General features: G+C 42.7%; 3 protein-coding genes and 1 long non-coding RNA gene across 6 annotated transcripts; 2 read left to right on the top strand and 2 right to left on the bottom strand.

The window, feature by feature from the left end:
* Positions 1-396: 396 nt before the first annotated feature.
* LOC310669574 (putative P2Y purinoceptor 10) lies at positions 397-7,540 on the top strand. Of its 2 annotated transcripts, none has more exons than XM_083423924.1 (3): positions 397-1,267; positions 5,345-7,305; positions 7,349-7,540. In XM_083423924.1, the coding sequence occupies exon 2, from the start codon at positions 5,365-5,367 to the stop codon at positions 6,463-6,465; it is 1,101 nt and encodes a 366-aa protein (XP_083280050.1). In that variant the 5' UTR covers positions 397-1,267; positions 5,345-5,364; the 3' UTR covers positions 6,466-7,305; positions 7,349-7,540. The 2 variants fall into 2 exon arrangements, with proteins under 2 accessions (XP_083280050.1, XP_083280049.1); XM_083423923.1 differs by having other exon boundaries at positions 5,345-7,288; positions 7,338-7,540.
* Positions 6,174-9,562, bottom strand: LOC310669761. Its single transcript, XR_014507363.1, has 2 exons — positions 9,282-9,562; positions 6,174-6,353 (listed from the first exon to the last, which is right to left on the bottom strand). It is a non-coding gene; the product is annotated as an uncharacterized lncRNA (long non-coding RNA).
* A 14,057-nt stretch (positions 9,563-23,619) lies between these two features.
* GPR174 (G protein-coupled receptor 174) lies at positions 23,620-34,849 on the top strand. 2 transcript variants are annotated; one of them, XR_014507075.1, is made up of 2 exons: positions 23,620-24,604; positions 25,230-25,497. XR_014507075.1 is itself a non-coding variant. In XM_083422787.1 (2 exons), exon 2 carries the CDS (start codon positions 31,911-31,913, stop codon positions 32,928-32,930), a length of 1,020 nt encoding a protein of 339 aa, XP_083278913.1. In that variant the 5' UTR covers positions 23,632-24,604; positions 31,353-31,910; the 3' UTR covers positions 32,931-34,849. The 2 variants fall into 2 exon arrangements, 1 of the variants encoding a protein (XP_083278913.1); XM_083422787.1 differs by lacking the exon at positions 25,230-25,497 and adding an exon at positions 31,353-34,849 and having other exon boundaries at positions 23,632-24,604.
* A 7,878-nt stretch (positions 34,850-42,727) lies between these two features.
* On the bottom strand, positions 42,728-54,536 carry ITM2A (integral membrane protein 2A). Its single transcript, XM_083422788.1, has 6 exons — positions 54,164-54,536; positions 48,688-48,819; positions 47,113-47,301; positions 45,571-45,681; positions 44,514-44,664; positions 42,728-43,852 (listed from the first exon to the last, which is right to left on the bottom strand). Exons 1-6 carry the CDS (start codon positions 54,245-54,247, stop codon positions 43,764-43,766), a joined length of 756 nt encoding a protein of 251 aa, XP_083278914.1. The 5' UTR covers positions 54,248-54,536; the 3' UTR covers positions 42,728-43,763.
* Between the last annotated feature and the right edge of the window lie 17,288 nt (positions 54,537-71,824).

The following is a 71,824-nucleotide window of genomic DNA, read 5'->3' on the forward strand; positions in this document are numbered from 1 at the left end:
GGGATCCAGTTGCTGTAAAACTGCTTGATATGGTAGCACTGGTGTGAACCATCAGCCTATAAAGTACTACAGTTGAAAAATGACCCAGCAGCAGTATGACTGAACTCACACTAATGACTAATTGTCACATTTCAAACATAAAATGCTGACTCCCTTCACACATTTTTAGCTACCATAAATACAAACCCTTTCAGAGGCATCACTTATTAATTATTATTCTCTATTCTAATAATACTGATTGGGAAATGAAAAATAGTCTGAAGGAACACTGTCTTAAGGATAGCTAAAGCTTGGACTTGTTGAAATTTAAACTTACTGGTCATTTATTAAGGTATTTATTATTTATTTATTTATTTATTTGAAAAAACACCATTAACCACTTTTTTTCCCCTTCAAAGGCTTTATTGATCAAAGAAAAACCATAAACAATGATCAAAACAGAAATGACATGGCTCAGTCGGTAGAGCCTGAGACTCTTAATCTCAGGATCATGGGTTTGAGTTCCACATTGGGGGAAAATATCCTGCATAGCAAGAGGATGGATAAGAGAAGCGTTGTGGTCCCTTAAAACTCTATGATTATATGATACAAATAAGCTCCTTCAACAAACACAATATCTTTCATCCGTTCTTCATTACCACATGGCATCAGGGCAGGGTACGACCATGGAATTTAAAACAAACGAACAAAAATAGCTCCCCTTGGGTCTGTCCAGCTAAATTCTACTCTGAATGGACTCACTGGAATTAATGTGTCTGAATTAATTTTAGTGTGGGTCTGATCCAAGTATGACTAACATAGGATACAACCTCTGCTTGGCAACTACACCACACTAAGCTCATAACAGTAAAATAGAAGCAGTATGTAGAATTGGATGTGAATGCAAAGAAGTAGGAATGGATAGAAAGCCAGCATGCTAAACTACTCCTCTACTGGCAAACATATCACTGTGATGTCATCTGTTGATTTGTTTCGACTCCAAAAGCTGTGTTGTGTGAGCGTCTTTTTTTAAGTGAGGAGGAGAAACAAAATACAGGATTTCCTTTAGTACAGTCATAGCTCCCGTCTCCGAACACCACTAGCACTTCTACCCGATTCCTCAAGACGGTTTTAGAACTCGTGATCCTGTAAAGAAATCTGGATCGTGGTGGAAACGGTGCTGCTGTAAAGCTCAAAAGATGCATCTGCTCAAAAGAAACCCGAAAGACGCTCGCTTTTCTTCTTGTGGTTGCTACCGTGTCAAAGAATGAATGGAAACTGCAGTGAGGTAAGGGAGGGTCTTTTAAAAGCATGTTTCCTTTGGCAAAGCTAAGGCTACAGTCCTGGGCATACTTAACTTGCAGCCAAATCAAATCCCCTGGAAACTAATAGTCCTTACATTTATGTACACATGGCTAGGGGTCAGCACATGAAACTGCAGACTAAGGCATATTTTCCAAGAATGAAGTTTTATCAAATTCAGCGGAGTTGTTCTGGATCTGCTGTAAGACAGTGTTGATGGGTTGACTGCATGCTTTTTAAAGGGAAAATGATTTCAGCCTAGGAAAAAATGATTTAAGAACTTTTTTTATGATTAAGCAACAAGCACTACATACATAATAATATTTAAACAATAACCATAGAGAGGTACAAAGCATTGCTTAGACACAGTAAGGTCTAGCAATACACTTGTATAAATGTATAAAGCCTTGTATAAATATTTATTTGTCTTCCCAATCCTGAGTACATCACCTCTGTACAGTTCAAGATTGTTGTCCAACACTTTGCATAACTTAGACTTGCTTTAGAGTTGAATAAAAGGTTCATAAAGGTGTTGATAGTCCTTTTCATTGGTGTGGGATACAAAATTATGCCATACAGTACAGAAATCTAAATTACCAACCACATGCTTGGTTGAGCAAATCTTACTGATCAATGTGGCCTTACGATGATTTTTTGTTGATCAGATGCTTTGCCGTTTCCTAAAACTTTCTTGTTTTAAAGATATGGATAAGCCAGAAGCATTTAAGACTTACTTAACGTAGTAGATACTTTGAAGGGTAAATGTAACTTTATAGAATAATAAATAGGCACATTTTTTAGAAAGATGCTTTTACAACAGCTATTTGAATTGGAGACAATAAATGATTCTCATGTTGTTTATTTTGTATCAGAGGAGCATAGCACATTATACTGAAATGATTACTTTTAATTTTGGTTTGATATTTTCCTGCCAATGGCATTATTTAAAGTCTATAGTTACAGTCTTAGGCACACATCTATGGGACCATGTCCCAGCAATCTCTGGGAAGGGGGTCTGGCAGACCACCATCTTTGCATATAGAAGGTCCCAGGTTCAATCCCTAGCATGTCCTTGTAAGCCTAGGAATGTTCCGCTGTCTGAAAGACTTTCCCAAAGTCTTTGCCAGTCCATGTGGACAATACTGAACTGGATAGACTGATGGTCTCATGGTATAAGATAGCTTCCTATTGTTGCTGAGCAAGGACTTGCAAAGGTTTGGGAAGTAATAATAATTACCATGCATACCAAAAAAACCCAACCCCAACCTCCCCCATTTGATCCTCTTCACTCAAAAGCTTTAGGAAATGATACTCTGAGAAAGCCCTCAGCCATTATTATTGCTGCCTGCTCCCTCCTGAAGGACGCATATGATTCTTGGCACTGCTAGTCTCCCCAGACACCCATCTCTAGTTACAAGTAGCCTTCAGTTTGGTGTGGCTAGGTCTGGAAAATGAACTGTGGATGGGTGGGGGGACACGATGACACATGTTTCCATGTGTTGTTAAAAGGATCAAAACGCTGAAGCTTCGGAGTTCATATTGCTGTGAAGAGGAAAGTTTTTAACCACACAAAAACCCACAGGAATGAAAAATGAAGAGTGTGCCCATATTCAAAGGAACAAGGGGGGCGGAGCAGGAAGAGGAGAGAGAAATAGCCTTGTTGGTTTTTATTTACTATAGGGATTGGCAAATCTGTCAGTTTCTCTCAGTTTCTCATTTTGCAGTCTTCAGTTTTCCACATTTCCACATCACTTTGTGATTTTTTTTAATGCTTATGAATATTCATCATTGAATTTCTCCTAATATGCACATGGCTGTGGGCATTTTTTTAACAAAGGAGTTTCCCCTAATATGGGTTGTATGTGATTTTGCCTAATATAACCATTTTTGCAAAGAGATTTCACTTAATATAATGCATTTTTATTTTATTCTCAGGAATATATGCATTTTTATTCACACTTTGGGTTAGCATTACTTGGCAGGGGAACTGCATTGTGAAATGCAGAGAAGCACTAATTTTGAAGGAAGAATTCATTTCAGTTTGGATTCCAAACATATCACTTTGAAAAGTGCAAATGAGGGAGATTCATCTTTAAGTGTAAACTGAATTTATTTTCTCCCCTATTCCTAGTTGGTTATTACAACTATTTCTGTCACTGGTTCTTTAGGGTCACAGGGACCACAAAGATACTGAAATTCACAGTCTCATTCATCTATACTCTCAAATGCCACTTTCTTGCAATGTTGGCTATGGAGTGATTTAACAGTCATCCCTCTTCCCAAGAAACTCTGAGAATTGTAGCTCTGCAAGACAAATTGGGGCCTCAAAACAACTCTTAGCACCTGTTCCCAGGATTATTTGGGGGATGCAATGCCTGTTAAAGTGGTCTAATACTGCTTTAAATGTACAGGATATGCCCACTATTTGCAAAGGGAGAGGGGTTGGAATGCCTTGTAGTAATTCAGACCGTTAAGCTCGGTATTATCTCCACTGGTTTGCAGTAGCTCTCCAAAGTTTGGGGCAAGCAGTTTTATCCCATCTCTAGCTGGAGATGTTGGGAATTGACCCTGGGACCTTCTGCACGCAAAGCTACAATTTGCTGCATCCAAACCATATGAAGCTTGAGGAGGAATATATTGAGCACATGCACCACTGCATGAACTGCCTTTAACCACTATCTGTGATCTTTAATTCTGCAAACATTTTCAAGGAGGAAATGAAACAGAAGCTACAAATAGAAAAGTAGCCACCACCAGAATCAGAGACCAAAATACTCTATCTTTTAGAAAATAGTTTCCTTCTTAGGGCGTATTTACAAAACCTTGCTTCTTCATGTGTTTTGTATCAACAACCTCAGTCGTACTGTCCATGAACAGAGATTACGAGAAGGAAGTCTTTCCAGGGCCTGAATTAGGGGCAGATGATTCAGGTGACTGTGGGAGCCTCAGGTTTTGGAGGATACAATGCTCTTGTCATGTACTGCCTACTCAGATACTCTCTGAAACCTTTGACCCTTAGTTCCCATGCCCAACTGCAGTCTTTCCCAACCTGTTGGCTTCCCAATGCTTTGGACTACAACTGCCTTTAACCCCAGCCAGCATAGCCAATGGCTAGGGATAATGGAACTTATAGTCCAACAACTTATGGAGGATCACAAATTAGCCATCTCTGATCTAAGTATGTTCCCATGTTTTCATTAACATGCTCTCATTTGTACTTTTTCCTAACCTTCCCTGAACTAGCTCCCTCTTCCCTGAACTAGTTCCCTCCAGATGTTTTGGAAAGCAGTTCTTGGGTGGAAAAAGATTCTTTATCACTGGGATACATTCTCAAGAGTATTTTTAATAATAACAGTAATAATAAAAACAACAACAAATTGACGTGGAGTTTGTGGAGAACTGAACTTAAGAGTGGAAAAATAAGCTACTGAGAGAAACCAGAACTGACAGAATTGCCCCTACCGTTCACCCAACTTGAATCATGGAATCATAGAATTGTAGAGTTGGAAGGAACCACAAGGATTATCTAGTCCACCCCCTGCAATTCAGGAAGCTTTCATTCAATGTGGGGCTCAAACCCACAACCCTGACATCAAGAGTCTCATGCTCTCAGTTTCCTGCTACTGTATGTGCTTTCCCAGTGCTTTCCGAATATTATAACTCAGGGTGGAGAATGATGACACAGTCTTAGAGTCATCAGACAGGAAGGGAGGCACATTTGAAGAAGTATATTATAAAATGTCTGTAGCCAGTGCCACCACCACACCCTTGACATTAAGAGAATTTAGTTGCTTTGATGAAAATACTTATAGCTTTTAGTTCCTCCTTCTAAATTGGTTGTTCTCTTTCTGGTGATTCTGTCAATGCAGCTTGCTGATGTGAAGGTCTCAGGAAACTGCACTTCCATGTCAGTTGGTGAAAGTGCATGCCTAGTGAATCTGTGTGAGAATGTCATTTGACTATTGTTCTTCGGCTGCCAAAATGTCTTGATCTAGTTCTGAGTGTGTGTGTTTAATGCTGCAGCATAAATCTCTTTCTCAAAAAGCAATCATCTTCTTAACAGGTATCTTCTGATTAGCCTGTATGGCCACTGACCTGATCAAGATGTTGAACAACCAATCATCAGAAAATTGTCCTGACCCTCCAATGCATTTCCAGGCCTCTTTGTATGCAGTCATCTACATCATCATCTTCGTTCCGGGTCTCCTGGGAAACAGCATCGCCCTTTGGGTTTTGTGCCACTTCATCAAGAAGAGGAGCAAAGCGGTAGTTTTCATGATGAATTTGGCTGTAGCTGACCTGACCCACGTCGTCTCTTTGCCCTTACGGATGTATTACTACATCAACCACAGCTGGCCTTTTGGGGGCTTCCTTTGCCAGCTCTGCTTCTACCTCAAATACCTTAACATGTATGCCAGTATCTGCTTTCTCACCTGCATCAGCATCCAAAGGTACCTCTTCCTACTTCACCCTTTCAAAGCCAAGGACTGGAAGTGCAGGTATGATGTGGCCATAAGTGCTGCCATATGGACTGTGGTTGGGGCTGCTTGCTTACCTCTCCCAATCCTGAGGAGTCCTCGCTTATCAAACAATACCAACATCTGCTTTGCTGATCTCGAAGTTCAGCAGTTGTCTATGGGAGCCTCAATCTCTCTGGTGATTGTAGCTGAATTCTGTGCATTTGTGGCCCCTGTTGTGATAGTCATTTACTGCACTTGGAAAATGAGGCAATCCCTGCAGGAGCCCCACAGTCCTTTGCAGCACACCAATGAGAAGCAGAAAGCTTGGCACATGATCTTAGGGTGCGCAGCTGTGTTTTTCATATGTTTTACACCGTATCATGTGAATTTCCCTATATTTATGATGGTGAAGCAAAACATGGTCACAAACTGTTCTGTACGGCGTAGAGCTTTATATTTCCATCCCATTTCTTTGTGCCTTGCAAGCCTCAATTGTTGTCTTGATCCAATTCTCTACTACTTCATGACATCAGAGTTCCGGGAAAGGTTCAAGTGCAGCAGTGCTTGCCCCTTGAGCTGCCTCAACAGTCTTGGCAGCAGCAGCAGCAGAACCTCTGAAGTTGAGCTGAAAAGCAAGGCAGATAACAAAAATAAAAATGTATTGATGGCATACTTTTGGACTCTTAGGCCACATGATGGCATGGAATCTCCTCTCTCTTGTTAGCTAAGGGATGGTTCACACATGGGTTGTACTTCACTTGCTTCTCTTAGGGACTCAGCACTTGACACTCAGCTGAATGTGTGAACAGGCAACATTGAAAATGCTGTTGCTGAGTGACATGAAAGTTCTGTCTCTGATAATTAATCACTGATGGCTTGAGAGCAGTCATATGATATAAATATTAACCAGTCATTTTTAGAACCTGCCAGAATTGGGACAAAGAATCTGTGTGCCGCTGCCACTGGGGTTATATGGTGCAGCAGACTCGAGGAGGTGAAAGTGTTCTGCATTAACTCCACCCATTCAGGGCAGCCATTGGTTTCCCCAACCTCCAAGAGTAGATAGAGACATAATAACATAATAAGAGCCCTGCTGGATCAGGCCAATCGCCCATCTATTCCAGGATCCTCACAGTGCCCAACCAGATGCCTGTAGGAAACGCACAAGCAGGACCCAAGCACAAGAGCACTCTCAACCCACCCACCATGATTTTTAGCAACCAGTATTTAGAAGCATTATTGCTTCCAGGTCAGGATAAGACTTATGGATGGCATCCACAAACAAAACAGCAGCTGCCTTTTTTCCTCTCCGGAATGATGTGCTGTCTGGAGAATGATGGGGAAATAAAAGAGCCACTGCCAAGAAGCTTCCCTCCCAATGAAGGAGGAAAATGTGGTGTTTGCCCGTTCTATTGGAAATGTCTGTACAGGGGGAGAGAAAGGGTTGATAGGTAGACCAATAGAAAAGCCAGAGGCGGAGCCTACCTGTTTATAAAAGGGCTTAGCCCGAGGTTTGGGTTGGTTGGTTTTAGTGGGTGGGTTGGTTGGTTGGTTGGGAAAGGCAGTTGGGAATCGCTTCTCAGCCTTTTGGCTAAGATCAAGGGCAGTTGGGAAAGCAGTTGGCAGACAGCTGGAATTAGAGAGACAGTCAGTGCAGTTGGTTCTTGTGTGAGGGGAGGTAGAAGAGTTAGAGACAGCATAAAATAAGACTAAGAGGGTAAAGGGTAACAGCATTTCGAATGCATTTAAAGTTTATTTGTGTTTGCAATAAACTACAATCTTCGTTGTTAACTTGAGAACCCGACTGAGACTAAGTTTTTTTTACCGGGGAGAACCTGGTTGGTGGCAGCAGATTGGTGGTGCACAGGTCAATAGTCTGTGAGACGACCGGGGGCTCCATACAAACACCACAGAATGCAAATTAAAGATGGAGGGGGAATCTGTTTTATACATGAAATCTGGTGCTGCTGACCTGATTGAGATTTCCTCACGCTGCTTGTGGCATACAGTGCTCATATATGTTGGAGCTGTTCGTGCAATGTGAGATTATTATTATTTAATTTATACTAAATACATGCAAAATTATGTGCAAAGTTTGCAAATATTGTACATGTAATATATATGAAAGAGACAAGCTCCATGCAGTACATAAGTATTTTATACAGTTATATGCATTGTTGTATCTATTTGCTTCATGTACTAGTTCAGGGCAACCCAACTTTTCATACCAGGAGTACTTCAGCGCAGAGGTGTGGGTCACATACTGCCTTGTTGCATGGTGCAGGGCAGTGAGGTCAAAATTTAATGCCCCCCATACTCCCTCAACTGTCCTGTTTTAAGCTGGACATCCTGGAATTACAGAAGGCAGTCCTGGCTTCTGATTGGATCCCAGAATGTCCCATTTTTTATTCCAGTGCTCTAGTGTGAGACAGCTGGCTCTCACCAGAGCACTGGACCAAAAGATAGTCACTCTTTTGAGAGTCAGCTGGTGTGTGCAAGAGCAAAAGACACTTATTTTTAGGTCCTGTAAGACTGAAAAATGACCATCTTTTGTCTTGTGCTCTCATGCATGCACGAAAGCTTGGGACCAAAAAATGAGTGCCTGATTTTGGTCCCCAGGATGTTGGAGGGTATTCCACACACAGCCTCCAACCCTTGTGCTGCCTTCTCAACGTAGATAAGCTTTGAGAAATTACCATATTTTTTGCTCTATAAGACGCACCAGACCACAAGACGCACCTAGTTTTTGGAGGAGGAAAACAAGAAAAAAATATTCTGAATCTCAGAAGCCAGAACAGCAAGAGGGATTGCTGTGCAGTGAACACAGCAATCCCTCTTGCTGTTCTGGCTTCTGGGATAGCTGCGTAACCTGCATTCTCTCCATAACACGCACACACATTTCCCCTTACTTTTTAGGAGGGAAAAAGTGAGTCTTATAGAGCAAAAAATACGGTATTTACTCTTGGCTCTGTTGAAGCAGTTGCTTACAGTTGTTGGCAGTTTTGGACATTCACATATGGAAAAGCTCTAAGTGTCCATTTACACAGCCAGTGTATGCAGTAGATACCCCAATACTGCATGCAACTACACAGAATTGTTTGTTTAAAAGTGCATCCTCTCAATAATAATGCTTTTCTTTTTCCATTCTTCACAATGCTGTTCTAAATACCCTTTTCAAGGCAGTGCTCTGTCCTGCCACTAGGTGCTGCAACAGTCATTTGCTAACTATTCTTGCATGAGGGCTTCAGCATTAGCCCTAATACAACCAAACTGAAATATCTAGATTCTAGTCGAAGGATGCAGCATTACCATGAAGCAGTAGCACTATTACAGTATTGAACCAGAAGTGCCTCTCTACCTTCAGAACTCCATTCTCTGGCCAAAATGTGCTGCCTTCATTTTTCAGAAATTCTGAATTCCATGAATTTATTTCAGATAACCGGGTGGGTGCAGTTCTGAACTCCTCGGCCTGATCTTAAACCCCTTTAACTTGGACTGCTGCTTCTTAGCCTGCCGTCTGATCATAGCAGCTGCAGTGACTCTTTACCTATTGTTGAACCTGTATCTCTTCTCTGTGTGAAGTATGACTCTAGTTCCCATTTGCAGAGTATGCAGAAGACAGCCCTGGGTCTTTTGACACTTTAATTGGGTCTCTCTTCCCTCCTATAAAAAAACTATGCAAGACACTTTCTTTTAAAGTTTAAATAACATATGACTTTTACTTAGTGAACTTGCAGTTGCAGATTAAATATATAATGCAGGGAGGCGATACTTAAGTTGCTAAAACATCTTCCATAGATGAAACTGACAGCAGCACAACAGTTCATACCTGCTTCTCTAACTGTTAGTAAGGGTAAAGGGACCCCTGACCATTAGGTCCAGTCGTGACCGACTCTGGGGTTGCGGCGCTCATCTCGCTTTATTGGCCGAGGGAGCCGGCATACAGCTTCCGGGTCATGTGGCCAGCATGACTAAGCCGCTTCTGGCGAACCAGAGCAGCGCATGGAAACGCCGTTTATCTTCCCGCCGGAGTGGTACCTATTTATCTACTTGCACTTTGACGTCCTTTCGAACTGCTAGGTTGGCAGGAGCAGGGACCGAGCAACGGGAGCTCACCCCGTCACGGGGATTCGAACCGCCGAACTTCTGATTGGCAAGTCCTAGGCTCTGTGGTTTAACCCACAGCGCCACCCGTGTCCCTACTCTAACTGTTAAGACTGTTCAACTAACTGCCGTAACTGTACCAACTGCCATAACAGCCTCAGGCGTATGACATCACAGAGTTCCACAGCTCTTGCAATTCACCCTTTACCTACGCAGTTTGGATGCTAACATGTCACATTCTCTTCCTCAATAAAGATCTCTTCCTTACTCTCCTTCCTTACTCTCACCAGGAAATGTAAGATTTCTCCCTGGATATTAAGATATTTCAGGTAAATGCCTGAGTTGGGGGCTCCATCTGTTTCCAAGATTTCTCCTCGCTCTGGGAGGTCTGTTTCTTCATTGGAGGCTTGGATCAGGACCTGAGATGATCCGCAGAATCTTTCCACACAATGGAAAGAATGGCCTCCGAGTGGACAAGAAGGGAACACGAGTAGAGCCCTACTACTGTACATCAGGTGAAAGGTGAGAACTCTTTGGGACAGGGCAGAGCTCAGTGGTTGCATGCAGAAGGTCCCAACTTCAATCTCTGGCATCTCCAAGTAGGGATAAGAAAGACTTCTGTCTGAAATCCAGGAGAACCACTGCCAGTCAGTGTAAACAAGACTGAGCTAGATAGGCCAATGGTCTAACTCGGTATAAGACAGCTTCCTGTGTTCCTGTGGCAAACCAGTTCCCCATGGGAAGCCAGAAAGCAGAGTGGAGCACAACAGCACTCAAAATCTGGAATAATTTATCTGGACCACAGAAACCCATGTCATCTTTCTTTCCGCACCCTCCCCTTTTCATCAGTCCGAGACTCCACTATATTGCCCAAAGAGATTTCAGCTGGAACGTTTGACACACCTCTAATCAAAACATCTTAGGCTGTAATCCAATACTCACTTATTTGGGAGCAGGCGCCATTGAGAACAATGTGCTTTACTTCGGAGTAGATGCAAATAGAATTACACTTATTAGCCAAATGAACCTCTAATAGCCCTTGAGAGCAATCATCAACAGTTCAAAAGAAATCACATAAAATAATTCATTACAGATGATAGGGCAGAATAAGCCGTTCCAATTCTGGGGAAATGCATTTGTCAGAAAGTTCTTCTCGATGTTGAGTCAGAATCTCCTTTCTTGTAACTTGAATCTATTGGTTCAGGTCATACTCTCCAGAGCAGGAGAAAACAAGCCTGCTCCATCTTCCATGTGGCAGCCCTTGAGATATTTGAAGTTGGATAGAGTTGGAAGGGACTCTGAGGATCATCGTGTCCAACTCGATGCAATGCAGGAATATGCAGCTGTCCCATATGGGGATTGACCCTGCAACCTTGACATTTTCAGCACCATGTTCTAACCAACTAGTGAGAGGGTTTAGGGAATAGGAGAGGGGTGAGTAGCATCTGTGATGTTAACATATATGAGAGAGTGCTGGAGCGGAAATAGTTAACTAGGTTGCACAGACAGGGGGGTGGGTCTGTGAGGAGTTCTGGGAGGAGTTGGTTGGGAGTTGTTGGTGGGTAGTTGGTTGGTTTGAGTGGGTTGGCTGGTTGGGAAAGGCAGTTGGTAATAGAGAGATAGTTAGGGCAGTGGGTTCATGAGTGTGGGGGAGGTAGAAGAGATAGTGAGAGGAAAATAAGACTAAGAAAGTAAAGAGCAACAATGTTTGGAAAGCGGTAGAAGTTTTGTTTGTGTCTGAAATAAAATACACTCTTCTTTATTAATTGAGCAGCTGACAGAGACTGAAGTAATTTTACCAGGGAGGACCTGGTTGGTGGCAGCGGATTAGTGGTCAATAGTCCGTGAGACAACCGGGGGCTCCATACGAATGCCACAACGTCCTCATTGATTATGCTAATTCTGGATTTGGTGATAGGTTGCAGCCCATGAGGGGAAAGTAGATTACTTTTTCAGCCTCTTATATTCATAATAATATCAATATAGATACCATTTTCAGCTGATGCAGAAAAACTTATTTCTATGAATTTGACGACATACAAAAACAAAGTTGAAAACCAAAAACTATGCAATTAAGTGAAAATTACATGTAAGCATACACACCTCAAAAGATAAAGTGCAGATTTTGGTCATTACATTCACAATACCTTGTTCTATCTGCAATCAGACCCCACCTGCCTCCTTTTTTTCTTACATTGGTCCAGTGGCGGCACCAGCTCTCACCTTCCTCCTCTTACTTACTCTAAGTGTTGGAACTGAAGAACCCAATAGGGAAGAGGATGGGGGGGGGCTAGCATCAGTTGACTCCTCCTGCCATTGACTCCGGCTCCTCCAGGTATTGGTCTTCCTGCTTTCTGCCCTACCAGTGGGCACCAGCCACCACTTTCTCAAGGACTGCCTGGTAATAGTCCAGTTTAAACATCAAGAGCCGCAAGTTTAAACATCAAGAGCAGAGGCCTTGAAGTTCCTCATCAACCCTGAACACCTGATCAGCATACTAAACAGGCTCACAAGTCCTCAGTCTTCCCCACTAGGTTGAAATCATTGGATTTCTCTTTAAATTATAGCAATTATTTCTTAATTTACATCTACAGTATATATATCAATTAGCACCTGCATTTTTAATGCGAATCAGTGTCCATTGGTGAAGCTTTTCCACCCTAAGTAGGGTGAGGAGATCCCTCTCTCTTTCACACACACACACACACAGGGGGGGCTGAGTGTGACCTGCTAGCTTTTGGGATTGAAATATTTGGGATCAAAATAAAGTCAAGAGTGGATTTCATGCTCTTAATTCAGCTCATAGTGGTGAGGAGGAATGGAAGTTCCCCCAGAATGTCTGCTTTATATACGTTATTTACACAATGGGCCCCATGTGATTGGCTAATTCTGGGATTCTCATGTAGGCCAATCAGGTTGCGGATTCACTTCCACCTGCAGGTGGATTGGGTGGCTCCTGTGGACCAATCAGACTGCTGCATTCTGAATCCTATTGTTCTAGGACCAATCAGACTGGAGCATTTTGGATCCTATTCAACTCAGTACATAAGAGGGATCTACAATTTTCCTAGGGAATAAATAAAGCCATCCCTCCAGGGAGCATGCTCCAATGATGTGCTAGGTGAGGCCTGGCCAGCAGGTTTAACTGGGACTTTAGGATGAAGGGCGGGTAATAAATAAATGTAACAAGAATTAGAATAATAACTTTGTCTTGTCCAACCCTCACATATCCCACAATAAGTTCCTAAAAAATCTTTCTGAAATCTGCTCTGGAGGAAAGTGCCTTGTCCTCAGATCCATGCACTCTGGCAATAATATTTATTTGCCCATGGTGTGGTGTTAGGGAGAAGGAAGACACAGAGCATTTAGGGCAGTGTGATTTGTGGTGGCTTGGGCTGGGCCCAACTTTGAGGCTATACCATCTGCCTGCCTGGGGTATCCAACTGACCAGCTTGATGCTTATTGACTGGAGAGCACAATGGCCACGAGTGGGCTGAACAGAAATAGGTCTCCATACCTGGAAGATCAATGTGCAACCTGTGTTTGAGGCAGGCTAAGCAAAATGGGAAGATGAACGCAGCAGCATCTCTAGACATTCAATAGCATGTGTCCTCAGATTCCATATCTGCAGTAATGGAATCTGTTAATCAAAGTGGAGTCAGCTAATGTTGAGCCACTGTCTGCCGTCTGCTCACTTCATTTACAGAGAACCCGAATCAGGCTAACTGCTGGGCCTGTAACAAGATAGTTTCAAACGTGATCACTCAACTTGATGCTGCTCTCTCTCCATCATCCTCATGTGGTTTGCTTCTGTTCTCCGGAATGAATAAAAGCACCACGTGACATCTTGAAAAGGATGCTCTTTGGCTCTGAGTTAAGATAAGAACAGCAACAACGGCACTGGCTGCGGGCTTATGCTGACCCCCACGCAGAGAACTGGACAAGATCTTTTAGACAACTAAGGTTAGTGAACTACTCTGTTCCAATATTCCGATATTTGTGAAAAGGAATCTAGGTAGATACCTCAGATGAGAACAAAAAGGCTGCTTTAGATGAAGATACTGCAGGTTATATGAGCATCTAGCTTGGTTCTCAACCCTCTGCTTGGCAGCATCTCACTAAGATTCTCAGGCAGAGGTTTTCTCTATCACCTCCTTCCTGCTTTTTTTTAAAGAAAACAAAGTGGAGAAGCCAAAAGTTGAACCTGGTACCTTCTGCATGCAAAGCAGGTGCTCTGACACTGAGGAATAGCCCCCCTCCCCCTGAAAATGTCTCAAAGGGCAAATGAAATCACTAGACCAAAAAACTTTCAGAGAAGCCTTTTGGATGGAGCAAGCTCACTGTGTTTAATGGGACTTATTCCAAAGAGCATTAAGGTTGCAGCCAAATATTCCTTAGGAAAGAGAAGTGAAACAATCCTGCCATATGAGGGGTGCAGTCCCATGCATGCTTTGTGTGTATGTGTGTATTTCATGGAAACAGGCAAAGAAATGAACTGGAAACATAAATAGAATTCTGAAAATTATTTAAAGCATAGATAAAACTCAGAGACCAATAGGCACAGCAGATGTCACACAAGAAAATAATCTACAAAATGCAGTAGAAAGATAACAAATGTTGTTGTTATTCTTAGTGTTACTACAGAAGAAGAAAAAACAACCCCAAACCAAACCACCTATAAGTTCCACAAAGCAACAGAGTGAGATGACAGCATTATACTATTCATTTTCTTATTAATATGCATTACAAAACCAAACCATTCTAATCCAATATTATTCCTCAACCATGCTTAACATATACAGTTTCAAAAACCTGTTCTACTAAACATTCTAAATAGTAATTATTGTTATCAGCAGTTTACCAGCAACATCAAGGCTAGTTCTTTATTTTCTCTGGCTGTTGATGTTACTTATACTGCCACATGCAGACAAGCAGGTAGGCTTGCAATTTTTGTGGGGTTATTTGTGAGACTTTATCAATACATATACTGGTTTGTGCCCAAAGCATCTAAGAAAAACCCTTCAGGTGTTTCCGAATCATGCTTGGGGAATCATGGCCAATATTAGTTTTCTCATAATGCATTGGGCACAAATGACTTATACAAGTTCAAAAAACATGATTTGTACAATAGCAAATGGTGTTATACAAGGCTTCGTTGAGAAATACAAGCTTAATTTGTTTAACAGTAAAGTTAAAGTGTTCAGTTTTTATAAGCAATAGAAACCACTACCTGCTGTGAGCCTTGCTGCAATGTATCTCTTAACATTCTATTGCAGTGGTTTTCAACTAGTAGTGTGCCTGGCACCCTGGGGTGCCTTGAATGATGCTGAGGGGTGCCGCGGGCAACACTGGCCTCTGTCCCTCTTTCCTTCCCTCCCTCTTCTGATGCCCTCTCAGGTCTCTGCCTCCCAAAGGCTTACACAGCTATTTGTTGTAGCAGCCCCGGCTACAAGCCCCACAGGCGACACAAAACAGAAACCACAATGCATTTCCAAACAAAATGGCACCCAATATACCATTTGGCAGCAGCAGTAATGAATGCAAAGCGACCCTTGTTTTTGAATATGAAAGCTGACTCTTGAAGAAGAAAGACTTGTTCCCTACAGGTGCAAGGTGCTAATGGCAATGGGTGGGTGAGTTTACACACACACGCACGCACGCACGCACGCACACACACACACACACTGTGTCATCATCCCCATCATCATTTCTGTGCTGACTTTCCATAGGAAGCCGCCCTCACCAACGCATCTCACAATATCGCAACATTTAGACAATTCAGTTACAAAGCATCACAACCTTTAAGTAATAGAAATTCAGCTCCCTAACACGTGCAGCCCAGCTCCACTTTCCTCACAGACTTCTCTTTGGACACTGTGAGAACAGGATACTGGACTAGATGAGCCATTGGCCTCATCCAGCAGCTTCTTCTTATGTTCCTACCCAGATGCACAGATAATAGATAGATGATAGATATATGATAGATGATAGATGATAGATGATAGATGATAGATGATAGATGATAGATGATAGATGATAGATGATAGATGATAGATGATAGATGATAGATGATAGATAGATAGATAGATAGATAGATAGATAGATAGATAGATGATAGATAGATAGATGATAGATAGATAGATGATAGATAGTGTGTTTGATAATCTTCTCCAGCAGTTGAGGGCGCTGTATCAGCCACAGTCTCTCTGCAAAAAGGGTACATTTCAGGTGTCTCTGAGGGCTGCTCTTGGCTTCCTGGGAAGGAGAGGTGGGGGGCAGAAAGTCAGACAAAGCCCAGGAGAGAGGTTTCCCCCTCTTGGGTCAGAAGCAGCAAAATACCTCTGAATAACACCTGTTCAAGACAACTGCAGGTGGGGAGAGGGCTGGTGCTGTTGTGCTCCAACAGGTGTTAAAATCGATTTATTATTTTCATTGCCATGATCCTACACTTTGTCGAAGGGAAACTCTCCACCAGAGTAGAAATCATATATCAAACAGATGGAAAGCTCTTTAATCTGAGTAGGCTGAAAGCAAAGAGTAAGGTTACCATAACTTCCATCATAGAGCTTCAGTATGCTGATGACAACATAGTGTGTGCACACTCAGTGTGTGTAAACTATCTTTGCAGAAGTTTACGAAAAGAATGGGCTATCATTCAACATCCAAAAAACCAAAGTGCCGCACCAACAAACACAAAACAACCCCTCTGCAGTGCCACAAATCCAATTCAATGGTGTTACATTGAAAAGTGCCAATCACTTCTACCTGGGCAGTTATCTTTCCACAAGGGCTGACATAGATGCCAAAATCCAGCATCGCCTGAGCTCTGCGAGTGCAGCTTTCTCCTGATTAAAGTGCAGAGTGTTTGAGAACCGGGACATTCACAGGGAAACCAAAATGCTTGTTTACAAAGCTATTGTACTACCAACCTTACTGTAGGTGTGTGAAACATGGACCACTAATAAACACTATCTACAGCTCCTTGAAAGATTCCATCAATGATGTCTCCCAAAAATTTTACACTTGGGAAGACAGGTGAACTAATACCAGTGTACTGGAAGAAGCAAAGATCACCAGTATTGAAGCAATGATTCTACAACATCAACTTCGTTGGACTGGTCATGTTGTTCGGATGCCTGATTATCGCCTCCCAAAGCAACTACTCTATTCCGAACTTAAAAATGGAAATGCTGGTGGTCAACAAAAGAGACTTAAAGACTGTCTCAAGGCAAATCTTTTAAAATGTAGTATAAACACTGACAACTAGGAAACACTGGCCTGCAAACGCTCCAATTGGAGAACAGCCTTTACTAAAGGTGTCATGGACTTTGAAGACTCTTGAACTCAGGACAAAAGGGATAAATTAGCTAAAGGAGCTAGAAGACACGTTTGGCAAACCCTCACATCAATCAGCTGCTGCCTGGAAACCTATGTCCCCATGGTGGAAGGATGTGTGCATCCAGAATTGGCCTCCACAGTCACTAACGGACTCACTGTTAAGATCATGTTCATGGAAGACCTGGCTACAAGTGATTGCCAAAGAAGAAGAGGAAGAAGCTCCAATTCTGCTTGTCAGCCACTGTCAGAAAAGGAGGCTGAACTAGATGCCCCTCCCGTGGCCTGATCAAGCTGATCCTTAGCTCCTTTTGTTGTATTCTTATGGGAGGAGGGAGGTGAAAGCTTGCGAAAGAGACACCTCCAAGGGACAGATAGAAGACCACCTTCCTGATGGAGAAGAAGCACTAGCTTTCTGGGGCCTTGAGATTTGGGTCAGGATATAGCACAACACACCCCAGGTAAGTTAGAAAAGCAGGAGGGAGAGCCCCAATCTAGCCTCAGTCAAGCCCAGGCATTCAGCCTTCCCTCCCCCCAAAAAACTCATAACACCACCAGCAATTTAAAGCAATTTGGAAAGAGGGAGTAAAAGCAGGCTTTTAGTGTTTGTATGTAGAAAGAAGGCCTTTCAAAGGCCAGCAGGAATAAGCAGGATTGTCAGACATGCCAAGATGTTAAAAGCCCCAGTTCCTTCAGTCTCAAGACTCTGATTAAGGTGTATTAAGTAATCAGCAGGCACAAACCACAAAGGATGAGAAAGAGCCATTATGTTACTTGCAAGCATAGCTCCTCGAATATATCTCTCCCCTCCACCCACAATCTCTTAGGTCATCTCAAAACAGCAGCATTTGTACCTCCTCTCCTAGACTCTGTGGGTTTTTTAAAGCAGAATTAAGTGAGATCTTCCAACCAGGGAAGGAATTCAACATCCCCTTGTTTGTGCAAGCATTTAATCTTGCCAGGCAGAATGATTATCTCTCTCCTTCCTCTGCACACTGTGCTGGCGCGGGGGAGGTTTTCCTGAGCCACACAGGGCCAATTGTGTAATGGGGTGGGGGGGGGAGAGGAGGGGAAACCCCATTTGTTCAGGAGGAAGTTCTTGAGCAGGCTTTAATTTATGGAGTAGAGTAGGTGAATCCTGCCCAGTGCTGCAGTGAGGAAGGCCTGCCAACCATGCACCCTTATCAGAATACTCCAATCCATTACCTTCCCTCTTAGTTTTTTAGTTCCCCCCTTTACATCAGTCAGCATTCCATGCTCATTGAGCTGTTATTACACCTTTAGCACCCATACATACATACATACATACATACATATGTACTTCGGCAAGCCTTGGGGTTTTCCCATCCCTACTGATACCTGCTCTTGTGTAAAGATGGCTACATATGCATCCACACTCAGAGAGCAAGTTTACTATTAGTAGGTAAAAAGTGTAGACAACAACCTGTGCACAATGATGTTGGACTGGAAATATCATTACCTGTGACCGTTGGCCATGCTAGCTAGGGCTTTAAAAGGGGATTGCGAAAGTTAATGGGGTATTAATGATGTCAAGAAAGATATCAAGGGCTATATCATGATGGCTATACAGTATACCCTCCAGTATGAGAGCCGCAGCACCACTGAATTCCAATTGCTGGGAATAACAAATGGGGAGGGAGCTGTTTTTAATGGGCAGTCAGGCCCGTTTCTTATGGCTGTAAAAGTGAATCAAACAGTCTAGTTTCCTCAAGAACCCCAAACCCTTATCGAAGATGCCCATTTCTCCTCCCCCTACCAAAGACACGCGTCACAGACTCCACAACTACTGTCCCCAGAATTTTCATAAATGTTTCTAATATTTAAGGAGGCCCCTTTCCTGGAAAGTCATGTTATGAAGATGTTATAGAATTATAGAACTGTAGATTTGGAAGGTGTGGGAATTAAACTCTAGTTTCCATTTAAAGAGTTATGCGGAAGAGAGCCCTAGTCATTTAACTCTTTAATTAGTTCCCTTTTACCTTCTATAAGAACAATGTAAGTCACTCTCTTTTAAAGTTAAAATAATGTGACTTTTACTTAGTGTGCTTGCAATTTGCAAGTAAAAATATAAATTCAGGTTGGTGTTACTGTCCCAACCTCCTGCCAACCTAGCAGTTGGAAAGCATACCTGTGCAAGTAAATAAATAGGTACTGCTGTGGGAGGAAGCAGTGGCGTAGCGTGGGTTGTCAGCACCCGGGCAAGGCAAGTAATTTGTGCCCCCTAACCCTGAGTGAGCCAGGTAGGGGCAGAGAGCTGCTAGTGCGAGCACACCCCCCCCCCCGATGTTGCGCCCGGTGTGGCCGCCCCCCCTGCACCCCCCACGCTACGCCACTGGGAGGAAGGTAAATGATGTTTCTATGCGCTTTGGCTTCTGTCACAGTGTCCTGCAAGAAGCTGTTTAGTCATGCTGGCCACATGACCCAGAAAGCTGTCTGTGGACAAACGCTGGTTCCCTCGGCCTGAAAGTGGAGATGAGTGCCACACCCCATAGTCAAATTCGACTGGACTTAACCATCCAGGGGTCCTTTACCTTACGTTGCTAATATATCTTACATAGATTCGTACCTAAGACAAAACTGCTACAGACTAGTACTCTGAGGCAGACAGCAGCAGCACAACAAAACATAGCTGCTGCTCTAACTGTTAAGACTGATCATAACTGCCACTGACGTACCAACTGTAATAACTGCCTCAGATAGGAAACATCACAGAGCTCTTGTGAGCATTAACCATTTACTTGGGTGCTTTCATCCCACAGAAGGGACCCTGATGATCATCTAGTCCAACCCACTGCAATGCAGGAATATGCAGATGCCCCTTACGGGGCTGGTTGTTGTTGTGAGTTTGGTAGGCTGATCTATTTGTTGCCTGAGTCCCTTCTAATTTCTGAGGTCCTGGCTCCAGCAATCGCATGGAGCATTCCATTACTGAAATAGCTGGGCATCTTTCTTGGTGAATTAATGGCCCTAAGTACTTAGTATAACAAAAGAGGTTGCTCTGTGCCAGAGGGCAAATGGGTGGACCCTCACCTGGCTGGTGGTGAGAAACACAAAAGGAGAGAGGTGTTGTGTGAGCTGGAAGCAGGAAGCAACTAGAGAGAAAGAGACAAGATTCCAAGACTGCGTCTATGGGAGAAGCAAGACCCTTTTGAAATACTTTATTGTCACTTGTACAACTTGTATACAGTGAGATTACACAAATGTGCGCTTCTCCCCATTGGGGAATCAAACCCCGGTCTCCCGCGTGACACGCGGGGATACTTACCACTATACTAACGAGGACTTTTGTGGTGCTGATGCTGTGAGCCCCTCCATTATAGGCTCAGGTTGTATATATGTGTCAATAAACAATATACAGTCGTACCTTGGTTGACGATCGCCTTGCGAGTTGAACATTTTGGCTCCCGAACGCTGCAAACCTGGAAGAGAGTGTTCCGGTTTGCAAATGTTATTTCGAACCCGAACGCCCAGCACAACTTCCAATTGGCTGCAGGAGCTTCCTCTAGCCAATCGGAACTGCACCTTGATTTCTGAACATTTTGGAAGTCAAATGGACTTTTGGAACAGATTCTGTTTGGCTTCCAAGATACGACTGTATCCTAAAGACACCACAGTCTCTGCTGTCCCGCATGCTAAGGAAACTGAACCCTAGGTAAGCACCCTGGAATCTCTCACCTCTCAGAGATTGGGGTGATGTGTGATGGTATCATAAGGGCAGCGATGCTACAAATATCCAGTAGGACATTCTTAACTGGGACCTTACTGGGGCAAGACTACATGGAATGTTTGTGCCTGAAGGTATCATCAGGTATTGTAGTAGATATTATTGAATATTTAGAAAGTAGAATTGATAAACAAGCGGCTTTGATTTTCATTGACGCGGAGAAAGCGTTTGATAATGTCTTCTGGAGATTTATGAAAGAGAATTTTAAAACAATGGGAATTGGAGAGGGGTTCATAAAGGGTATAGAAGCCATATATCAAAATCAAACAGCCAAACTCATCATAAACAACAACGTATCGGAAACTTTTGATATCTCTAAGGGGACCAGACAGGGGGGGTCCTCTATCACCCCTGTTGTTTATATCTGTACTGGAGGTTCTTAATAAGACATTGAGAGAAGCCTCAAAGGTGAAAGGTATCAAGGTTGGATACAAAGAATTTAAAATAAAAGCATTTGCGGACAATATAGTCTTAACCCTAGAAGATCCAAAGAGAAGTATACAAGAAGCTTTACAAAGAATAGAAGAATTCAGCAAAGTAGCAGGGTTCAAACTCAATAAGAACAAAACTAAAATGTTAGTCAAAAACATAAGTAAAGAGGAGATAGAAGAAGAAGAGATAGAAGAACTGCAACAAGAGAGTGGTATTATAGTGGTCAAGAAAGTCAAATATCTAGGAATATGGTTGACAGCAAAAAACATAAACCTGTATAAAGACAACTATGAAATCACATGGAGAGATATTAAGAAAGATCTAGAAATATGGGACAGACTGAGACTATCCTTTTTAGGGAGAATATCAGTGATTAAAATAAATGTTTTACCTAGAATGTTATTCTTGTTCCAAACAATTCCAGTGATTAAAGGATCAAAACAATTTAAAGAGTGGCAGAAAACATTGGCAAGATTTGTCTGGCAGGGAAAGAGGCCAAGAATAAAAATGAAGATTTTGGTTGACAAAAAAGAAAGAGGTGGCTTCATCACAGTGCAAAATGGTTGAATTTGAGCTTTGAAAAGACATAAATCTTCTATCCAGGTTGATCACTATAATGAGAGCCAGCTGCTTACTGCCCTCAAAAGAGGAAGCATAAAATTTCTAAACTATCCCAAGACCCCTCCTCACTGTAGAATGGGGGGAAATCCTTTCCTTTCCAGTCAAAACTCAGCCATATTAATTTGATTATTTTTTGTTTCATCCCTGGTACAGAGTATATCATTAGAGAGCTAGTGACCGAGTATGGACGTGAGAAGAAACCCAGGTTCAAATTTTTCCACTACTATGAAGAGCACTGCACAGCTTAACCTAACACCAAGGGTTGAGAATTACATGAATTAACAATGTTGGCTGGTGTGAGCTCTTTTAAGGGTGACTTGGTGTCAGGCTCATTTACAATTTTAGTTCAGGTAGACTTAAGGGCCAGAGGCAGAGAAGGTAGGGCCGTGGTTGGATTCCAGGGCAGGCAGACAAGACTCTTTAGCATTTTCTCATGGTGATGAGCTGTTTAGATACAGAAGTTAGCTTGAAGTTTAAAGCAGTGGTTCTTTATTCTCTATGAATAAAGAACTTGGCAATAAGAACTTCAAAATTGCCAGGGGTCTTAGAGGGTCACTTAATGATTTTTTTGCCTGATTCGTAGCAGCTGCAAATCATTATGCTAGATATTTTATTGTACGGTATTACAATCTGAACTCCAGAGAATTCAAATTGTGATGCAATAAAAAGGCAACATAAGAAATAAAAGAAGCAATAAAAATACAATTAAAAATCAATAATGGTATGCTGGAATGGATGCAGGAATAAGACAGGTTTCTGAAGACCCATCTTTGAAACACTCACTCCCTGGGCAGTTTATCCTGGGAGAAAAATTTGGTAAAACTGAGCCTGTATGTACACACCATACATTTAAAGCACATCTCTGCACAAGCACCCCAAACGAACCAGGTAGACCAGAGCTTGTGGTGCAGTGCCACGGAATTCCACCAGAGTGGTGTAGCTGACAGAGTGCTGAGCTATAGGCTCATTCTGCTTGGCTGCAGGTACAGCTAGCCAGGGTGGGAGACAGCACTTTGGGAGGGGAAAAGAAAAAGGAGTTTGAGTTCCTGGCGTTCAACTGGATAGCAGGATAGCAGGATAGCTAGGTGTGCAATTCACCCTGAGGAAAGATCTACAGTCAGAGAAAGAAGTCTCTGAGCTGGGGGATATATTAAAAGACAGCATTTAGTGTCACACACATGCACACCTGTTTCTTGAAAGAATTCCATCTCCAGACACATCTTTTGTTTTACCAATTTTGTTGTGAAAATAAAACATTTTTCCTGTTTAACTAAGTCTCCAAGTGCTAGAGTTTTCTTCAAAAAGAAAAAGAAGAACCAAAAGAGACAGTAGGGAGAGGGGGCAAACCTCAAGTATGTATGCAGTCTCTTGTCTTCGAGGCCCTTCCAGCGTTGTGGGGGGAAAACACATTAAAAATTATGTCCCCGAATACATACATGGTGGTATGATAATCCTATGCAGGTGAGGGGATGTATGAGGTGGGTAACCTGGGAGGAGGGGCAGCAAGTGCTGAAATTGGGAACACAGGAAACGCACTATATACCATGATCACAGTGAAGCAAAAGCACAGAATAATTTGCGTAAGGACCTTTATGATCTTTAGGGCTGTATTCTGTTGTGGCACATATGCAGACAGGTATTTTATGAAATAAGGTAAGATGACAACAAAACACTAGAATTCCCCAATTTTGGTTGGTGTCCCCCACTTCCCCCCAAAGAAACCCAACAAAATTTGGCTGGAGTTAATACTTTGGCCCATCAGAAATTCAACTATGACAGCATTTCATCACTTTATATGCAAAAAGTTATAGCTCTGTAGTAGAGCATATGCTTTGCATGCAGAAGGTCACAGGTTCCATCCCTAGCATCTCCAGGTAGGGCTGAGAAAGACCTACCTGGAGTAGGTCTTTCTGAAATGCCTTAGAGCAGCTGCCAGTCAGTGTAGATAATACTAAGCTAAATAGACCAATGATCTGTTTTTGGTATAAGGCAAATTTCTATGCTCATTCAACTGAATGTGAAGACACAGGTGTAACTGGCATAGCTGCTAGTCAGTGCTTTGTTTTCAAATGCTTACCACATGCTACTGTGGGTAAAAGGTACCCACTTGCTATGGGGTGTATCTACTTATCTTTCTGGCATACCAAACTGCACAGATTAAAAACAAAAAATGACACCGTTTGCTACCACAAAACCAGCCCTGACTCAGGACCACTCAAAATACAATTGAGAAGAAAAGCACCAATCTATATATAGAAACAGTAACTTTCCACCTCCACCGTGAGGAATGAGCTGAACGGCAAAGGTTGTTCAAATGCTGCTTGATGCTCTCTGCTGAAATAGCCTTCTCCCAACATCAATCACAAGGTGTGCTGCCTACTGGAAAAAGTCAATGCGCCATGTGCTGACTGCACGATGTTTGCAAATGCCTTTCGGAAGCACGTTGCGAGTTATACCGGGGCTTCTGTTCAATCAAATGCTCTTTGAACGCCTTGCATACTTCCAGTTTTGTTTTCTATATTAAGCTGGAGGCCAGAAAGTGGCGGCAACCTTCTTTGTCGGGTGACTTGTATACAGTATCAGGCACTTGCAGAATTCATCTGAAGTTAGGAGGTAATTTGCAACGGTAGGATTCTCATTCTTTCTATTGTTTTTAGTTAACTAGCTGCTGATCTTTTCTCATAAGAAGTTGACAATGAATTTGATCTTAACTGTAAGTTAGTTGTTATAGAACTTTTGCGCTGGAGATGAAAGAAAATGTTTATTGGTTTTTATTTAAAATATTTGCAAATGGAATGAATGGGTAGAGGAATGGATTATATATACAGCATGCTCCAATGTCTGCAGGTGTACAGTCTTTAGAAAGCGAAAACTGAGTGTTAAATGTTGTCCCTTTTAAAAAGGAATTTTACATATTAGCAAAACAAGAGGAATTTTCAAAATGACATAAACAGATAAGTACTGAGAGATCAAAAGCAGATTAATCTTGACGTGAAGATTAGAAAAGTTGTATTATCAAACCCACACTGTCTGTTTTAATTCCATCAATATTATGATTTTTCAATACCAATTTAGTGATTTCTGATACTTAGTAAAGCAATTTGCCCTTAGAAAAGAACCTACCCATTTGGAAGAATGTAGAATTATGATAATCATTTTATTTTATTGTCCTGGCTAGAATTTTCTGCTTCCACCCTTGATCTCAGCCTGCTTTAGATGCAATATTATTGCTACCTTTGTTCCTACAGCAGCTCTGAATGAAGTGAAACCATGTATAAAAAGAAAAGAGGGGCACACAACATTTCGGCAACAACTTTAGACCATAGCCTCCACACAGAGATCACAATTGAGACCCACATGTCCATTAAAGTGGTACTCTGTAAATGTTTTGGACTATTGTTTCGATCAACCCCAGCTCTGTAAACCAATTTGAAGTTCGATTACAATTAAGCATAATGTTGTAAAATAAAGAAAATAATCTGCAGGACATGAGGCTGACAGTGGCTGCATGAAAGCATCCATGTGGCAGTCATGATGTGTAAAAGGTCCTTATATCGCCTCATGTGCTCACCAGTTACATTTATAGCCTATCTTTCCTCCAGGGAACTCAAAGCAGTTCACCCACCCACCTGATTTTTATTACCATAGTGGCCCTGTGTGGTGTGTTAGGCACAGAGGTAGTAACTTACCTAAAATGCTTCAGTGAACTTCATGACTGAGTAGGGATATGTGAAGAAGGGCCTTTGAGCTGCTTCTTTTTTTCATATGTGATGCCCCAAATTCAATCCCCAGCATCTCCCAAGTATGGCTGGGAGTGTCTCCTGTCTGAAACCTTGGGGAGCCACTTCCAGCCAATGTCAACAGCACTGAGCTAGATGGATCAATGGAGACTTAAACAGCTTCCTATGTTCCTAAACTGGGCTTCGCTGATCTAAGCACTATACCAGACCACACTCAAGCCTCAGTTCTGCATCAGTGTCAGTAGTCACTGTGGCTGTGTACTACCAGCCTGAAGGTAACAGTGTGCATTTCAGCAGTTGCAAAGAGAGACTTTTCCATGTGCCCTCTGCTGTGTGGAGCACTGCCACTGAGAAGGGCCAAAGCTCAATGAAGCTCACTGATAAAACAGTTGCTTTCCATGCAGAAGGTCCTAGGCTCAATCCCTGAAAGCTCCGGGTAGTATTTGAAAAGGACCCTGAAGCCCTGGGGAACAGCAGTCAGTCAGTGTTGGCAATACTGAGTTAGACTTTCTATAAGGCAGTTTCCTGGTTCCTATGTCTCCTAAGAGTAGCTGAACAGTAGAGCATCTGCTTTACATGCAGAAGGTCTCAGGTTCAATCTCAGCATCTCCAGGTAGAGCTGGGAGATGGTCTGACTTAGCATTGGACATCTTCCTGTGTTTTCTTTATAGCTGCCTCACAGGGGCCGTAAATGTTTAAAGCACTCTCTTGTGCTAGGTCTTTAAAATAGAAATAAAAAATTAAATACCCCATCACAGTTCTTGGGGGGGGGGGGTTGGGATTCACAAAAGCTGCCAGGCATTGTGTGGGATAATATGAGGAATCATTCAGAAAACACAAGTTCTATAAGCATCAGGCTTTGAGATCATCTGCACATATTTTTGTATGTGATTTTGGTGTGCCTGATAGGCCACCTGTGATCCAGGGGGAAGATGACGTATATTCAGCACTTACACAAAATTATGATTCCCAGAATTCTAGGAGTTATAATTTTGTGTGAATGCTGAATATATTGTCTTCGATTTTTCTAGCTAGTCCCAGTTCCTTCACAGTAATACAAGTTCCTACAATCCTTAGGGGGTAAAGTCATGGCAATTAAGCAAGCTTGAAATAGGTTTAAGTTGTAATATGAAGACAGGCACATCCTCAGTAATGCTCTAACTTGCAGAAACGTCATGAGGAACAGGCTTCAGAGTGCTGTGTAAAATAAAGGAACAATCTGGTTAAAAGCTGGATATCATAGAATCACCATATTGGAAGAAACTCTCTCGCTTATAGTGCACTTGTTAAAGGCAACCCATTTCTCTCTTCAAGCCTCTTCGTTCCTACATAGGAGGCTTCACCTTGGGTTCACCTCTGTATGTTAAGAGAGAAATAACCATGAATTATTAAGCCACCGTCCTTTAGTGACTCATGGAACAAGCAGCTATAAATTATGAGTTTGTCTTATTTTCTTTCTTTTTCTTTTTTTCTTTAAGGGCCAAACTGCTCTCATCTCCCTGCTTCTGTTAAACTCTAACTGGCAAATGTCAATACCCATTTGGCAAGATGGCATACACAAAAAATGTGCGTTACAGTCAGGTATTATATATACCTGGTGGCAAATATGTGGAGGTTTGACTACTACTGCTTAAGTAGAAAGCAAAGAGTGGAGGAGGGGGAGGTTATGTAGAAGACTCTTAGCAAATGGGTGCAGGAAGTAGAACTTGAAAGAAACTCATAAATAAAAATCCCCCTTACATACTTTTTATAGCACATTGCTGGTTTTTCCATTGTCTCACAGACTAAAATGCCCACATTTATTTTTAACTTCAGGCAACACTGCTTGAAATTTCCAGGCTGCCAGTTAAGTATAGTGGTAAGAAGATGGTTACTCAGACTTCATAAGACATAGGGATGGTTCACACTTGTGAGCTTAACCCATCAGATGTCAAGGAAATAAACAACTACAGTGGTACCTCGGGTTACATACGCTTCAGGTTACAGACTCCGCTAACCCAGAAATAGTACCTCGGGTTAAGAACTTTGCTTCAGGATGAGAACAGAAATAGCGCAGCAGCGGCGCAGTTTCAGGTTAAGAACGGTCCTCCAGAATGAATTACGGTAAGTTCTTAACCTGAGGTACCACTGTACCTGACCTTTAGGAAATATCTGAAGGCAGCCCTGTTTAGGGAAGTTTTTAATGTTTGATGTTTTATCGTGTTTTTAATATTCTGTTGGGAGCTGCCCAGAGTAGCTGGGGAGACCTGGCCAGATGGGCGAGGTATAAGTAATTATTATTATTATTATTATTATTATTATTATTATTACTACTACAGTGGTACCTCAGGTTAAGTTCCGGAGGTCCGTTCTTAACCTGAAACTGTTCTTAACCTGAAGCACCACTTTAGCTAATGGGGCCTTGTGCTGCTGCCGCACCGCTGGAGCACTATTTCTGTTCTCATCCTGAAGCAAAATTCTTAACCCGAGGTAATATTTCTGGGTTAGTGGAGTCTGTAACCTGAAGCGTATGTAACCCAAGGTACCACTGTACTACTACTTTGGTTGGTTGCTTCACAGTGTGCTGAAGTGGTTAGAGTATTGGACTAGGGCAGGGGTCAGCAAACCTTTTCAGCAGGGGGCTGGTCCACTGCCCTTCAGACCTTGTGGGAGGCCAGACTATATTTTGAAGAAGAAAAAAGATTTCTTCTTTTGTGGGCAATTCCTATGCCCCACAAATAACCCAGAGATGCATTTTAAATAAAAGCACACATTCTACTCATGTAAAAACACTAGGCAGGCCCCACAAATAACCCAGAGATGCATTTTAAATTCAAGGACACATTCCACTCATGTAAAAACACGCTGATTCCTGGACTGTCTACGGGCCAAATTTAGAAGGCGATTGGGCCGGATCTGGCCCCCAGGCCTTAGTTTGCCTACCCATGGACTAGCAGTGGTCAGGAAACTTTTTCAGCAGCGGGCCGGTCCACTGTCCCTCAGACCTTGTGGTGGGCTGGACTATATTTTGGGGGGGAAATATGAACGAACTCCTATGCCCCACAAATAACCCAGAGATGCATTTTAAATAAAAGGACACACTCTACTCATGTAAAAACACGCTGGTTCCTGGACTGTCCGCGGGCCGGATTTAGAAGGCGATTGGGCCGGATCTGGCCCCCAGGCTTTAGTTTGCCTACCCATGGACTAGGGCCTGGGAGACTAGGTTTCAAACCCTCACTCAGCTACGAAGCAAACTGGGTGACCTTGCGCTGTCAGCCTAACCAGGGTGGAACATTCATGGTGCCAAAACAGAGGAGACACATGCCGCCCCCACAAATAAAAAGGGGACACAGATTTGCATTAAAATGTTCATCATATGCTCATAGACAGGCATAGAATTTTTTAAAAATACATGCTAAAGATTAAATTTAGGGCCACTGATCTTTTTTTAGGTCTGTGGACACATTTGGATTTTGGAGTGACCACTACTCACTCTGTTAACTTCCCTCCCCTTGATCAACACCCCCTTCCACAAAGGAGTTTGGCTTATTAGATGGTGTTCCCCACTATATGCAGTTCCCAGGAATGTAACCCCCACATAAGTGGGGAGTCACCTGTACTCACCTCCTGCAAAGCTATGGGGCCAAACTCTGGGTTGACTGAGGTGGTGATGTTAAAGGCCTGCATCCTGATCAAATCTGACCCATCTGTGCCAAAGTTCTGGTCCATCTCTACAGGTCTGGTTGGCCAGTTGTCTCATGGGCTAGTTCCCAGATGTTGCCAGCATTCTGTGGTTACAGAATTTAGGCCTGGTCTACAGGTGCATAAAATCTTGTAATGGCAGAATGGACTACGTACCATAGCAGGTGGAGACTCACATATTGGAATGTTCTCTTAACATAATGTATTGTAAACTACACTGTGATCCTAAGACAAAGGGCAGTATAAAAATTTAACAACAACAACAAATGAACAAAAGTGCTTTCCTGTAAATAGAAAATCATCACAACAGCCAGTCCTTTTCCATCAGATGTCATAGCTTTTCAGCTTGCTGGGAGATTTCATTTTTGTTTTAACAATGAGGAGTATTCAAGGCGTGAAGGGCCCTACAAGGCATCTTGGACTTCGTTTCTGCTTAGCAGCCTGTGTGTTGCAGGAGACAAGAGGCTGTTTTTAAAACATGGTTTAACATTAAGTAATGTGCTTTATCCATCACTATCAAATCCATGTTAAGTGTATACATTTTGTTACTAATAGCACTGGACTATAAAACATTCCATGCTGTTAAGGCAGCAATATATCATGCATTCTGACTTGTGCAATAAAGCAGAATAAGAAATACAGCCAGATTGTATTTACGCTGTGCAGGATTGATCAAATGGAGGGCAAAGCTTCCCTGAATTTTCATTACCATGTCCGGAAGACACAGTTCTGTTTATGTAAGCTGTATTTCATTTCATCACTCCAAATCCCGTACCTTCACTTATACTAATTTGAAATGTTCCTGGAGTTTACGAAAAGTCAATAAACGTTGTGGGGGGCGGGGGGGGGAGGAAATCCTGTTCTTCTGAATCTGTCCTGAGGAACAAAGTGAGCTGTGAAAGACCCATGAAAGCCAACAAGACTTTGGCCAAGCTCAGCAATGAGTATCATGAGCACAACATGTCACTAACTTAACGTGTGGCTGTTGGCACATTTGATTGGTGGTGCTTCTTTGTATTGGATGAAGGGAACCACATGCCATTGGTGGGTGGTGCCAAATGCAAAAATGGGTGGACAATTGGATAGGACTCTTACGTTTGTCAAGCTGGCTACATTCCAGCCACGCAACAGTTAGAAGTTTCTATAAGCCAGTTTGAATCACTAACAGATAACAATCCCCTGCCTCTCCAAATCTCTCCATCCATGAAAGCAAAAGGCACTGTCACAGTTCAATAACACAATAACACATTTCAGCCGGGCAAAGGGACTTGAGGAGAGTGCAGAGGCTGGTGAAAGTGTAGCATGCATGGGGAGAAGGAATGTGGGAAGAGTACCATGGGCTGAATAGAGAGACCGAGAGGGTGACTTCTTGGTCACTGGCCACAGGTCCTCCACCCCATTGTAGTCTTGGAAGTGGATAACCACTTCAGCATTGACTGTGTAAGACACTTCTGCTTGGAGATCTGCACTGGTTACTGATTTGTTTCTGGGCCAGGTTCTAGGTGCTTTTATTGGTATATAAAGCCCTTACTGGCTTGGGATGGGAATCACCTCACCCCATATGTGCCCACTCAACTGCTTCAATCGGCAGAACTGGCACTTTTACAGATGCCACATGGTACGTGTTCACACTTGTAAGAAAAGCACGTACACTTTGGAACTCCCTGCCTATTGACATCAGGCAGGCAGGTGCCTTCACTGCATTCCTTCCAGTGCCTGCTTAGAACATTTTTCTTTAGGACAGCTTCCCAGCCGTGTAGATGCTGATTTAAATCTCTTTACTGCAGGTTCTGTTTATAAAATTGATTTTAATTACTTGTTTTTAGCTGTTTTCATTTATAATTTTAATATTCCTTGGAAACAGCTTAGAGGTGTTGTTACATATATAGATACTATTAAGTGAAATAAAAAACAAGCAATAGAGTAATTCATTTTTTGTGTTTTCTTCAGCTGTAGAGTTATCATTTGCGGCAGAGCTCCGGCCACAAGGTGCCTTTTGAGGGTGTCACTCAAAATCAAATAGAAGATCATTTCATTACAGTAGCTGCAACACTTCAGATGATACTTGCTTCAGTCTGACTCGTCACCATGCACAGCTTTGGTGCATCCAGATGGGAAACCACCCTCTCCCTTGATGTAAAAGTCATTTGAGAAAGGACATGGACATGAGTTTGCTATCTATCAAAATCCAATGGATGCCATGGCCAATGAAAAGACCAACTCATAAATATGATAAAAGAAGCTGAAGAAGGCCCTATACATAAATCTCTAAGATTTGGAGAAACAAATCCTAGCAAGCCTCCAAAAGAATCTTCTTAAGATTTCTGGAATACATTTTTTACATTGGAGAGAATGCCAAGAAAACAGACAATTTATGGATTCCACATCTGCAGCTTCTCCAGTTGCCTTATATCCTCATTTCCTTTTCACAAGGCTTCAAGGGGGGTAAATCTTTAGGTGGCTACCTTACATTTCCAACAGCATCTCTGCTCCCTCCTGAAAAGCACCATGGTGGCTGATGGCCCGGATTGCAATGGGGAGAACGATTTCTCGAAGCGTTTCTATGCAGTCATGTACACAATCATCTTGGTTCCTGGGCTGATTGGGAACATTTTAGCCCTCTGGGTATTTTATGGGTACATGAAAGAAACAAAGCGGGCTGTGATTTTTATGATCAACCTTGCGATTGCAGACTTGGCACAAGTTTTGTCTTTGCCGCTGAGGATTTTCTACTACCTGTCAGAAAGCTGGCACCTTGGGAAGGAGCTGTGCATGTTTTGCTTCTACCTGAAATATGTCAACATGTATGCAAGCATCTACTTCTTGGTTTGCATCAGTGTGAGGCGGTTCTTATTCCTCATGTATCCCTTCAGGTTCAGTGACTGCAAACGCATCTACGATGTGTACGTCTGCATTGCTGGGTGGATTCTAGTCTGTGTTGGCTGCCTGCCTTTCCCCCTTCTACGACTCACCTCCAATGAGACACACATTAGTAATAAATGCTTTGTGGATCTTCCAGTGAAGGCTGTTGATGGTACCATCTCTATAGTAATGATGTCCTTTGGTGAACTAGTTGGATTTGTAACTCCTCTGCTGATCATCGTCTATTGTTCGTGGAAGACCATCTTATCTCTAAAAGAAAAAAATTCAGTTTCCCAAGACCTTGGAGAGAAACGGAAAGCTCTGAAGATGATCCTGACTTGTGCCGTGGTCTTTCTGATTTGCTTTGCACCTTACCACATCAGCTTCCCGTTGGATTACTTTGTGAAAGCCAACAAGATAAAAGACTGCTATGCCCGAAAAGTGATTTTGATATTCCACACGGTGGCCTTGTGCCTTGCCAGCTTAAACTCTTGTGCAGACCCTGTCATTTATTATTTTACCACAGATGAGTTCCGAAGACGGCTTTCAAGGCAAGATTTGCAGGACAGCATTCAGCTCCATAACACACGCTATGAAAATACAAATGGCCCAGAGCAGCAGACCTCACTTGGGTGTGTGGCAGAAAATCCAAGTCATACTGTTTGAAGTGGGTTAACCTGACTCTATGGGCTTAAAACTCTACTGGCGTGGCAAGGCAATGGTCTGGTCTCCTTGGCAATCTGTGGACTAGTTGGCTTTCATGCTTTGACCAATGGAACTTTTGTGTTTTGCCTGCACTTCCTCTGATACTACTGATTTTAAATAATATTCAAAATTATACCAACACTTGTATTTAATTGCCTACTGGAACATTAGCATTTGACTAAATAGACATTTTTGCTTATCCAGAAGTGACACAGTGCTGGTGCTTGGGGTCTTGCAAGGAGATATGGGATTGTATTCAACATAGCGTTCAGCAGCTCGTTTCATTGGCTCAGTGATTTATTCTTGTGCAATGGAGCCCTATCCACCTCTTCTCCCCCTGCATGCCCCCTAATCTATTCCTGGTTTCCTCCCATCCCTCCAGAGCAGATTTGGGTTTGGTATAGGGTACACATGAGGAGAGGAGGAAATAGCATTGTTCTAGTGCTAATTCTTACATAACTTTGATAAGATACAACCCTAAACCCCATTATGTCCAATAGTCACTGGCTGATTTCTCCTCCATGAACTGGTTTAATCTTTTTTAAAAAGCCATCTAAGGTAGTGGCCACCCTCACATCCTATAGCAGTGAACTGCTGATATTCACTAGGAAATACTAGCTGGCTGCATTGGCAAGCAGTGCTGAGGAATGTTACAAAGTACTTTTAAAACTCACAGCTATCCATGGAGTCACAGGTTAATTCAGTGTCAAGGATGGCTATCTAACAGCTCCACCTGGTACGTAAGCTAAGACCCTACCTGCTTGTGCATTGTCTCACCACAGTGGTACATGCACTGGTTCTCTCCCACTTGGACTACTGCAATGTGCTCTATGTGGGGCTACCTTTGAAGGTGACTCAGAAACCACAACTAATCCAGAATGCGGCAGCTAGACTGGTGACTGGAAGCAGCCACCGAGACCATATAGCACCAGTCCTTAAAGACCTACATTGGCTCCCAGTATGTTTCCGAGCACAATTCAAAGTGTTGGTGCTGACCTTTAAAGCCCTAAACAGTCAATATGTTGTTGTTGTTGTTGTTGTTGTTGTTGTTGTTGTTGTTGTTATAAGTTCCATTAAGTTCTCTGGGACATATTTCAGGGTAAAAATGTATGTAAATCCGTACACACAGCAGTATCATGTTAAGAGCCTTTGTTGTTTGCGATTACGGTACTTTTTGTACCTCATAATACACAACAAGATTACCAACATGCTTATTAGAGATTAGTGCCATCTGTATTCATGATTTAGGATGTGGACCCATTTCACTGTTTACAACAATGGGATATGGAGCTTGCAGTCCTCCAAGTTTTGTTGGACTACGGCTCCCATCATCCCTGGCCACTGGCTGTGCTGGCTGAGGCTGATGGGAACTGGGTTCCAACAACATCCGAAGTTGCCAATGATTCCTCAGCTCTCAAGGGCGGCTTTGTGGCTGTCCCATGTGCTGGATCAGATGTAAGAACATAAGAAGAGGCCTTCTCGATCAGGCCAAAAACCCACTGAGTCCAACAAACACTTCTCACTGTGGCTAAGCAGATGCCTATAGAATCTGGCTGGGGCTGGAGGGGATTCCGAAACATCTGAAGGACCCCAGACCCTCTTGGCAAAGGCTGTGTTAGAGGGAGAGGTGTTCCTGAAAATAATCATGTATGTCCTGGAACATTGGTGCAGTTGGGAGAGGGGGATATGCTCTTCCTACTTTCCCCAAATGAAGTTTCATATTTGCTTGAGGGGTTGGTAGGTTGTTTTTCGTTGTTGTTTTTTGTACAAGCAGAAAAATACTGTGAACTGTTAATTTAATATGTTTGATGGAAGTAATTTATTTTTTAAAAGCATCTATTTTTTGTACTGTAATAAATCTGATCTGTGTAGTACTGCAATGTGCTGTAAAGTCTCAGTGAAATATACAGAGAGAGAGAGAGAGAGAGAGAGAGAGAAGCTATCTGGAACCTTAGGCCTTGGGCCAAATATGGCCCTCCGGGGTTCTCAATTTGGCTCTCAGGGCTATTCCCACAGGCCATGCCCTCCTTGATCAATTTTGTCTACCTGGAATGTCTCCTTGAACTCTTGCTTGCCTGGAAGGAAGATGGAAAGATATTTGGTGTGTGGGTGTGCATGTAGAAACCTTCAACTTTTGCAAAGTACAAAGGTAAGTGTCACATCGATTTTCCATCCACTTTTCCATCTAACACCACCCACCACTGGTATGTGACCTCTGGATGGCTGGCTGCCCACAAGAGCAACAGAGAACAATCTTCCATGTGACAACACTTCAAATATTTGATGAGTACCATTATGTCATCTCATGGTCTCTTTTCCAGCCTATAAAAATACCCAGCACTCGAAACCTTTCCTCATAGGGTTTGGTTTCCAAGGTGGAATAGAAATGTCATAAGTGAATGAATAAAAAAATATGAAAGTGTGCAGCTCAATATGCTACCCGATTGCTCACTAAGGAACAACACTGTTACATACAGCCTGCTGGATCAGGCCAAGGGCACATCTAGTCCACATCCTGTTCTGACAGTGGCCAACCAGAAGCCCACAAGAAGCACAGATGCAGGGCCTGAGCATAACCCCTTCCACAGTTTTCAGCAACTGGTGTTTAGAAGCGTACTGTCTCTGAACTTGGAGGCAGGGCCCATATTACTAGTAGCCAAGGCTGGATTTAGGTTTAATGAGACCCTAAGCTACTGAAGGTAATGGGGCTCTTTATATGTCCAGCTGTCCTTTGTCAACAACAAATTGTCACTGTTTTTTGTGTTGAATATATGCTATATGGTAATTTATGGACCTAATAGGTATCTAAAACCATTTGCACATAACAAAATATGTATTTTATCAAAGTAATTTTTGAACTTATATTTTGGAAATGTACATCCAGGTTTTTTCCCCTTTAATTTTTTGGGGGCCCCCAAGAGAGCTATAGCTTGTTTAACTTATACATAAATCCGGCACGGCTAGTAGCTGTTGATAGCCTTTTGTCTAATCCTCCCAGACTCTCCAAGTGTCCCTATTTTCCAGGAACAGTCCTAGATTTACAGAAGCTGCCCCGGTTTCTGCTTTGATCCCAGAATGTCCTGCTTTTCCTTAGGATGTCCCTATTTTCACTGAAGAAATGTTAGAGGGTATGTCTTCTTTTAAAGCCACCACTGCCTTCTAAGGGATTGAGTTCCATAGTTTAACTTTGCACTGCTTGAAGAAGTATTTTACCTGTCCTGAATCTTCGAACATTCAGCTTCTTTGGATGTCTGCAGGTTCCAGTGTTTTATGAGGGGGCAAAAAGCCTTATGCTATCTACTTTCTCCATGCCATGCATAATTTTATAAACTTCTATTGTGCCCCCTCTGACCTGCTTTTTCTAAAAAGTCCCAAATGCTGCGTCCTTTCCTCATAGGGGAGTTGCTCCATCCCACTGAACATTTGGATTGCCCTTTTCTGAAATAATAATAATAATAGCCAACACAATTATTATTATTATTATTATTATTATTATTATTATTATATCCAACGTAAGTTTTACTCATGAACCTTAGTTATGTCTATCAATTTCAATGAGTGTACTGAGTAGGACTAGAAGTGGATATGTTGTTGTTGTTTCTTACCTACCCTTCAACATAAGATTCCAGGGTGGGTTACAATATGAAAATGCAAGGTTAAAACCAGTTTAGACAATCTACACTCAGAAGAATAGGGTGGGTTCAGATAGATAGATAGATATGGTGTCAAAGCTGGGCTTCAGCATATGTTGAAAGCTATACAATGAAGCTGCCAGATGGACCTCTGCGAGGAGGGAATTCTACTGCTTAGGGGCTGCTGCAAAAAAAGTCCTCTCCTGGGATGCCACCCCTCAAATTTCTGACAGTGGAGGAACGGCTGCTGGCCTTCATATCTGAGAGGTTTTCCGTGGTCTTTCAGGTGTCTGAGGCTAAACCGTTTGGGGTATATTAATTTTTCAGCAATGATTCCCCGCCCCAGCTTACTACAATACCTAAGTCTGGGACAAAAAACACCTGTTTCAATCTGCCACAATGATGTCACAAATAGCTCTCGCTTCATTCTGCCAACACCTAGCTCCCTGCTGCCGCCCCAGTAACAGTGAGCGGAAACCACAGTGCGAAATAAGTAAGAAAGAAAGAAAAAGTGAAAAGGAACACTGCTACAGGAAGCTCAGATGAAACGTGCCACCTGAAGATGAAAAAAGGGAAAGAGGCAAGATGGAGCACACTGTGATGGCTCAGATAAGTGATAGATGCTGTGCATTACAAAGAAAGGCAGTCAACCCAGCAAAGGCACCAGCCAGTCTGCTCGCTACACAGATGATTTTTTTTTAGCCATCGGTTGCAGGTATTTTAAATCCACCAGCACAACCAAAGGCTCAGAACTTTTAGGGATCCCATTGCATGTGCCTACCATGAGCAAGGTTTGCTCACAAGTAGTGGATTGGGCTCTCCCTTCTCTCAGCCTGCATGATGGGCCCCTAGATATGTAAGGTTTGGAATAATTCCTTTGTCACCAGAAATGACTGAACATATTGAGAGGAATTGAGTGGGCATGTAGGGGGAGGCCAAGCAATAATCTCCCTGTGCACAAGTAGGAGAAGATGGATCGTGTCCTTCTGAAGAGGGGTTGTCCTCATGTCAGCACTAGCTTTCTTGATATGCTATCCCAGGGTTGTCAAGAGCTGACTACAGTGCTAATTACAGTTGCAGTTGACAGGCGGCTGTATTAGCTCATCATGAGATGCCTAAAAGCAGGGGTGGGGAACCTCCGCCCTTGGCCCTTCATAGAGTTCAATTTGGCCCACTTTTCCCAAAACCACACCTGCCTGTCAATCAGCTGGTGCTGTTGGTGCTGCTTCACTGTAGTGAAGCAAACCCCTGCAGACAGACAGCAGCAGAGGAAGCCACTTGGGCACCTGGGGCAATGCCCAGGGGGGAGGTGAGCTGCCCATAAGGGTAGGGTGCACTGCGGGGCCTCCGGAGTCTGCCTGCCTCCTCCCACTCAGCCACCCTACAGCTGGGGGGTGGGCAGCGGGTGGACAGTTTGGACAGCACAGAGCCTGCACGCACCCAAGCCACTGCGTCTCTCCCAGGAGAGACGTGTGGCTTAGGCACGCTGTAGGCCCTGTGGTGCGTGCCGCCCGGCATTTTGTCACCCCCAAGTGATGACATCCAGGGCGGCCCGCAGTCACCGCACCCCCACTTCCTCTGCCCCTGCAGAGAGCAGAACTGAACCCTCCACTCATCAGCTAATGAGCATGGAATTCAATCCTGCTGGGTGCCAACACATTCCTGGTGTGGAATATGTGCTGGTGAAACAGACCCCCTTACTGCCATACCTGTGGGTCAGCTTCAGCAGGCAGGCAGGACCGCCCACCTAATCAGTCACCTGAACTCATTATGACATTGGGTGATTGATAGTTGGATGGCCCTGCTTACACACCTGTAAAAGCTGGCCTATATAAAGATATACAGAGGAAAAGCAGGTCCTACAATTGGGACTTGTTTTGTTCCTAAGCCTCGCTGTAACACTTTTTGCACCAGGGTAGATTTACATAAATTTGTGCATAATATTAAGTCACGTGACATGTTTGGTTTCAGAGATCAACAAACACAGCTTTTTAGACCTAAATAATCCTTTATCCCTAAGGGACGCGGGTGGCGCTGTGGGTAAAAGCCTCAGCGCCTAGGGCTTGTCGATTGAAAGGTGGGCGGTTCGAATCCCCGCGGCAGGGGGCGCTCTTGTTGCTCGGTCCCAGCGCCGGCCAACCTAGCAGTTCGAAAGCACCCCCGGGTGCAAGTAGATAAATAGGGACCGCTTACTAGCGGGAAGGTAAACGGCGTTTCCGTGTGCAGCTCTGGCTCGCCAGAGCAGTGATGTCACGCTGGCCCCCGGCCTCTTGAGTGAGATGGGCTCACAACCCTAGAGTCTGTCAAGACTGGCCCGTACGGGCAGGGGTACCTTTACCTTTTTAATCCTTTATCCCGCCCAGTTCTAATCCTTCCATCACTTCATTCCATCAATTGGTGATCTGTGATTTGGACAAACTCGAAAAGAGGGGCCCTAGGACACAGGACAATTTAACCAAGTCCCAACGTGCCTGCTTTAATGACTTGTCTATTGATACTAACATCATCATTAAACCAGTTGATAAAGGAGGAATAATTGTACTGTCTGCTGCTGTGCTTGGAGCACCCTATTGTGACGTTTGGAGCACACATCATCTCACGTTTGTAGAATGTTGACTGTGGAAAGGCACTTTGCCTCCATTTCAGTCATCTTTGACAGTGACTTACCACTCCTACCATTCCTGTTCATGGAACATTTATTTGATTCTTATTAGTTTGTGACTACATGCACATATTATATGTCTTCTATATAAAACATAGCACACTGGTCCAAACAGATTTCTCAAACCTGTTCGCAATAATTGTGTGTGGAACAAGTCTTTGTGAGCCAGAGTACACGTGATCAGAAGTCTCCTTCTCAACTGGTAGTTGCATTTGTAGGCTTCCCAGAAGCATCTGGTTGGCCATTGCGAATAGTTGTAGATGCTGAAGCAGACAAGCTTTTCAGTCTGATTAGGCAGGGCTCTCTTATTTGGTTTTAACCAATCTATTTTGATCTCCAAATGTATTATGCAATACTGGGTTTTCTTAGGACTAACATAGATTAGTGCACCTTCTGAGACCATTTCTTAATGAGTGTGTTGCTTTCTGCAGAATATTTCCTTTTAGAGTTAACTGTTTACCGCAAAAAAAAGGTCTCATTTCAAAAGACCACAATGAAGGGGGTTTTTTGTTGTGTAACTGCAGGTAACTTGTGATGGCAGGAAGTCTAAATCGCTTATTCAGCAATTCTCTCTCAGTACTGTGAACCTCTGAAGTAGACAATTGGTTGATAGATGGCACGCAACAATATTTAAAATTGGACAGTACAGGAGAACTGGTGCCTGTCAAATTCAAAGAGATGCCAAAAACACATACGTACTTTTGAAGTAAACCCCCTTCAAAATTTAGCTTGGAAATCCAAATTTCACATTTCAGATTCTGAATGGCAAAGAAAAAAAAGTTGCCCAAATCCACAAGTAGGAGGCAACTCCATTGTTAGGAATTTGAAAAACTAAAAAAGCATTTCATTATAACCTTGAGCCTTCTGTCTGCAAAATAGGTACAGTAACATTATTATTATTTATTAGATTTATATACCTTCCTTCATCACAAGATCACAGAGCATTTCGCAGACATTGCTCTCCCTCACAGAATTATAGGGATAGTGTGAATACCTTGAAACAACTAAAAGGAGATACTTATTCCTCACTTTAACTCTCTTTACTTAAACACAAGAGTGCCTCAGATATTTTCATAGAATTGTAGATTTGGAAAGGATGCCGAGGCTCATCCAGCCCAACGCCCTGCAATGAAGCACTCTTGTCCTCCCCCCTCCCCAGCAAAGATCACTTTTAGTGGTGAGGAAAATGTGTTTGTACAGTGGTGGGTAGAAAGGAAGTGTAGAAGTAGCTCAGTGACTCAGGAAATTCTTATAAATGCTGAACGTGTTACCTACAAAAGTAAAGAGCCGCTAACTTGAAACCTTAAATAGGGGGATGTGGCTTGATTTATCCCCAAGTATAAAAAGGACAAGTAAATTTAAACTCACATTCGAGCAGGTCTGATGAGCTACTTGCAACAGACAGGCAAAATGGTTTGCAGCAAGGCTAGTTGAACTGGCCAGGGGGGTGTGTGATGGTTTCATGAGCAAACTATGGAACCAAGAAAGATTGTTTTGAAGGAAGTGGTGTTGGAGCGAGCCATAGCTCAGTGGTAGAGCACATGCTTTGCACACAGAGGGTCCCAGGTTTAATCCCTGGCCTCTCCAGATAAGACTGACAATGGGGTGCTGCCCAAAATGCTGGAGAGCCTCTGCCACTCAGGTCAGACCTGCCTGGGTGCCCTTCAGGTATTTTGGATCACAAACCAGTTTGCCATGGTGGCTGGTTGATTTAAGTTGCAGTCCAAAACAGCTGGAGCACCCCATGGTGGGATAAGGCTGTGCAGAACATGAGTTAGTTGGATTTGGTATAAAAGGCTATTCCCCCTCCCTGCTGCAAGAACCTAACATGAAGAAATCCAGACTTCTTTTGGAATATTCTCTGCAAGTTGTTTGTTCCAGTTACTGTATGCCCAAGTGTACCACAATGTGCACAAGAGGCTGGCTTGTCTTGGGCATGCAGCTTTCCAGATGGCAGTCTGAAAAGTTTACATGTAAACTGTAGCCCTCCCAGTATTAATGGGCACAAATGGGTGTAAAAAGTCCGGATCTACACCAAATATTATGAAGGTGATAGGCCTTCACTGCCCTTCCAAAAGGCATGATTCTGAATCATATATTGCTTCCCTGGAGTATCATAAACTTATTTCCAGATTAGTTGGTGTGAAGCATAAGCATGCTGCTCTCATCAAGAACATTAAAAGGCTAGAAGGCTTAAAACAAGAATACCTTTAGCTTGCCAACTTCGCCATCTAGTGGGGATAAGTGACATGTCTATTTTGTAAGGGATAACAAGCACTAACTCAAGGCTGCATCCTTGAGAGTTTTGCAGGGAACAGTCTTGACATACAACAGGTGCAAATGTTAACATTCCAGTTCCAGCATGTGTTTTTGTTTGCAGATGTCAGCTTTTGGAAAGGGGGAGTAAATAGTTAGCTAATTTTTACCAACAAGCCACCACTTGTAGCAGTAGATACCTGTTCCTCCCTCACAACCATGGAGTACCTAAAGAAAAGGTTCTAGGTAAGGGGATCAAGTAATTAAAAAGCGCAGCACTTCTTTAATTGTGGAAAGACAAAGGGAGTTCCTGTAGGCAGAATGGCTCCATGATCCAATGTTCTATAGGCAGGCAGTGACAACCATGAACAGCTTTTGAAAGGGTACTTATCCCCACCAGGTAGAAGGAAGCCCCCCATAGTCTAAAACAAACCCCATAGTCTATAACAAACTAAAAAATAATAACACTAAAGCCTGCAAAAATAAAAAAGTGGACCTGTTTCTGGAACTAGAAAGTGTTTATTCTCTGAGGCAGGCTGGGATATATAATTAAAGCTCCTATCAGAATCACCTAAGGTCTGTAAGTTATTAACTTGTCTTGCATGGCAAAAGGTAACTAAAGAGCACCACTTTCCATATTTAAACGAAAAGTACCACAAGACTTCAGACAGCAAAAGTCCAGTGCACTAGATCAATTTTTAAGATGGACTTGCATTTGTATTAAAGGATGAAGGACAAAGTAGCCTATCTGACAGCTTCTTTATTTGGTGTATGGGAAGGTTTTCAGTAAACAGGATTCACAAGCACCTCTCACCCCACCCATGAATAAATGAATTCAGCAGGCTAAATTATGCCTCTCTCAGGTGCATACTTTATTCTCCAACTATATACAAGTTACATACTTTATTCTTTGTTAGTCTGTGAGAGAAAAGGAAACCCTGTGATCAATTCCTCCACGCCTTTAGCTCTAGAGATACACAAATCTTTGCCTATAATTCAGAACAATGATGGCAAAACACAAACCTGAAAGCCTAAGTTCCTCAGGAAACTAGATTCTGCACCTAATATAACATTATGAAGTACTGTAGAATACATGGTTCTTGACTATAGCAGTTTCAGCGCAGGAGTGATACGCTACCAATATTTTGACAGCATTAATATTCCCTCTCACAATTACTTTTATTGCCAACAAAGTGAGACCACCACCATAGTCTTAAAGAAACATTTATTGGAGGGCTGCAGGATTTGTGAGAAATATAAAGTCCCTTATACAAAACACTCAACTTAGCAGCTCACTAACAATCCCTTTACCATCGTGTACCACAGTCTTCAGCAAAGATAATACTTTCAACTGCAGTCTTAGTGCTACTGTGCTTATAAGAAGTTATTCTCTGAAATATAGGCTTGGGGGGCTGGAATTCACAGCTACAGAAACAATGACAATTGGGCCAAATCAGGTTGTAATTACATAAGCTTGCAATAAAGATGTTGAAACAAGTCCAGCGCCAAAATACTAACATAAAAGCTTTTAAAGAGTAACTGCTCCTGAACATATAACTAAATATCACCAAAGAACCAAAATAAAGAAGTACTAAAGTCAACTCAGGGAAGGTTCCAAATATACATACAAGTTCAATACAGTAATTGCACAAAATGGAAAAAAACGTTTATGATTACCAAGGTTAGTTTACATGCTTCTATGAAGTTCAAATAAACCTTAGAAGTCTTGATGTAGTTTCTTACCAGACTTAATGTAGAGCAATCCTACAGAGCTACATATAAATGTGCAAACCAGATATTAATGTGTTACTTTCATCATTCTGTAAAGAGTCAGGTGTTGACTGGACTACATTTCTATGTAGGAATTTGCTACTTGCAGTCCTTTTTTAAATTAGTTTGAGGCTGCAATCCTGCACACTTAATTTGGAGTAAGTCTCTTAACAAAATAAGACTTCCAAGTAGACGTGTAAGACTATGCTGTGAAACAGATAATCAGGTGGGTGTAGGGTATTCACTTTTGTGTTAGCAAGTGCGAATGAAAGCTAGAAAATTTAGCCACACCAGGGACACAAAGAAAAAATCATGGTAAATTTGGAATTTCCTTCTTTTGTTTTTAAATTTAAGCAACCCACAAAAAAGCATAAGGTTTTGATTATCACTGCATGTTTTAATTCTGAAAATAAAGATATAAAGCTTCGACTTCTTAATGAAGATGTGTGATTGTCACTTTCTACCCTGTACTTTTCACTGCTGACAGATCTTGGTTTCCACAACAAACAAGTTTTCAAAGTGCCGGATTGAATGACACTTTTCAGCTGAGCGTTTCTGGAGGCCTAAATAAGAGAACACAACACCAATTAATGCTGAACAGTATATGAAGATTTCAGATAGAAGATTTATTTCCTGGTTAGTCTGTTTATGGCTGCATGTGCCAAGCTGAATGTATCTACTGATACATGGCTGTATGTGCCAAGCTGAATGTATCTATTGATTTAAAACCAGGGAAATGCAATTCTGGAAGGAGTGTTAGGGATAGTGATGTACAGGTTGGGTACAAACACTTTTCCTACCGTGGAAATGAGCCACTGTGTGAAGTTTCCCACATTTCACTAGCTAAATACTGAACCAAATACTTCCAAAATACCATCAAGCAAGACACCAATGCAGCTAACTGTTCAAACATTTTTAGATTCTGAACAAAATCTTAAATTTCTGACTTTATCAGAATATTCATGCTTGAACTACTGCTAGAGGTGTTAACATTGACTTTTCACCAGTTTAATTTAATGATTTAGTCTCACCATGTACCTCCGCTTTCCCATATGTAACCTTAGAAAGAAAAAGCCTTTTCTATTAAAGGAAAATTTAAAAAGAAAAAACTAGATAGATTTGTCAAGTAAAGCTCTTTCTGGAAGCTTACAGAAGATTTTTAGATTTTATTTTTTTCTGCTTAAGATAAGAAGCTAAGTTTACATTCTCAGTTGAAATACTCACCATTGGTCTTATCTCTGTGCTGAAGCCTGAAAGTTTCCTTCCCTACACAGAGCTGGTAAATGAAAATGCCCAGATCCGACACATTATCAATCTTTTCTGTCACAACCATTTCTTCACGAACAAGGTAAGTCTGAGGCAAATAGGAACCAGTCTGTAGAAAAACACAAATATCACCAATATGAATATTTGCAATTCTTTTTTTTTCAATACCCAAAGAAGAAGATTCACATTTGCAAAGGAACTTTAAATAAAGGGAGCAACTATACATGTGGAATCTATGAGAAAAGGTGAAAACTTCAGATGATTAAAGCAAGATTTATTGCAGATAGTGTGCCCAGACCTTGATCACAAAAGGTTATTCCTTGGGGTCATGTTTCTAGGAGTTCTTACCAAATGCACTTGATAGAAATTTCTGAAGAAGGATTTGTCCATGAATAATGTTAATTTCTCTTGCTTCCTAGTATGGTGTGGGTGTAAACCTCTGACTTTTGCATGGCTAGAATATAGCTTCCTGTACCAAGGTAGTAGTTAAATCCATTACTCCACCCCCTGTTGGCATTTGGCTTCCAGGCTGCCCAGAAGTGAATGTGAACCTTAGACTGAAAAAGGCTCCCCGCACCAATCCACTTGGAAGGAAGTCTCAGTTTAATGTAGTTTACTATTTAAGTATGCTTGATTTAGGAAGCAGCCCCTGCCTGGGCTTGTAACAAAGTTAAGTAGAGATCTATTCCGTCTCATCAGCTGCCTGCATCTAAATGCAAGTAAGAAGGTCTAGACATAGTTAGGCTTGTCCTATCTCTGCCTATAAATTCTGAGTGACGCAAATAAAAACATTACGTGCATCATACTGAAAACAGTGTTTATACTTTTGGCATCAGTGATACAGATGCTCTCAATAAGCCATCAGTCAACCAACACTGGTCATCAACAGACTTTTCGTAAGCAAGCTACGTGCCAGCTAAAGAAAGATATCGCTGATAAACACTAATACATTTCACTGTCTTCATAGAAAAAGAAAACTCTTCCCCATGTTACACTGAAATATAACAATGCAAACCGTTAATTTTGAAAAGAGGTCCATCAGATTCCGTGGTGGCATAACAATGGATGTGTTCAGAGGGATCACATAGCAGTTACCCAGCTGCAGATCAAGGTAGGCAGTCAGGAGCTGCAAGAAGAAACAGGAAATATCAGTAATTTGAATACATACTTTAATACGCCTGTTGTCTTGGTCTCTAAGATAACAGAAGGAATCTCAAGAGTAGGAAATTTTCCCGTCTCCTCCTTTTTCCAGCAGCAACGTGTGATCAGTTCCACATTATTCAAAAGGGTTCCCCAACCCTCTAGAGAGGCAGTTTAGGAGTCTTAATGAGTGAGTATAGGTGGGAAGAGGGGGCAGAAAACTTTCCTTCACTTAACTTCCTTAAGTCATTGTTTTTAAATTAGTTCTTATAAAAATATTCCAAGTGCTTTACAGATTAAATCAATGAAATTATGTAACCAATTTGAAGAGAAGCAATAAAGTTTCAAGTACTGGGGTTTATCAAAAGGTTCCCTTCCAACACAGAGAAAGAGTCCTTTCCAATGGAGTAAGAGAATCTATTTTGGCAAACAAAGATGCTAATAACTTTTTAAAACAGCCATTCTAACCATAGGTCTTAGAGTAATACATTCTTGACATCCATTTTGAAGATAAGCAATTTGCACATAAATCACTTACAAGTCGTTTAAGGTGACAGAGAGAAGATGACATAGTGACAACAGAACCAATAATAAAAAGGGGGATTTATTATCTGAAAATAAGTGTTAAGTCTATGTTGAATACCAACCTTATTGGAAAGTTTTAGAAATAGCAGCTTTGCAGTCATACTCTTAAAAAATACATAGAATTATAAACTGCAAAGCATGGCAGACCTATGTATCTCAAAACACAGTTACAGCCAGAACACTACTGTTGTGGAATGTAAGGCACTAGCCCCTTTCCAGGAGCACCATTACTATGCATTCAGTCTTTCAGCACAAAGTTTCAACCTATTTTCACTCTGAATTAAGGCACTTTCTTAAACCTATACATGATAATGAATAACTGCTACCAGTGGACAGGCTACAGCGGGGGGGGGGGGGGACTGCCAGCCTGTGATACATCCACATGTGACCCACACTCTCCACCTCAGTCTTTTGTTTCCCTCTTCCTTGAAATGGTAGCTCCCAAACTGCCCACCACAACTTTTCCTAACACAAGTATACACCCTCAGGAGCTGCTACCTGAAATGTAAAGAGACTGCATTTTAAAAGGGGCGGGGGACTAATAATGGACAATTTAACACACAAAATTAGGACTCAAAAAGGGAGAAACATTCCTGATTTTTTTTAGGCAAGACTAGTGGCCAGTAAGCTGAAGCTGTGAATTATGTGCTTGTACTAACTTGCACCAGGTGAACCAAAATTAAAGCAAGCAACAAGGCTAGCTGTTACTATCATCATTTCTGTTATTTGATGTAGAAGGATGAGGGTGTTTGTTTTTTGTGTTGCCAATTATGAAAACTCAACAGATGGTGTAATTTTCAAAAAGAAAAGTTCTAGACTTGTCACAACTCACCCTTTCAAAGTCATGAACAATAGCCGCAGGATCACTGTCAGAGAATTTTGGAACAGGAACCTGAATGATGGCAATATTATCATCCTCACGAATGTCAGCTTCTTCAGCAATGGGCAAGAAGTAGGGTTCGGCTGCCTGCTCTTGCTGATCCTCTCCCGCATAACACATCTGCCCACGCATCATTGCACGCTAAAAATAAATCACAGTAATCAATTATGAGACTTCTTTTAGGGACAAGATTATCCAGTGCTATTTAGAGCAGACCCATTTAAAATTATTAACTTGGGTCTGTTAATTGCAATGGGTCTACTCCAAGTATAACTTAGCTGTGTATGACCCAGGATTGCTTTGCCACAATCATAATGCATTTTAGCAGACTTTCCACTTCTGTAGTGTCACCTGAAATAAAATCAATATTGGGCAAAAAAAAATCTAATGAGGGCAAGTGTTTTTGTGGTTCTGTTAGTTGCAATAAAGTCATTTAATTACAGTTCGAAAACAACAAAAAATCAGAGGTGCGTAAGAGGTATATGCAAAGAAATACAAATTACTTCCAAGTTTGTTGTTTTCCAGCAAAGATGCTGTAATTTTTTGAGTTAATGTGGAACAAATGTACAGGATACTGTTTCACATTTGTTTAAGTCTTTTCAGTTTATTAGAGGAAGGCATTTCTCCATTTCATTGGATGCACGAGAGAACAGTAATAAATGACATTCCAATTGTACCTAACCCCTTGTAAAATATATGTGCTAGACTGGTGCAGACAAGCGGAAAAGGTGACTTTCTATGTGTGAATTGTGTGATGGCACTGTTGTAACAAATACTTGTATTAAACATTTCCACAAATTCCTCCTGATTCAATGTTTTGTCTATTAAACTTTGTTCCGAACATGTGGCTTATATATATTCTGTTAATGTATAAGCTCACAGCAGTTTGAGTTGTGTTTGCAAAATCCTTCAAGAAAATAGCAGATCTGCTACAATCACACAGTTAAATAAAAGTTTTGAACTTTTTGCATATTTTTAAAAAAATATTTTGGTGGGGGGCAGGAAGACAAGACTTGGTCCCCAACACCACTAAGATGTCCAAGGCCAGCTTACCATCTCAGGATGCTTCAGTGCAGAGTCTGGCACCCAAACATGACAAGCAGCAGATCTGCCAAGAATGCCAGTCCTACTGAGGCAGACACGGAAGCTTCAGGGAAGGATGCATCCAAGATCCTGCAAGACCCAAGGATCTCACAGGGCCCCATGGGGCCTCTCACAGTACAAGGACAAGAAGGGGGAAAGCCAAGATGGCGGCTCCCAGGACTGAGGCCTCAGTTCAGCAAGATAACTCTGGCTGTCCCAGTCACAAACTTGAGAGGAATCTAGGCAAATTCACTTTTTAAGTTCTTAGCTTCCTCAGTGCCACCGCTCTGAGGTGCAGATCTAAGTTTAGACCCATATTCCAATTCAGTTACATATCATGCTTACACTGTGTGGAATATTTTGCTTATTTTGTATGTTTATATTTGCTTTGTCAATTTTATCTGCAAAAGAAAAAAAGGGAAAAAAGAGTTGTATTTCCATTACCCTTGGCATGAAGTACTTATAGAGGCAGGCTCCACCAACCACCACTCCTGCTAATATAAGTGCAAGACCCAAAAGAATCAGCAGACATCTTCCAGATGAACTTTCGTGCCCATGTGTTGCAACTTCTGGATCCTTCAGGAGAGAGAGAGAGAGAGAGAGAGAGAGAGAGAGAACTTAAGTTCTTTGTTGTCTTGGAGACAATATTTTCTTTAACTAATTACACCTCACCTTGACTCAGCAGGATGATACCACACTTCAAGGTGAAAGCCAACAGTGCCAGACAACACCCTTGAGAAATGTTTGACCCAAGGATGCCATAGTACACCTATTTTTCATTCATAGGAGAATGGAACGTGTTTTGAGCCCTTTGTTTGTGTTTAAAACAAGGATGCCATAACATCTGCTTTAAACACAAACAGTGAATTGCCTTTAAAAAACTACAGATGGAGTTGTGCCTCCTGTTAAATTACAGAATGATGCTACAGTGAATTTTGCCTACTGGGCTGCAAAAATAAAGGTTTCACATTTTAAACTTCCCTCAACATAATTAAGCTCATTGTTCCCTCCCCTTCCAAGTCAATCCTTCCTTAAGTGTTAGGCAGGGATGGGGAACCTGTGGCATTCTAAATGTTGAACTCCAATTCCCATCAGTTCCAGACATCATGGCCAATGGTCAGGGGTGATTGGAGCTGTTCCTCAGTAACATCTGGCAGTTATAACTTCTATAGCTCTTTAAAGTTATAAAAAGTCAATTTACTTATTCAACAGCATTTGCTCCTTGCTCATATTTATGGCAAAGAACATTTAAAGGGGTTGTGGTTAACTGCAAATATACACAAAACCACAAAATTGTGATGACCTTCCAATCCATAGTTCCTAACATCAAGATCATATTTATGAGGTGTGTGACTTCAAAAGGAAGATTATTTCCATAATTCTAAAAACAAAAGCAGTATGACTCAATGACATGCATACTTAGCCTTGTTTGTTCAAGAGCATTATCAGCTGAGAGGTTTCAGTGTGGCGTTTGCAATATTTTAAAAAAATATTGAGTTTTAAAACAGGAAATTCAGATGTTGAACTGATTTCAAGGATCTTTGTCCACTCAAATGATCAGTACAGTAGGACTATAAAAGTATTCAAAGGGTTGGCAAGATGAGACATTCCTCCTCCTTACCTCTCCACCCTCATATTTAGAAGAGGAACAGCAAGTTATAAACTATCAAAAAAGAAGCATCAGCAGATTCTGAACTTCTACTATGCAAATAATATTCTAGTTCTCTGAGAACCTAATATGCTGTTGAAGCAATTTTGCCAGTTAACAGTGCTAGATATGTGGGGTTTTTTTTTAAAAAAAGGGGGGGCAATACTAACAGCCAAAACATATTTGCACTTTTAGTAAGCAAGTAGCTTGGGTTCTAAAGTTTCAGAATCCATATAATTGTCTAATATAATTTCAGTTCTGCTCTACATGTAGTTAACTTCATCAAATGTTCAGCTGTGTATATACAAGCCAGGAAGATTTCTTCACTAGTTTGCTCAAGCATCTTGAAATCTGATGCTAGCATGTTAAAATTAAATATGCTTTTTCCAGCTTCAATTATGTCACTTAGTTGAAGCCAAGCATCTTCAAAAATCCAGAGTCAGGTACCGTGGTCAAGTTGTAACCTGCCTTTTAACTGAGCCAGTGTAAATGAAGAAAAGAGCAGGCACCAATGTGCTTACCTGTACAATCATAAAATGTACAGTTCCTGCACAGTTCACAAGTAATTACTAGCAACACTGGTTATTTCCACATCAGCTTTTGGGACAACTACTCATGTACTATTGCAAAAATCAAGACAATTTAATTTCATGCACAAATATATATTTTATTCCAGTCAAAGCCTGGTTTAATTCAACTTCATGTATTACAGAAAATCCCAATATTAGTAACACCAAAACCAAAATATTTACAATCATCTCTTTTTAGCCCTTCCCTTTTTGCAAGGAACTCACTGAATTGCAGGGTGGGGGACAACCCTGAAGCTGGAAAGCTAAACATTCTTCTGAATGTGCCAGACACAGGATAATACACAAACAGTTGCACCCTTAGCCCACCAGAAAAAAATCAGAAAGCAATAAACTCGACCTTAGACTCTTATGCAATATTAGACAGTTCAAAATGTTAAAACTGTTCAAGTATAAGTTTTGCAAGACTGCAGATTATAAAATAGCATTCTGCAGTAAATAGCAAAATTAGTATTAGAATATAACAGCCAAAACAGTATTTCCTTTCTGCCCAAAGAACTGTCATGCATGTCTTCTTGATACTTAATAACAAGTGAGCCTGCACATTAATTGGCTAATCTCACAATCCCAAACAGCAATTCATTCTTTTCAAGTAACTACCTGCAAAATTTCATTATAGTACTAATAGTTGCATGTTTAAACATATGAAGCTGCCTTATAACTTGCCCAATATTGTCTATTCAGCAGACTATTGGTCCAACTACACAAATCAGTGGCAGATCCAGGCCAATTGGATGTCTGCTGCAGTCCTGTCTAGAGGTGGGAGTAGAATATGTGATTTGTAACATTAGAGAAAGACATGAAAATTAGTTATGCATAGTCTATAACCTGACTGGGAAATTTTTGAGGGACTGAATGTGGGGGCGGAGAGTACCTTTTGGCACATTGCATCCTTTTGGCACATTACATTGTACCACTGCTTTACAGAGATTACATAGTAACCCAACAATTGAAGACAGGTCTGTACCTATCATGTGTATTACAAGCCTGCCTAGCAGCATCTCCTAAAGGCTCACAAAGAAATCTTTCCCAGACTCTCTGCTCCAAGAGGTTCTTTGGCTGGTTATCAGGAACCAAACCGGGGATGTTGCATAAACTTTGCTAGTCATCAGTAGCCTCCACCCTCTGAATCATTATGCCAATACAAATGCTGAATTGCAAATCAAATTTCCCATAATGCTTTTGCTTGCACAATCTCAAAAGTGAACTGTAACACTAGAAAAAGCAGGTCTGCCACTTGTTGGAAATTTGTAGGAAATAAGGGTTCAGGCACATTTCAGTTCAATTATTTCACATAAAATGAAAGTAAGAAGAGAGGAAACATCTGTGAAAACAAAGCAACATTTCCATTTGATGTTTGAAAGGATTCTATTTATGCACCACTCATGCCTGTTTTTTTGACTGCTAGACAGGAAACTAGGCAAGGTTGTCTAGTCAGACTCCTCTTGGGTGAGGAGGCTGCATGTGATGGTTATCTTTATTATGTTTTGCTAAGGGAAATATTGGGGTCTTCTGTAGATTTTGCTTCCATGTAAATATGCTTAGAACCATTAAATATGGGTCACCTGTAATGTTGTGACACTTTTGTATAAATGAAAACTCCAAGTTTTGGAACTAGGCCTTCACATGCCTCAAATTTAGGCATGAACTCTCCATCAGAGTCAAGATATATCTGCAAACCAATCAAATGTACATCTTTCATCAGAAACAAGCCACACTGCATTTAGTGAGCTTTCTCCCAGGTAAAAATGGGCAGGGATAGAAGGCCAAATTTAAGATTATGTTATTAAGAGCTTGCATTTAGTTTCTAATGCATTGTGGATTTTACTGAAAATTAAGGATTTAAAATATTCAATGATCACATGAGATCTACAATCAACCAGCTTTCCACTACCTGGATCTATCCTGCAATGGAAGTGTAGCTATTTCCAACATGAGGATAAAGCAGAGATCTGTTGGCACTGAGGCAATTAAGGTTGCTTTACAAGCTACAAAGTAAGAGATGGCACACAGCTATCACACGTGAAGCAAGTATTTGTGTCACAATGTGGTGTTCTTCAACTGCCTGCAGCTCCCCAGTACATGTTTGCAACCATTTCCAAATGCAATCATGCACAAACATATGCACTGTCAATCAACCACTTCTTTAAATTGAGAATGAGTCACAACTTTTGTGCAGGAAAACACAAAAAAGAGCATTTGGCCAGAAAAAGACAGACACTAGCTATCCTAATGTAAATAAGCAAAACCCACCAATACAACACTTAGGGCAACTATGAAACAGGCTTTAAAAGAAGCCTGTTTAAAAGAAGAATAGAAGTGGTCCCCTAATGCATTTGAGAGGGTTCCAGAACCTGAAAGAAGTGGAAGACTTATGCTCAAATCCTACCCTCACTTGCCTAGGGCTCATTCAACACTACCCATATGTGTACTCTGATGTCTATATTTTGGTTAGGCACACTGATAAGTTGTTTAAAAGGCAAAGTAGAAACCCCCATAATGAACAGGTACATTTGCACAGGTGCAACGTCCCCCCCCCCCTTACATGTGTGGGTGTGACCTACTTCTGCACTTTTAACCGGTGGACTTAGAATCAATGTCAGCTTAAACTACAGTGTCCCGGGATCTCAGACAAATGTCTTGCACATGCTAGCAGAGATCCTTTATGTAGCTGGAGAGGCAAGGGATTAAAACCTGGCAGCCTCTTCATGCAAAGCATCTGCCATACCATTGTGTTATGGAACACCAGCATCCTTTTATAAGGTGCAGTGTTTGGGATGCTTGCAGCAGGCTACTCCACAACTAAACCACTGCTGGGTTGCAAGTGTTGGGCTAAGGGAGTCACAAACCAGCACACTACACCCAGTCAAACGCAGGAGAAAATATGTTTTAATGCTATTGTTGTTATTAAAAAACCCAGCAACTATTACTTAAATTTCGCATACACTCAAGGCAGCTTTGCAATCCAAATCACAAGCAGCAGCAGCATTAATTCTCCCCTTACCCTTAAAACCACCACTGTCACTATCACTTCCTCTCTTTTTTGGTGTCGTCTTTTTTGGGAGTATGAGTCTGCAGGCAGGGGCTGTCGTGTATTATTATTATTATTATTATTATCACACACGTTATACGCGCCTAATGCAGGTGCGGGCTAGAAAAGCTAGGGGGGTCCGCGGCCTGATCCAAGCATAGCTGTCAACGTTTCCCTTTTTTAAAAAAGGGAAATCGCCTTATTCTGAATAGGATTCCTCGCAAGAAAAGGGAAAAGTTGACAGCTATGGATCCAAGGCACCTGCCGATTGCGAAATGGGTTTAAATAAGGGGGGGGGGCAGATGGGTGTGTGTCTGAAAAGGCGAAAGAGCTGTCCAGCTAGAGATGACAGGACCCGGTCTCTGAAGTGGCCAAGGGAGGCTTAGGAATGGGGCTGCCTTTGGGGTTAAAGAGGCCTTCGCCAAGGCAGCGGCGCCATTATTTTGCTCCCCGAAGGTGCGTTATTGGGGTGCTGGTGCTGGTGGAGGGAGCGCTCCCGATGCGCCCCCCCCTCGCACTCTCCGTCGTGTGTTTTTACTTCCCTTCTAATTCCCGTTCCGCTGCCGCCGCCACCACAAAATGGCGCCGGTGGGGGAAGGGAGATTAAAGGGCGGCCGGTTACGGGCCGACGTCGCAGCTTCGACCCGCGCTCACCTTGTCGGCCACCAGCACCTCGGCCGCCTCCTTCTTGGACTGGTCTTTGCCGGCGAAGGGCGGCTGGAAAGAGATCTTCACCATGTTGTTGGCGGCGGCTGCGGCGGCGGCAGCGGCTGTGATAGGAGCCGGTCGTCCGCCTCTCGCGCGGCGGTCGTAGTTCGCTCTGCTCCGGTTCCTTCTGCTGCTGCTGAGGCGGCTGCTGCTGCCACAAGCGCCGATAGGGCCTCTCGGTCGGCCACCTAGATGGAGGGGCGGGGCCTAACGCGGTAAAGATAAAAAGAGTCAGGCTTAGGTAAAACAACAACAACAACAACCTCAAAGTCTCCCTCTCCCGGCAGCGAAACGTGTTGGCCGAGACTGAAACACGCGTAACGTGGGAATGCGCACACACGCGAACACACGCGCACAAATTAATTTTGTTTGTGTATATATATATATATATACACACACACACACACACACACACACACACACAGATTCCATTTAGAAGCACTTCAAGAAGATGTAGAAATGATTTAATACTGGAAACTCAGATGAACCGAATTGGACAAATTTCGCCCGTCCCTACGTATGCTACACACAAGTGGCATTACTGCCCTGTCAGTAGATCTTAAAAGAATTTCTGGCAGGGGGGTGCAAACTTGAATAAAATACTGGGGGATAGGGGTGGGGTCTGCGCCGCGCAGGTAAGCCCCACCCTGCATAATCAATCACATGATGCCGCACACATGCACTATTTGAATGGCAATACCCATCCACTTTATTGGGGGGGGCAGCCAAGGGGGTGCAACTGCCCCTGCATCCAGTAAATAAATAAATACAGTAAAAGTCTTTAATTAACTGACAAATCATGCTGCACATAACTCGGTTCTGCCCGCCCCGCCCCCGTCCAACAAAGCGCCTCTACATCCATGCCTGCCCCCCTCAAATGTTTTTATGGGGGGCAAAGGGACCTCAGGCCCCTAGGAGTTGGCTCCTATGGATTATGCAATGAAACGTGTAGAACTTGGCGGCTTTGGAACAGGCCTGCTAAACGTGCCTCATACTGTACTGTATTGCAATACAACCAGGGACCAGAAAGGTTCTTGTCTGACTCCCATTTTCAAAACATAAAAAGTTGCTGCTGCTCTTAAGATTAAATAGCATAACCTGAAATGAAAGCAAGCCAAACCACCAAGAAAACAGTTTCCGGATGAGGCAGGAAAATTACCCAGCAACATGTGCTGTATGATAGCACAGTGCCAGCATTCAGTCATCATTTTGTATCTTTCTGGTATCTCTGAATTTCATACAGGGCTAGTCAACTGCACACTCAGAGATGGGTTACCTCTGCTTCAAACAGATAGTGGAAACTTAGTGCAAGATGTTTTTGTGAGATGATCTGATACATTAACCACATGTCAGGGAAACCACATGTAAAGTGTGTGTTCTGTATACATTAGAACCTCTGCAAGTACTGTTTAGATAGGCCTTGGGTGTTTCCACATAGTTTGTTGTGGCCTCAGTGCAGCTCACACACGCAAGTTTGCTTGTTTGTTTGCAACAATCACATGACTTTATATTCATTAAAAATAGCACCCCATATTTCTTCCTCCCCTCATTTAATCCAGATTCATTGCTTCAGTTGTTTGTATGTACTTACCACCCCAGCAGCTCCTCTTAGGGTCCGTTTTCTGGCATTGTCTGAAAACCTCATCTTGCCCCTTGATCACCTCTGCAGCACCTTCTCTTTCCTAGGCTTTGGAACTTTAGGCCACAGTCCTTCCCCACCCTCTTCCTCATTTATAAGGATCATAGAACCCCATTGCCAACAGCTGTATGTCTCCCTCACCCAGCCCTTTCTTATTTGTCTCATCAGGTCCCACTGCAAGGAGGAGAAATGGTTGTTTGGTTGCAGGGTTGTTTCTCAGCTGATCTCCATCAGCAAGCCTTGCTCACCTGCATATCTTCACAAGATAGAAGCACAGGGCAGTCCCTGGTGATCCTTCATGATCTACCATGAAGAAAGAATATGGGATAGCATTTTGATGAAGACAAAAGTTATGTGGCTGCCGTGCAAAGCTTACATACATGCACCAAATCCAGAATAAACTGTTACGTGGAAGCATCCTGTCATGTGGAAGCCACAATCTTTTTAAGCTTTCATGTTCTGAAGAACTCATAGTCCCAGCATCTTCTTCGAAGCCCCTTGATCACAGTCTCACCAACAAAGGTGAGGCTGGGATAAAAGGGTACACAGTCCCCGCCTATGGGAGTTTTTAATGTTTGATGTCTTGTTATGTTTTTTAAAAATTATTCTGTTATAAGTGCGTAGGCCTGCGCTTTCCTGGTCTGTGTATGAGCACTTTCTCCCCCTCTCCCATTTTTCCCAGGAAGACCCAATATCTACCAATGATTTGGAGCAAATGGCAGTTCAAGTTTTCTGTGGATTATTGTTTGCTTCAATTCAGCAGCAAAGAACAGCACTTTCTCATGGAGAAAGTGTTGGGGCAAAAAAAACAACAACACTCTGACACAGACCTGGAAAGCCTAGAAATGTAGAGCATTGGTAAATGTGGATGGAGCCTTACTCAACCTTTTTCTAAACCAAAAAGTCCCAGACTCTGTAATCTTTTTTCATAAGGGTGCTGGCATTAAATCTGGACCTGGACTTGTGTTTTATTTCATCCCAGACAAACTATGAACAGCGCCAAGGTTTGTTCAGTTGCCTTTTTTTGTGCTTTGTGGGTGGCAGGGGGTGGGGTGGGGAGATAAAAATGTACCTATTTCATGCTACAGTCATATCCATACCATGTATTTAAAACATATTTATAACACTATGAGTCATGACTTCCCCCAAAGAATCCTGAGAACTCCACAGAGCTACAATTCCATGGGGTGAACTCCCGTTGCTCGGTCCCAGCTCCTGCCAACCTAGCAGTTTGAAAGCACATCAAAGTGCAAGTAGATAAATAGGTACCGCTCCGACGGGAAGGTAAACGGCGTTTCCATGCTCTGCTGTGGTTTGCCAGAAGCGGCTTAGTCATGCTGGCCACATGACCTGGAAGCTGTACACTCGGCCAGTAAAGAGAGATGAGCGCCACAACCCCAGAGTCATCTGTGACTGGACCTAATGGTCAGGGGTCCCTTTACCTTTGCCTTTAAGAGTGCTTTAACACTGCTGAAAAGTTCTGCAGGTTGGAGAGTCAAACAAAGATTATAGCCAGGATATAGAAGCGAAACAGCAGCCAAGGGGCTTGATCTTTCTTGTTGCAACAATGACTCCAAACGTCAACATAGGAGATACCGACAGAAGCCCTGAACTAAGGGTGAAACCCTCTTTTAAAAGTTTTCCAGATCCTCCATAACCCCACATTGAAATCGTCACACATATGTCACAAACTAGGAGTAGCATCTTGGCTGAAAACTGATGCCTTGTCTATCCGGGATAGTTGGCATCCCTGGCGCTAGTTGAGACAGGTGATACCAGCAATCTCTGTCTTCCCGGCCAAGTCAAATACCCCTCATTGTCTCTCCCAGTATCCCAGTACTGAAACCGGTTGGTTATTTTTCTCAGAATGGGTTTGAGTCTGGCACTCCAGAGTCAGAAAGGTGAGACTTAGCATCTATCGAGTATGGGCAGGGGTACGTGACCATATGCCTGGGGGGGGGGTATGGCTACTCCAGGCCTCACCTTCCTCCTCTAGTTGCCATCTTTTCCCTGAGCAAAGCACAGTTGGAATGGTGAAAATCCGTCACAAACGTGATTTTATATTGAACTTTAAAGCTTTAGACTATAAAAAATAGACCACGGATCTACTGGGTACAAAATAACAAGGCTAGATACAATGTTGCAAGTGAGTTTCACACTTTCACTGACTCTCAGCAGGGTTCCTCTGCAAGTCTTAGCTGCTTTTGCGGGCACAGGCACTAAACCCGGCCAGCTGTCCATCGTCCTCCCTGGCCGGGGATGGTTCAAAGGCCGGCCCAAGGAGGTGGGAGCCACCCGCCCAGGTGAGCCCCCGCTCGGTGCCGCCAACCCCACCCACCTGTGGGGAAGGGAGGGTGGGAATTGCAGGTACGTGGTTTGACAGCTACAGCGTCTGACAGCTGCAGTACCTGCGTAGTCTTTGTTAGGGGGCGCTGCCTCGCAAGCAGCTGTCAAAATAACAAATGTCAAGGGATCGCTGTATGCTACGTTGTACAGCCCTTATCTAAGGGCGTATGCTTATACTACTATTAAACAATAAAGGGTTTGAAAATTAAGACGTTGGTTGGTTCATTTCTTTGTGTATTTCTTCTTTATTTTTTTCGGTAACATTAAATGTATGGCGTGGATGAGACCTAAGCCAAACAATGGCATAGCTCACAGCAATGCAATAGCAGCCACACTGTAAGAGGAACAGAGCAGCTGAGATATTCTCCGGGAAGCTGCATGTTTGCTTGTCTGCACTAAGGCATGGTTTTGTTCAGAAATAGATTTGACTAGGGCCAAGGATGAGAGTTCAACAACCAATCCCACATATACAGGGTCAAGGGTTAGACTACTTTGCTTCCACTGATACTTCAGTCAAACCACACATTCTTTGAGGGTGTGCAACATTTGTCCATAAGCTGCTTTTATGGGGAAACATTATTGGCAAAGTTTGGTTGTTTGCTAAATGTTCTTCAAGAGCCACATCAAGCAAGAGTCGGGGGTATGATCTTGCTGAACACCTACAAGACCTTTTTTCTTATCATTTTGTCTGCAAATACTGCATTTCAACTTTGCCCTTCAGACTGTCCTTGTGTCACTTCAGCAAACAAACTTTCCAGATAGCTAGCCCAACCAGCAGCATCAGTTCACTTAAACACTTGTTTTGCATTTGTTTTTCTTTTTACATATTATTAAAGATTTACTAATATTTACTCTAAGGCTGAATACTTGTTTGGCAGCAAGCCTAGCTGAACTCATCGGGAAATACTTCTGGATAAACATATGCAGCATCAGCCTTCACGAAGAATTGCTTGATCATAATGAAGGGTTGAACAGAGAGCAACATGTAAAAATTTAGTGCTTATCCCAACTCAGATGCATACTTTTGCACCACTTAGAGAACAATCATATGCTCCTGGGAAGGGCATCCCAGGAGCCATGGAAACATTGGATATCCCCCTCCAAGGCTGGAAAGTCTGTGTCAACTTCAGAGTAGGGCTGGGCAATGTCTGGTTTTCAACACCATAGTATGTCACCAGCTAAACATCTTGATATACCAATATAACATGATGTCCAAAATAAGAATGGAGCTATATAGCGGTCTAAAACTTACACATTTTTACTTACCTTTAACATATTGTTATAACTGTTATTTTATAGTACAGATAATTTTTACACCAGTTTTAATTCTGGAGAAAATGTGCTGAAGAAGTAATCAGAAAACAAAGGTAAAGTGAGAGAATTTTCCCCAATCAACATGGGGGGGGGGAGAGGAAAGAGGCTTAAGAACAGGCAAGGTTGGATGAAGCAGATGGCCCTGTCTTAGTTGCTGCTTGTCCACCAGGTTTCTCTTAAGCACAGCAACCCAGGTCATGTGGGCAGGGAGGGGCAGGTTTGCAGTGATTTTTAGGAAGTCACTAGCTTGCATCAGGCATCCTACTGGGAAGACCCAGTTTTCTGAGTGCATGTTCTGGAAGTTGGGCAATAGGGGCAGTACAGGATTGCTTCAGGTCGTGGTGGATGTTCTCCTGGAAACACCTGGTTTAGTTGTCCTAGGGGATTTTAACATCCAAGCCGACATGACCTTACAAGGGGCTGCTCGGGACTGTGGAAAGTATGGCCTCCATGAATAAGTTTGGCCCAACTCATAGTCACGGACATGCCTTAGACCTGGTGTTCACCTCTAGTGACGGGGGTGATCTGAAACTAAGAAAAAGTGAAACAAAAGAAGTGCCATGGTCAGATCACTTCCTGGTGCAACTGGACTTCTCCTTGACCCTTTCCCTCTGCAGGGAGGTGGGACCAATTTGGAGGGTCCACCCCGCCACTTAATGGATCCAATTGGCTTCCAGAGAGTGGTAGGGGATGCTTTATCCCATGTTGATAGCCTTTCAGCTGATTCCACTGGAATGTGGAGTTAACCAGGGCTATCGACTGTCTGGCTCTGAAGTGCCCTCTCCAATTGCATGGAGCCCGGACAGCCCCATGGTTTTCTTCGGAGCTGAGGGCGAGGAAACAATTGCTGAGATGGCTAGAGCTTCGGTGGCAGAAAACTCCTTCTGAATCAGACCATACACAGACTAGAGCTCAACGTCGAGCCTACCAAATGGTGATAGCGACGGCGAAGAAGATTTTCTTCACTGCCTCTATTACATCTGTAGAAAATAGTAGCAGGAGACTCTTTCAGGTGGTTCTCAATTTAACGGAACCACCTTTACCATCGGGGCCTAGTAAAGACCCCAAGATCTTCTGCAACGATTTTGCAAAGTTTTTTGCAGATAAAGTCGCTCAGATTTGGGAAGAGGTAGACACCACCGTGGGAGCAGGGCTGGGGCAGGAGAGTGCTAGCACCCTGTCTGGTCAAGTTGCATGGAATCAATTTCAATCCATTACCCCCGAGGATGTGGACAGGCTGCTTGGATGTGTGAAGCCAACCACCTGTCTCCTTGATCCTTGCCCATCCTGGCTAATAAAAGCAAGCCGGGAAGGGCTGGGCAATGGGTGGTGAATGCTTCTCTCTGTGAGGGAGCATTCCCAGACCCGCTGAAAGAGGCAGTCATTAAACCGCTTCTTAAAAAACCATCTTTAGACCCGGCCAATATGACCAACTATCGCCCAGTCTCCAATCTTCCATTCTTGGGCAAGGTGATTGAGCGGGTGGTTGCTGAACAACTCCAGGCACGCCTGGAGGGTGCAGGTATTTGGATCCCTTCCAGTCGGGATTCAGGCCTTATCATGGGACTGAAACGGCCTTGGTCGTACTGGTTGATGATCTCAGGAGGGCAAGTGACAAAGGTGAGAGCTGTTTCCTAGTTCTGCTGTATCTCTCAGTGGCCTTTGATACAATCAACCTTAACATCCTTCTGGGCCGTCTAGAGGAGCTGAGAGCTCTGTTATACAGTGGTTCCACTACTTCCTCTTGGGCTGTGTTGAGAAAGTGGGGGGGGGATGAGTGTTCAGACCCCTGGGCCCTCACTTGTGGGGTGCTTCAGGGTTCCATCCTCTCCCCCATGCTTTTTAACATCTACATGAAGCTGCTGGGAGAGATCATGAGGGGGTTTGGACTGGGTGTCCATCAATATGCAGATGATACCCAGCTCTACCTCTCTTTCAAATCAGAACCAGTGAAGGCGGTGAAGGTCCTGTGCAAGTGCCTGGAGGCGGTTGGAGGATGGATGGCGGCTAATGGATTGAGGTTGAGTCCTGACAAGACAGAAGTACTGTTCTTGGGGGACAGGAGGTGGGCGGCTGTGGAGGACTCCCTGGTTCTGAATAGGGTTACTGTGCCGCCTGAAGGACCAGGTTTGCAGCCTGGGAGTCATTTTGGACTCACAGCTGTCCATGGAGGTGCAGGTCAATTCTGTATCCTTTTTTTAAAAAAATAATATTTATTAGAAGTTTAAAAGTTACCAAAAAAAAGGCACAAGAAAAAAAGGAAAAAAGGGGGGGAAATTAAAAAAAATACATAAAAAGAGAACAAGAAACACAATACATCAAAACACAAAGAAAAACAAAAACAATTAAAAACACATCCAATATTTATCCTTATCTTTCATTAACTTATTTCCTCGACCTCCTCACACCTCCCTTTTTTGTATTCCAGTTATTAACTATATCAGCAAATCCTTTCCCTCTTTCACAGCTTTCTGTCATTTAATTATCTTAATTTATTTTAACATTATCTTACCATCAAAACCTTAAAATTTATTTATACTTAACTCCTTATAATGTTTTTACTAAAGTCATGTAATTTCATTCCAACATTTCCCAGTGTTCATTAACTTTACAATATTTCTCTAAATAGATTTTAAAATTTTTTTTCCAATCTTCTTCCACCGTCTCTTCTCCCTAGTCTCGGATTCTGTCAGTCCTTTCTATCAGTTCTATATAGCCCATCAACCTGGTGATCTTCTATCCGAGGGGGGACTCCATCTTGACAGTTCCTTTATTCCTTCTCGACAGGTCAGCCCATACTCCATAGTCAGAACTAAAGTCCAAAAGATGTTTCAGGACATGTTCCAAAGTCCCTTCGAGGCTAAAGGCCTCCACAACTCCAATCTCCCCCTGACCCAGATCCGAATCACAAAGTCCAGAGCATCCCTTCATAAGGGAGTCTGTCCAACTTTCCTTCTCCAATCCAAGCAGGACATCATCTCTCCAAATCTGACTTTAAAAATAAGTCACAAATGGCATCAGCTTATATCCATCAAATTGTCTCTGTAAAGACGAGGCCTCCACTTGTATTGCTTGAGATTCAAAAGCAGCTTTTTCCATCGTCTTCGCCACAGCTTGCCATTTCGAGATGGGTTTCTGAGTCGATGCCTGGATATTTTCTGTACAAATGTTCACTTTTTGTCCAAAATCAGTTGTTTTTTGTCCCAAATTGTCAATTTTAATAATCATCACATCCGTCTTCTCATGAAGTTGTTCCAGTAAAGCACTTATCTTGCAAAATGCATTCACTAGGGCTTCTTGTTTTGACATTCTTGTCCAAGGTCACTTTATTTCTCACGGTCCTTGATTCTAACTGGAAAATTCCCCAGCTCCACTTCACTCCTGCAATAGTTTCAAAAGCTCCCTCTAGAGGAAACAATTTCTATTTGTATCTGTCCTTTTAGACACAGATCCGGCAACAAAGTTAATTTTCAATTGCTTTTTCTCCTTTTTAAATGCAGAGGAAAACAATGGAAACAATGTATATCTCTTATTTAGCTATCTGTCAGCATATGTTCTATTCACAGTCAATGAGTTTTCCCAAACCGTCAATCTTACTGACAGCCCGGTCCCAGCTTCAAAACGGTGGTAATTTATCTCTCCTCACTCTCTCTCCTGCAGGCTTAAACAGTCCAAAAATTTCCCCCTCTTCTCCTGCTTCCAAGGGGGGTTTAATATTTTTGAATGATGAAAATTTAATCCTTTACAAAAGGCTTTTCCCAGACTTTAGCTTGCAATGTCTTTGCTATGATCTATTTACAAAAAGGAAGGCGGACTTCCTGTTTAGAACCTTCCCGTTTCAGTGCTGAATTATAATATTTGAAGATCCAATTTTCCGTTCTACTTACGAGTAGTTGTTTAAAGTCCAATTGTCCACAGGAAAAAGTCAGAGCTCTCCTGCAACAGCAATGCGGCTTCACTCCGTGAAAAAAGCAGTCAATTCGAAGCACCGCGCCGCTCACCCCACGTCACTCCAGATCCCCGAAACCGGGTTTCCCCGCGAGTAGGGGAGGCACAAAAGGTGCCAGCCGAATCCCAGGTCCACAGGCTTCTCCCGCCTGTGGTTTTTAGTGGGTCTCCGCCTCGCCATGGCGGTCCAGACCCTAATTTCCGCAGAGCGGATTCCTCCAGATTAGAGGAAATCCGCCATTGCCGGAGGCACTAACCCGGAAGTAGGTCAATTCTGTATCCAGGGCAGCTGTTTACCAGCTCCATCTGGTACACAGGCTGAGACCCTCCCCCGCAGACTGTCTCGCCATAGTGGTGCATTTTCTAGTTATCTCCCGCTTGGACTACTGCAATGCACTCTACATGGGGCTACCTTTGAAGGTGACCCGGAAAATACAACTAATCCAGAATGCGGCAGCTAGACTGGTGACTGGGGGCAGCCACCGAGACCACATAACACCGGTCTTGAAAGTACTACATTGGCTCCCAGTACGTTTCCGAGCACAATTCAAAGTGTTGGTGTTAACCTTTAAAGGGCCTTCTGGGGGTTCCCTCATTGCGAGAGGCAAAGCTACAGGGAACCAGGCAGAGGGCCTTCTCGGTAGTGGCACATGCCCTGTGGAACACCCTCCCATCAGATGTCAAAGAGATAAACAACTACCTGACATTTAGAAGACATCCGAAGACACCTGCTTAGGGAAGTTTTTAATGTGTAACATTTTAATGTATTTTTAATCTATATTAGAAGTCACCCAGAGTGGCTGGGGAAACCCAGCCAGATGGGTGGGGTACAAATAAATTATTATTATTATTATTATTATTATTATTATTTAAATAACCAAAGTTTATTTTTTCATGGTGGTGCCAGGGCTCTGGTATCCAAAGCCCTTGCACTGCCCCTCCCCCAAAGCCAGACTTCAGACTTTGAGGCCAATATGTGTCATTCCACCAACTGGATCTTCTCAGTTATGGATCTTTTCAATATTGCACCATCTCACCTCTCCCTGTGTACGAAAACTGTCAGATCTCAGACTGCAACTAAGCAAGGTGCCAGGGAAGCACTTACTAGGCTTCTGGTTTAGGAAGGGTGGTACCAGGGTTCTGAGAAAGTGGGGCCAGCAGTGCTCTGACAGCATCCCAGGGCCTGGGTGCCATCCTCCAAAAACCAGAAAAAAGGGACATACTTGGTACACATTAATGAAATGGTGCCCTATTTTGGTACCCCAAAATAGTATTTCTCAGTTATGGATCTTCTCAATTTTGCACCACCTTGGCTAAGCGCCCTGTGCAGGGAAACTGCTAAGCAAGGTGCCAGGCTCTGGGAAGGCAGCTCCAGGGCTCCAAAGCTGGAATCCTAGCAAGTGCTCCCCTACCTTTGCAAAGGAAGGAAGGGCTCTTGGCAAAGCCCTGGTGCTACATTTGCTGAAGCAGGTGCCTTCCTCAGCCACAGGGCTGGATTTCAGACTCAGAGCTGAAGTGCTGCAATATTAAGAAGATCCACTTGGGGGAGCCAAATATTGGTCTCACAGGATGCCATTTTAACACAGATAAGAGATGAACCAGATAAGATAAACTTCATAAAATGGCGCCCAGCGTGAAGCCCATTGGCGTCCCCAAGTGGATCTTCTTAATTTTGCAGAATCTAAGCTCAACCTGGTTTGGTTTTCAACATCGTGATACTCAACATTGTGATACATTAGCAGCTAAACATCGTGATGTACCCATATTGCATGATGTCTGAAATATGGATGGAACTATCTGGAGAAGCACATTTAAGGAGACACAAAAACAGAGACAGATAGCCACCTCAGCACCGCAGATTGTGCAAAGAAACTGTTGGCACCACTCTAAATCCACCATGGCTAAACATTGCAATATCCCGATAAAACATGGTGTTTGAAATTAGGATGGAACCACGTGGAGGTGAAGAGCATAATGTCCTGGCAACTGCTGCTTCTGAGGTTGTCTTAAAGTTACAAATTTATACTTCCCTTTAATATATTGTTACAACTGTTATTTTAAAGTACAGCGCATTTTCTCTAAAGTTAAAGCAGTAGAACTAATTAGTATCATAGACCTCAATAGTAAGGTGGCAGATTGTTCCCTAATAGACACGATGGTGACACAGAAACACACACAGAGAGAAACTCACAGAGAGACACAAAAACAGCAGGTGAAGGGAGGAAATAGGCTTAAAGAACAGGGGATTTTTTTTTAAAAAAACCTCAGAAGTAAACAATCCCAGTTTATTCTTCCATGGGATCAGCAGCGGCAGCTTCCAAGCAAGTCCTGGCTGAGGGCAGCAGCTGTTTAACAGGCACAGCTGGGCAATAATTTGGGGGGGCATTTCATGGGCAAGGGGGAAATCGGGGGACAGTGCCTCATTACAGCAGGTGAGTGGAGAAGTAAATTCAGAGAAGGAGAAAGAGGAAACCCACTCTCCATTTATTTATTCCCCTCCTTCCCACTTCATAAAATTGCGCCTGGTGTGGACCAATACTTGGCGCCCCCAAGTGGAACTTATTAATTTTGCAGCTGAGCGCACTGCATAGAGAAACTGGTTGCAGCACTCTAATTCCGCACTGCGGCTGAGCATGGCACCTGCTTCTGTGAAAGCAGCTCCAGGGCTCTGGCAGGGTCCTAGAGCCCTTCTATCCTTCCCAAAGCTGTGGGATTGCTTACTGGGCTTTGGGAAGGGGAATGGAGGGCTCTGGGGCTCTGCCAGAGCCCTTCTCTACTTTCCCAAGATCGGCAAGGAGCCCTCCACACAGGTTTTTTCCGCATACAGCGGAGGTGAGACAAGGGCTCCAGGACCCCAGCGCAGGAGGTACGTGTGGAAGTAAATACAGGAACCAAAGCTAGGATCCGATGAGATTTTTCCCAGCTTTGGGGAGGCAGTGCCAGAGCTCTTGTCCCCCTGAGCCCTGGCACCACCCTCTCAAAGACTGATAAAATGGATGGAGCTTAGTAATATTTTGAAGCAAATATGTTGCCCTCTTCAAAAAATGGATCTTCTCCATTATGAATCTTTGCAATTTTACACCTGCCCAGATCAATTTTACACCTACGCATGAAAACTGCAGGATGCTGCAGTGCAGCTAAGCAAGGCACCTGCTTTTGGGAAGGCAGCTCCAGGGTTCTGGCAAGGTCCTAGAGCTCTTATTTCCTCCCTAAGGTAGCACTAGGCTTCCGGCTTTGGAAATGCAGCAAGGGCTCCCAGATACGGCCAGAGCCCTGGCAACATTAAGAAGATCCACTTGGGGGCGCAAAACATTGGACTCGCACAGCACGCCATTTTAACAGATAAGAGATGAACCAGATAAAATGGGACTACATAAAATGGCAGCACCTCAGCTCTGCACGATGTTTGGTTTTCCAACATTGTGATATGTTACCTGCTAAACATCGCAATATACTAATATAACATGGTGTCTCAAATAAGGATGGGAATATCTGGAGGTGAACGGGGGTGATGTTCTGAAAACTGCTACTACTGACAGGGTCTAAATCTTACGTATTTTTACTTGCCTTTAACATATTGATACAACCGGTATTTTATAGTACAGATAATTTTTAGATCAGCACGTTTTCTCTAAAGTTAATACTGTGAAAGTAATTAGTATCATAGATACTCCACACACAGAAATAGGAGGAGAAGCGATGAAAGAGGCTTAAATTACAGGGGAAGATTTTATTTATTTATTTTTAACTCAGAAGCAAGTAATCCCAGTTTATTCTGCCACGGGACTAGCAAGGGAGCCCTGGCTGAGGGCAGCAGGGCTGGGCGGCAACTTGGGAGGGTGTATTTGGGACCCGCCTTCACTGATGTAATGCAACATTCAGAAGATCCACCTGGGGGCGCCAAATATTGGCAAGACACTATTTTAACAAAGATAAGAGATGCACTAGACAAAATGGACTTTGTAAAATAGTGCCTGGTGTGAGGCCCGTTGGTGCCCCCAAGTGGATCTTCTTAATTTTGCAGCATCTCAACTCAACCCGATGTTTAGTTTTCAACATTGTGATAAATTACCAGCTAAACATCGTGATGTACCAATATAACATGATGTCTGAAATATGGATGGAAGTGGAACTATCGAGAGAAGCATCCTGTACAGAGAAACTGCTGGCACCACTCTAAATTCGGTTACTGTGGCTGAGCAAGGCACCTGTTTCTGGGAAGGAAGCTCCAGGGTTCCAGTAGGGTGCTAGAGCCCTTTTGTCATTGCCAAACCAAGAGACAGGAGGAGTCTGGGATGCTCCCAGACTTAATGCCACCCTCCCAAAGTCAATTAAACAGATCTGCACCTTGCTGAGCCCATTCCGGTGTTTTGTGGCTTTACATATTCCCCCCCCCCCCCATGTACGGGATTCTCCTGTACATTCAGTTGAGTGGGGCCTCTGATTTCCCCATCCCCCCAGCATCCTCCCCTGACAAAACCACAGATGAACATCTACCTGCAGCAAAATGAATAGTGGAGCCACTGTTCATATCCTTCCCCCTGTTCTTGTAGCACTAGCTAGCAGGTGGGTGATAATGCTGAGGCAAAGGGATATGCACAAGAAGGACCCCCCCACCCACCCTCAATGTTGGTTTGGCTGCAGTGGAAAGCATTGAAATGATCTCTCCTGCCAAATCCCATAAGTTCTTGTGCAGCTTTGGGATAGAATGGAAACGCTTTAGGACCCAGCCAGAAACATGGAATTTCCTTTCCAGAAGCAGGTGCCTTGCTCAGCCACAGTACCAGATTTACAGTGGATGTAGAGTGATACTAGCAATTTCTCTGTGGTGCTGCAAAATTAAGAAGATCCACTTCAGAGTGCCAAACATTGGTCTAGTGCTGACCGCCATTTTCTGCTCCATTTATGATCTGTCATAAAATGGTGCCTTTGGAGGCCAGTATTTGGCACCCCTAGTGGAAATTCTTAATGTTGCACCTCTTCCACTCCACGCCCTAAATCCGCACTGCAGCTGAGCAAAACACCTGCTATTACAAATAATAATGCAATGCCATACTTCCCTGGCTTTTTGAAGGAGCGACGGGCTCTAGGACCCTGCCTGACAGAAGCAGGGGAGCCTCTAGGAGCCTGCAAGAACAGAATGCGCTTTCCCCTGCCACCTCAAATGCACCCCAAGTTGCCTTTTGAATAGTATTGGCCTCTGCTGGAGTTCACTTGGAAGCTGCTGCTAGTCTGGTGGAAGAATAGACTGGGATTATTTACTTCTGAGTAAAAAAAATAATTGAAACCTTCCCCTACTTTTTAAGCCTCTTTCCTCCCTTCTCCTCTTTGTGTGTATGTCTATGTGTTTCCTTATCCATCCTGTATCTTCTAACAGTTTTAATTTTAGGGAAAATGTGCTTACTTAAAAATTATCCGTATGGTAAAATTGCATTTGTAACCATATGTTAAAGGTAAGTTATAATTTGTTAGTCTTAGATCCCTCAGTAGTAGAAGTGGCCAGTACATTACCCTGATCCCTTCTAGATAGCTCCCTTTTTTCAAACATCATGTTATCTTGGTATATCACAATGCTTAGCTGGTAACATATCACAATGAAACATCGCGCTCAGCTGAGGTAGTGCCATACTAAGAAGATCCACTTGGGGGTGCCAAATATTGGACTAGAACCAGCCACCATTTTTTCTGTAATCTGCCATACTAAGAAGATCCACTTGGGGGTGCCAAATATTGGACTAGAACCAGCCACCATTTTTTCTGTAATCTGCCATACTAAGAAGATCCACTTGGGGGTGCCAAATATTGGACTAGAACCAGCCACTATTTTGTCTGTAATCTGCCATACTAAGAAGATCCACTTGGGGGTGCCAAATATTGGACTAGAACCAGCCACTATTTTGTCTGTAATCTGCCCTATTATGGCTTCTTGGCAAGGCCAATCCTTAGCGCCCCCAAGTGGATCTTCTTAATGTTGCAGCACCTCCGCAAAGATGACAACATCCGAAGAACCCTCATGCCGCTCTTCCAAAGCTGGAAGCTTAGTAAATGCTTCCCCAGCTGCGGGAAGGAGAGAAGGGCACTAGGACCCACCCCTGGAGCTGCCTCCTCAGAGCCAGGCACCTTGTTTTGCTGCAATGCGGGATCTGAGCTGAAGTGATGCAACTTGTAAAGATTCATAATTGAGAAGTTCCATTTAGGCGTGTCACATTTTGGCTTTAAAGATTATTAAAATCTGTCCATTTTATCCTTCTTTGGGATAAATATCCCACAGCTCTGGGACTAGTCCTCTGAAAGAATAAAATGTGTTAATTTACTTCTGAGTTAAAAAATAATAATAATGAAGCCTTCCTCTGCTCTTTAAGCCTCTTTCTTCCCTGCTCCTCTTCTTTTTGTGTTTGTATATGTGTTTCTTTGTCCACCTCATATCTATTATGGAACATTCTCTCACCTTACTTATGACATCTATGCTTCAAATTACTTCTACAGTTTTAATTTTAGGAGAAATGTGCTGATTTAAAAACTATATGTACGGTAAAATAATATTTGTAACAATATATTCAAGGTATTTAAAAATTTGTAAGTTTTAGATCCCTCAGTAGTAGCAGTTGCCAGGACATTACCCTGTTCATTTCCGTGCAGTTCATCTATTATTGGTATTTCACGATGTTTAGCCGGTGACATATTACGATAAACCGTGCATCGCACCAAGCTCAGGTGGCACAAAATTATGAAGATCCACCTGGGGGCGCCAAATGGCGACCTTGAACTGGGCGCCATTTTATGGAGTCCATTTTCTCGGGTCCACCTGTAATCTGCCATAACATGGTGCCTTTGGGATATTTGGTGCCACCAAGTGGATCTTCTGAATGTTGCGCCACCTCAGCATAGGCGGCGCCAGGGCTCTGGGTAGACAGTGCTATGGGAGGTTTCAGAGTCCTGGCACTGCCTTCTAAGAGCCCTAGTATCACCCTCCCAAAGCTGGAAGCCTAGCAAGTGCTTCCATGGCTTTGGAGAGAAGAGACGGGCTCTAGGACTCAGCCAGAGCCAGGGAGTTGCATTCCCGGAGACAAGGATCTGGGATCTTGCAGTTTTCCTACAAAGGGCTCTAATCTGATGTGAAGTGGTTCAAAATTATGGAGATACATAATTGACGTGCTCTGTTTAGGCATGCCACATATTGGCTTCAATGATTATTAAAATCTGTCCATTTTATCTGGCTCTGAGAGTGAACGATCTGTGATGCTTGCTACAATGTGAATTTTAAACATTCTATGCACTTTAACCTTGTCATACCATAGATATGCATGCCAACCAAACACATTATTAAATCCTTCTAAGTCCAAGATGTCTGTGTTTTCAAGAAGTAGCCATTCTTTTAGCCAGCAGAAAGCTGCTGCTTCATAATAAAGCTTCAGGTCTGGCAGGGCAAAGCCTTCTCTTTCCTTTACATCCGTTAATATTTTAAATTTTATCCTTGGCTTTTTGCCCTGCCAGACAAATCTAAATATGTCTTTTTGCCACTTCTTGAAACAATCAGTTTTGTCAATAATCTGCAATGTCTGAAATAAGAACAACATTCTTGGCAATACATTCATCTTTATCACAGCAATACGACCCATTAGTGAGAGTTTCAAGTTAGACCATATTTCTAGATCTTTCTTTATCTCCGTCCAACATTTGTCATAATTATCTTTATATAAATTCCCATTTTTAGCGGTCATAATAATTCCCAAATATTTCACTTTTTTCTCCACTGTCAAACCTGTCTCATTCTGAAACCTTTCTTTCTCAATTTCTGTTAAGTTCTTTACCAAGACCTTGGTTTTTGTTTTATTTAATTTAAAACCTGCCAATCGACCAAACTCATGAATCAGTTCTAAAACTCTTTTCACACTAGATTCTGGCTCCTGCAATGTCAAGACTAAGTCATCTGCAAATGCTCTTAATTTATATTGTTTAACTCCAACCTGTATCCCTCTGACCATTTGGTCCTTTCTAATCATATTCAACAGCACCTCCAGGACTGATATAAAAAGCAGAGGGGAAATTGGGCAACCTTGTCGTGATCCTTTCTCTATTCTGAACTCCTCAGTCACAACATTGTTAACAATTAGTTTAGCTTTTTGTTCAGAATAGATTGCACCTATACCATTTTCAAATTCTTGGCCTACCCCCGTACCTTGGAGATTCTTCTTCATAAAGCTCCAAGAAATATTGTCAAAGGCTTTCTCCGCATCCACAAATATCAAAACTGCTTTTGTATTTATTTTTTCCTGTAAAAATTCCAAAATGTCTATTATATTCCTCACATTGTCTGATAAATGCCTTACTGGGAGAAAGCCTGCTTCGTCCTTGTGAAT

Source organism: Podarcis tiliguerta (assembly GCF_965153285.1).
Source record: "Podarcis tiliguerta genome assembly, chromosome: Z".
Taxonomy (NCBI): domain Eukaryota; kingdom Metazoa; phylum Chordata; class Lepidosauria; order Squamata; family Lacertidae; genus Podarcis; species Podarcis tiliguerta.

Coding starts and splice junctions, on each gene's coding strand:
- GPR174 (XM_083422787.1), top strand. CDS start 31,911: ATGGTGGCTGATGGCCCGGATTGCAATGGGGAGAACGATTTCTCGAAG.
- LOC310669574 (XM_083423924.1), top strand. CDS start 5,365: ATGGCCACTGACCTGATCAAGATGTTGAACAACCAATCATCAGAAAAT.
- ITM2A (XM_083422788.1), bottom strand. CDS start 54,247: ATGGTGAAGATCTCTTTCCAGCCGCCCTTCGCCGGCAAAGACCAGTCC. Junction 48,820..54,163: donor AGGTGCTGGTGGCCGACAAG/GTGAGCGCGGGT, acceptor TCTCTCCTGAAG/GATCCAGAAGTTGCAACACA. Junction 45,682..47,112: donor TTGTTCATGACTTTGAAAGG/GTGAGTTGTGAC, acceptor TTCTTCTTGCAG/CTCCTGACTGCCTACCTTGA.